Raw genomic sequence first — 72,089 nt, 5'->3', positions numbered from 1 at the left:
TTAAAAACATGCCGAGATAACAAAATACTTACATCAAATCGAATCCCTAGTCGCAAGGATTCCAGAACATTTTTCGGAATTGAAATCGGACGAGCGGATCAAAAGTTACAGCGATTTGAAACTCAAAACGAAACAGGAATAAGAGGGGTTCGGCTTCCTCTGTTCAAATTTTTCTGAATAATTCTGAATACACATAACATGTACACGTAGCATGCTGATAATCTGATTAATAATCTGATATGTATTGCATAATTGCAATTTAGTCCCTCAAGTCTTCAGTAATTGCAATTCAGTCCTCGGCCTTCGTTTTAATTCAATTTCAATCCAAAATAATTTAAGAATATTAGAATTAAAATCAAAACTCTAAATATTCCCAAATTAAATATACTTGGATTAAAATAAATTAAATTCGGATTAATTAAATAATCCCGGCCGTTTGCACTGTAGCCCTTACAACTTCGATATTTGCAAATCAGTCCCTGATCGGGTTGTATCTTCAAAATTAATCTTTGTTAATTCCCGAAACATGGAATTTAATCTTAAATCCCATAAATATTCAAATCGAATATTTATTCTTTTAATTTAAGAATTCTCGGAATTTAATTCTCAAAATCCGTAAATTCTCAAATTAAATATTTTCGGCTCGAAATTAAATCTATCATTTCCATAACTTCTCAAATCAATATTATCCCTTAATATGAAATTTAATTCTCAAATCACATAATTAATAATTTAATATTTTCGGGCCTTACAATTCCTCCCCTCTAAGAAATGATTTTGTCCTCGAAATCGTATTCATCCAGAATATCAAATCTAATAGACTGAATGATTATCTGAAGTGATTCTCACTTATCTCACTTCATCTTTCAATCTCTTGTCAGATTATTACTTCGAATCTGCTTCTATTCTCTTGTAATCAGTATCTATTCAGTTGTGCTTTAAGTCATTGAAACAACTCTGTTCTGAACTGTTTCTTTCTTCAATCAAGGATTTGTCGAATAATCGACTTAACTTAGAATCTCGTCAATATCTGTCTCATCTGAATAAAGTACATAAGAAGAATCTATTGATACTTCTTTCACTTAGATACTGAACTTATCAAACAGGAAAAGAATACATTCGGTCAATGAAATCATCAATTATGTCTGACAGTTCATTCAGTGAAATTCATCCTTTGTGATGACTTGATTCTTTTTCTATATCATTATATACAGAGTATAGAACATAAATCAAGTTTACACTGCTATTCAGTTCATCGCTTCTTAGTATTCAACTTCATATTCTGAATCTGTAAATTAACTCTGCTCTTTCTCTATTCGGAATTGAATGATGTTTCAAGAATAACTTTTCCACTTAACTAATCAATTTCAGCTTCAACAGTTATATCTATCATTCAATTGCTAATTCTGGTTCATCTTCTCTGCTTTCATTCCATACAAATTCATATTCATCATCCTTGTGTTCCTCAAATCAAATCTGATATATTGTCAACAAATCATGTCTGATCTGATATCATATACTTCAATAGTAGCATTTCAACACAAAGAAATCGGATTTTCTTTCATCATATAATCATAACATTATCTCAAAATCGACTCATTAGTTGATACAGGAATTGTAATCATTAAGTGGCAACACATCAAGACCAATAATACCGAATCAGGTATTAAAGTTCTGAGAATAATTTGAAAATCTGGAAAATCAAGTCAGATAATCCATCAATCGAACAATGGTTATAATGTAATCACATATAACCAACTCTCAGAACATCAATCAATCAATCGATGCCACAACTGTCGAATAAATCTAAAGTCTTAATCCTGACAATAGATTTTAATCATTCCTGTAATTTCATCATATCTCTATCTTCTTCACAGATCTGAATCGATAGCTGTTATTCACATCTCATACAGTGTATTCCACAAATCTAATTATCGGACTATCTAGTAATCAGAGTATAATATGCTGTATTCTCAGATTTCAACATATTCAGAACTGTTGATAATCGGTATCATATCAGATAAAATTCCATTCTCGAAATTCAATTCATCTTCTCTGATTATTCTTCCAATTCAAGGATAATATATTGTACCTTTAACTCAAAAAGTACTCAAATTCTTCGGATCATATGTATTACAATTTAATAGTAAACCAAATGTTTCAATCTGAAATATTATTTCGTAGCTTACTGTTCTTATTGCAATGAATCTAATCACAATTCAGTGATTTGATCATACAGACAGATCATCGTATACCGTAATGTCAATAAATATGTTCATAACTACCACCTGTTTACCTCATCTATACTGTTTCATCATGGTAGTTTCGCACAATATTCTTTCAAAGCATGATCTCATAACACTTCTGGAGTTTCTAAACTATCACTGAATGCATCTGGTCAACGATTTTTAAATTCATCGGAAACTCTCTGTACGTTTAACTTCGAAAACGTACTAATTCTGTTACTTCTATTTGCTTTATCGTCTGATAAAACAATTATCGGATGAATAATGAATTCGTTGTTGTGCAATTCTTCAAATTCTGATATCTCTTTTCGGAAATATCAGGCACAATCAAATAATCAATCATAATAGAATTCATTCATTCTGATCTAAGGCTTCAATTCATATCTTAATCTGGCATTCTGTACTGAATTCTCATCGCTTCAGTTACTTTTTGTGTTTCATCCTCTGAACAGTTCTGGCTTACTTCCAATCCTCAATCATTCTGATTGAGGATATATTCATCTGAATATTTAAATCAGAATACACAGAAATCTAAAATTAATTCATTGTATGTCTAGTCCATTCCTCATTTCTATCTCTAAGTACAGATAATTTATATCATCTAATCCAAAAATTCAGGGATAAAATTCAAATTCTTCTATCAGTTACGAGCCAACAATCTGAAAATATGCTGAAATATCATCAAAGGATCAATAATTCTCAAAATCAAAATAAATAAATCAAGATTGAGAAAATCCCTCAATCAAGGTCATCCAAAATTCAACTCGTCTGGATAGCAAACTCTGCAAAGTGAAAACAACTCACTTGCATCGCACAACTCAGAATGAGTGAATCAACACAGGCTCTAAACGAAAGAAATGTGCCATGAGAGCCAATCAATATTCAATCATTCAAGAATTATATCTCCATTTGATGTAATCAATTCAGCATAATCAAAGAAAAGACTCATCTGTAACTGATTTTCATATCATCATCTATCTTCTAAGCCTCAAAATCACTATTCAGTTCATAATATCATCACGTCGGTAATTCATTAATTCATCAATTCACTATTGACTTCCAGTTCGCAACTTACTCTAAAGTCAAAATATTACTGGAACATCTCTGTAATCTCTATTCATTGGCATACTTATCACTGCTGGTTTAGATCTTGAACATATCTAGTGCATCGAATATACTGATTTCAGAATATTTCTGTAATCAAACATCATATATCAAATCGAAATCACAGAATCTTAATTCAAGATTCGATATCATATCAACTTATTCATATCCACGTTATGTTCTTGCTGATCTAATATTATCGCTTCTTATCATCAATTCTTCTGCTAATCTGTGTTCGATTATTGCATCATCATCTATCATGCAACATAAACAGATATTTCAATATGAACACAATCATATTCAGTTTCAGTTCATCGATGCAAAATCATGTTCAGTCTCATTTCATCAATTCAGTAGTTCTATTCTTCAGTTCAATTCACAAAGTCTCTTTTTTGATACAGAGGTAAGATATAACACAGCTTCCAGCTATCATATATCTATTGCACCACTAACATAAACAGGTTTAAAAAAAATAAATCTGTTACCTGCAATTTCATTCTCAGGTGCAATTTCATTCTGATGCTCTGTATACTTCTAGAATAGAAATTGTAGCTAAATATGTGTTTCTCTCACACACTATGGCATGTCTACAATTTTATTCTTTCTGCCTCATCATTCAAATTCAGTTCTCTTAGACTTATCTATGTCTTTCATAAAATGTTTCAGTCGTCAACATTTATTTAGACATAATTCTCTAATCCAAGCTACAACTAACAATTCAATGTTGAGCTTCTTCATCATCATCATCAACAATTCAAGAATTGTAGTAAACTTGAAAATCAAATAAGGAATTCTCCAAGATTCAAATATTCAAAATATTCGACTTCTAATGGGTATATTTGTCTTTCTGATCATTTTTATCTATTGTGGCACAGAACTATAAACAAAACTCATGTTCTAAGCACTTATCAACAAATTAATATACCTCAGTTCTTTCATCATTTCTTCATCAAACTTCATCAACTGATTGCTAGGTTTTGAAGTTGGTATTCAATCAATCGGATACGTCATTCATCTGTATCTTTCAGGTATCTGAACGATTGATCAAGTTTTTCAGGCCAACTTCCACCTGCCATAACATCTATTCATTGGCTGATATGCTGTTCTGTTCTGTTCAATCAGAGATATTTCATTCAGCTGAGCAATAGTACAGTTCTGTTCAATCTGACCATACCATAATGTTCAGTCTGGCCATACTATACTATCAGTCTGGGGTGCTTACATCACCCAAAGAACACTGTTCTCTTCGATTCTGGGTGCTTACATAACCTGGAAAAATTCTTATAATAACATCGATAAGAATTCGACAATTTACAAATCAGTAAATTAATCAATTCAATTTCACAAGTAGATCAATAACACATGCAATTTATTAAATCATCGAATCAAATATTGCATAATCATGCAATAATATAAATGCATGTGACTCACTCTACCCCGCTCAGCTTCTATCTCAGTCCAGAACCTACTCTCTGATACCACCTGTTGTGGGGATCTCGGGTTGCTAATCTCGTTTTAGGGCAGCTAATGATTAATTAAACAATTAATCAAACAATTAAAGAATAATAAATCAAGAGCAAAAATTTTTCTTTAAAAGTTCAGAGCCTCGCTCGATCGGGCAAAGTCAACCGATCGAGCGAGCAAAAATACAAAAGTCTCGGGTCTGCACATTTTTTGGTCTCGCTCAAACGGTCAAAACCTACCGATCGAGCGAGCCCAAAATGCTCGATTTTATGCCTTCAATTTAAGGGCCTCGCTCGATCGGTGAACTTCACCCGATCGAGCGGGCACCATTTCCAGAAAACACCAGAAGACATTTTCTGCTGTCAAGCTTGGAACAATGGCATGAATCAACCAACAAAATTCGAGTCTAAACATATAATAAATTCTGAGAACATGCATACTTTCATATACCAAGTTCCTATCATCAAAACATGCATGTATTACATCAAATGAATAGCTTAAAAGATATAAAACTACAAGCTATTCAACATAGCATAAACAACTTCAAGTCTTAAGTTCTTGCTATGTTTGATGCTATCACTATACCAAGCTTTAACTTATAAACCCGAGTCCACACTTGCTACATCTCTCTCCCGAGCTATCAATGTCATCTCAGACCAGCTCCTGCCCCATCTGTTGTGATGCACACATACAAAACAAAACAACAGCCGGATAAACTTCGGTGAGAAATCATTCTCAGTATAATCGACATATAACTGCATTAAATAAATTCATATCAACTCTAAACATATCAAATCAAGAATAGAGTAAATATAACGCATAATTCGACTCAGAATTCAAATCAATACTTCAATTTATATAGCGCGCTAACTCAAGAATTGATTCTTATCACTTCGTTGCCATCAAGATTTGTAACCGATCTTGACATGGATATCCATCTATCGTCATCTCATCAGACTCGAAAATAAGGTTCATCTGACCTTGGCATTAGAATCAATTCAATATCATCATATCATATCAAAAGCAATAAAGATCCACTACCTGTGATGGATCGACAAGAACATTAACAAGTTCATAATCAAAATAAACATAACTAGTATGTGATTTGGCGGACTACTCAAGATTCATCAATCTTGAGTATCATAGTCCTGAATCTCGATATCGTCTTATACCTTTCATTCTCGAGTTTTTCATGTTCCACATCTGGATAGGAAGTACAACAACTCATAGCAAATCTGCTCATTCAAATAACATTCGATCTTCAAGGTAGAACAACTGCAACTATCATCATTTCTTCTTCGGTTTCAAGTTGAGGTTCTTGAGTTATAGTATCCTATTAAACTCAGAAATATATCATCAAAACACGCATATCAAACTTCATTCTATTCAATCATTTCAAAATTGAATCAAAATCATCAATATAGATTCAATCAACATCATTCAAACTTCAACTTCTTCTTATTCGGTACAACTCGGAGTCGTGAATCGTTAGCCTTCAAAACTCAACTGAAATCTAGAAATAAAAATGCCATAACATTCATCACATCTAAACAACTATCTCAACTCAGTTATAGGCTATCAAAACGATGTCAAAACATCAACCGGTGTTGTAGCGATTGAAAATCGGGAACCGACTCTGTATCGAATTCCTTTCTAATCAATTCAGTCATTCGTATCACTTATATCAGCTGAATTCATCATTCAATTCATCATATAAGCAGCTAAATATATCAAATGTAAGCTGGACATCATAACAAGTTCATTCCTTAGTTCATTTTCTGTGACGCCCGGGGCTGAAGAGGCGGGGAGTGATCGCCGGTGCCAAGAGGTTGCACGGACAATGAGAGGCTCCTGAAAAGGCTTCTAGGCGGAGGGAGACATGAATGAACCGATCCCGTGCCGGAATGAGAGGGGATTCTGAGACTGTGTAGGTATGAGACTACATAGTTGAGGAGGATTAAAAGATTTCATATGTACTGCTCATATCAAGAAGGTGCATCTTCTTTTCGGGAACTCATCACATAAGAACTCTAAAGTTAAGCGTGCTTGACTTGGGGCAATTATAGGATGGGTGACCCCCTCTGGGAAGTTTCTCAGGGTGCGTGTGAGTGAGGACATAAGCACGCTGAAAAGACCCGTCTTGATACAGTGGGTCGTTACAAATGGTATCAGAGCCGACCTCTCTTAGTACGGTATGGTTCGGGGACGAACCAAGCGGAAGCTGGTGTGCATGTGACGCCCGGGGCTGAAGAGGCGGGGAGTGATCGCCAGTGCCAAGAGGTTGCACGGACAATGAGAGGCTCCTGAAAGGCTTCTAGGCGGAGGAAGACATGAATGAACCGATCCCGTGCCGGAATGAGAGGGGATTCTGAGACTGTGTAGGTATGGGACTACATAGTTGAGGAGGATTAAAAGATTTCATATGTACCGCTCATATCAAGAAGGTGCATCTTCTTTTCGGGAACTCATCACATAAGAACTCTAAAGTTAAGCGTGCTTGACTTGGGGCAATTATAGGATGGGTGACCCCCTGGGAAGTTTCTCAGGGTGCGTGTGAGTGAGGACATAAGCACGCTGAAAAGACCCGTCTTGATACAGTGGGTCGTTACAAAACTTGCGGCAGCTGCCGCCTTAGCCCCTTAAACACCTTGCTTTGGCCACCACCGGCCGGAGCTCCGGCGCCTGGATCACCCCAGGGTCCAGGTGCAACCCCAGCCTAGGGCCTGGCTCGATTCTTTGGGTTCGAGTCCGGGTTGGGTCAAGTCGTTATGGGTCAAAAATAATTTTAGTCCGGGTCTAGATTTTTATTATTTAGGCTCGGGTGTTTTTATTTTTAATTAAATAAGAGATTAATTAACAATTAATGGGTTGGGCTTGATTAAATTAATTAATTAGACTAATTTAATGGGCTTTAATAATTATGAAAGTGAGCCCACTAATTTGTCATGGGCCGTGTGATCCATGAGAATTATTGGGCCAAGTGTAGTCGGGTTTAATAATTTTATCGGTCTAGTTTATAAATGATGGGTAAACAATACTTTTATTAAATAAATGTTAAGTTAATTAGTTAATGGGCTTAAAATATATTTTAAGTGAGCCCATTAGTTTCTCTTGGGCTTGAGGGCCCAAGAAGCTTAATGGGCCAGGTCAGGTTGGGCTTTTGGGTTTTTGGGCTAGTCTAAGAATTTTTGAGTTTAAGTCTAGTGGTCAGCTCGAACAAGTCCTTGGAAAAAAATAAATGTTCGTAAATATATATTTAATTCATGCATGAATTTTTATTAGATATATAAGTATTATTTTTAAGAAAATAAATTAAATATATATTTACGGACAAATTTTCATGAAATAAAGAAATATTGAAAATTTTAAGTTCATGCATCATTAAGAATTTTCATGATAAGTTTAAGAGCATGTTATAAAAAATATTTTTATGGAAGTTGAAGTGAAGGTGGAAAGTGATGTGATTGGAGGCCGGGATACCTGGGCCCGGTGACCTTCCTAATGATGTATAAGTATGATGAGCTTATGGATCCAGCTGAGAGGGCTGGTGAAGTGGCAGCACAGAGGTGGAAACCCCACCGCCGCGTACGTTGGTTTATAGATTGATCAATCGATTAGTATGATGCCACCGACATGGATACGACCTGTTGAGAACTAAGAAATTATTATAAGTTATTTGATGAGATTTATAAAGTATGATGAATTAGGTTATAGCATGATGATTTAGCATTATAATTATTTATTCATGTTTATATGCATATAATTTTAAGATCATGCACGTATATTTATATTCACGTATTTTATATGATGAGTGCTTGTGTGTGGTTTCATTTTGTTATATAAGGATAGAACGTGCTGAGCCTCTAGGCTCATTAGATTTAAATGGTGCAGGTGAGCAGAATAATAATGAAGTTAATGTGTTCCCGACTGGCGGCGAGGGCGTATGAGTATCCAGGCGGCTAGAACCCGTGACCATTGCTCTAAGATAAATTTTATGTTGAGACTAGAACATTTATTTCCGCATATGTTTTATTATTAGATTTTTAGTATTTATTTTATAAGTTTGCATGGATTTTTGTCAAGGAAATATTATTTAGGAATTTTATTATGACAATCTTATGGATTATTATTTAGTAATTTATGTTAGGTATTTATTTGCATGCATGTACTTTCGTTATTATTTATGTTTAATGTGTAAATTTATATTAAGTTAAGTAAAGTTATTTTTTTAAGTATGATATATATATGTATGGGCATATATATATATCTTTATATTCATTATTTTATTATCATAGAGTTTAAAAAAAAAAAAATTTACTAGAAGTATTAGGATGTTTCATTTTCAATCCAGCTTCGATATATAACGGCATACGAATTCAAGAACACAAACATCAAGTCATAATCTGATCTCTGCCAAATTTCGTTCTTCAAAACATGAAGAGATAACAAAATACTTACATCAAATCGAAGCCCTCGTCGCAAGAATTCCAGAACATCTTTCGGAATTTAAATCGAACGAGCGGATCAAAAGTTACGGTGATTTGAAACTCAAAACGAAAAAGGAATAAGAGGGGTTCGGCTTCCTCTGTTCGAATTTTTCTGAATAATTCTGAATACACATAACATATACACGTAGCATGCTGATAATCTGATTAATAATCTGATATATATTGCATAAATTGCAATTTAGTCCCTCAAGTCTTCAGTAATTGCAATTCAGTCCTCGACCTGCGTTTTAATTCAATTTCAATCCAAAATAATTTAAGAATATTAGAATTAAAATAAAAACTCTAAATATTCCCAAATTAAATATACTTGAATTAAAATAAATTAAATTCGGATTAATTAAATAATCCCGACCGTTTGCACTGTAGCCCTTGCAATTTCGATATTTGCAAATCATTCCCTGATCGGGTTGTATCTTCAAAATTAATCTTAGTTAATTTCCGAAACATGAAATTTAATCTTAAATCCCATAAATATTCAAATCGAATATTTATTCTTTTAATTTAAGAATTCTCGGAATTTAATTCTCGAAATTCGTAAATTCTCAAATTAAATATTTTCGGCTCAAAAATTATATCTATAATTTCCATAACTTCTCAAATCAATATTAGCCCTTAATATGAAATTTAATTCTCAAATCCCATAATTAATAATTTAATATTTTCGGGCCTTACAACTTGTTTGAGATTTTTCAGATTTTATTTTAATATTATTGATTGTTGAATTTAAATTTGTTTTGTGAATGATCTGGCCAATTGTTTGCTTGCATGTTAATTGATTCCAAGTCGAAAGGTTAGGAATTGATTTTGATCACTCTAATAATCAACACAAGGTTAAATCGACTAAAAATAGTATTCGATTTCATTGTGCGGCTTTGGGTAAAAAACTGAATTTTCATAATTCCTTAAAGCATTTGAATTTTATTAGAATTAATTATAAATAATTAATCCATCAATATTTGAATATGTTTAACTGTTCTAGAAATAGACTGTTAAATAAATTAGAAGAATTCGCGTAAGTTAAGACTTAATCTGGATCCTGAATTTTACTATTTGTTGCATGAATTGTTCGATACCTACGTGTGTCCTTGATCGAATTTTCTCATCCTTGAATCAAACATTAAAATTTATTGTTGCGTTTTTATTTTAATTTATTTCATTGATAATTTAATTGTTAGTTAATTTCAAAATTAACTTTTATTGCTTAGTCTAGATTAAGTTGAGATAATTATATTTTGGTAATTACAAAATATCAGTCTCTGGAAGTTTGACACTTGGACTCAAATTCCACTTACTATTACTTGACCTAGTATACTTGCTAGTAGACACCGAATTAAGCGATCAATAACAATAAACTTTGTCTATTTATTAAAAAGACACTCATAGACAACAATTTATAAAAATCATTGTCTATGAGAAAATAAACACAAATCGACAACGGTTTGTAAATAATCGATGTCATTGACCCAAAACAACAATGATTTTTACAAAATTGTTGTCTTAAATTTAAAAACAAAACGCCCATTAACAACGGTTTCTGTAAAAACTATTGTTAAAGGCCAAAAGACAACGATTTTAATAGAAAATTGTTGTCTTTTGAGTGTTATATATTACCAATTTGGGTAATTGCATACATAATCCCTGTGAAATACCGAGATTGCTAAAACCCCATATGAAAAAATAATGATATACTAGCTCCCCGTGTTTTTTATTCATGAGCATATACTTCTCCGTGTTTTCAAAATTTGAGCACATAACCCCATGTCCTTACGTATTTTCAGGGGTATTTGTTCACAAAATTTGAAAACACAATGGGTTTATAGTCATAGAGGATTTTTAGCAATCTCATGATTTCACAGGAGTAATATATACAATTATCCCTTAACAATTTTGTTGTAATGTTCACTTGCATGTATTAGACTTTTTGTTAAGTTGTAGCAGTTATCACCATTTTATCTTGGGAAAAAATCATCTGTATTAATGAATTTTGAAGATCCTAAGAGCAGACGAATATGTTTTAAGGAACCGTATGTAACATATTTACATACCTTGGTTTGTGTTTTCGTTTTTTTTTAAGTTTAGCATTGTAAAATCAAGTGTACATCAGTTACAACGTATCTTATGTAGTTTAATTTACTATTGTATTAACTGTGCTATAATTTACAATTATAATACCAATTTTTCCACATTAAAGAGGCCAAAAATAGAAAAAAAAACATGCAAGTTACAAGACTAAACATTTCTATTAACTATTAACAACATTGATACCCCATGAGAGGACCCATTACATGCAATTAGGCCCAATTTGAGTTCATAGCCAAAAACCAAGGCTTGAGTCCAGCTTTAGGGGCTAATTAAGGTCGGTCCATGAGAGTAAATGATGGAGGCAAGACATATGGAGTTGAAGTTGCACCAATAATAGCCAAGGGAGGTGATGACAAGGGTGAAGATGAGTTAAGAGGTATACTAAAGAGATATAGATGAGCTAAGAGGTTTACTAAGGACCTAGAGATGCACTTGGGAATTTGGAAGCCAAGGATGTGCTAAAGAGTTAAGGATGTGCTTAGGAGTTAATTGGGAGAGAAGGATTTGGGAAGGTGGGGAGGTGCTAAAGAGGTGGGGATGAGCCAGGGAGTTGAGGATAACAATGACGGAAGAGAGTAGCTAGAGTAGAGCCTACTTGAGATGGATGAGCCCTTAGCCTAAGCTTCGTCTAAAGGGCGAGGCCCCACTTAGTTTCAACCTCGTGTCAAGGGCGAGGTCATGCTTTGGGTTGCTTTAGGAGGGTGAACCTCAGATGAAGAAGCGCGTGAGCTACATGCACGTGGTTCCTTACGGAAAAGACATGGTCTCCTACATCATTTTTCCCTATAAATATCGTGTTTAACTGATCATTTCATTGGCAACTCAATACTTTCAATTTTTAGGGGCTCCCAATTTCCTCTCTCCACTTATTTATTTTTCGACTCTGACTTGAGCGTCAGAGGGCTATGCCGGGATACCCTCCTAGCCTCTTCTAACATTCTTTGCTTGGTTTCAGGTTCACTCCGAACTTGAAACTTTGGGCTTAAGTTGGATTTGACCATCAAATTTTAATGAATATCAAACATAATGAAAAAAAAAATATATAAATTACATTATTAAAAATACTATTCGCGTTAATGAAACCAATTCTACTAGTTAATGGATTAAAAATGCTAATTCACATTTAACAAAACCAAAAATAGAAAAAAGGTACAAACTGGAGGACTAAAATGTACTTTATAAGAAGTACCGATCGAAGTAACAAATATGTCATTTTTGTGTAATGTATTAACATTTCCATTCTTGGCTACGTCTGTTAGCTTCCTCTGCATATTTTCTTTAATTTATTGGTATGTTTTATGTGAATGATTCGTGATTGAGATCATGATAAAGTGAAAAATTACTTTTTTACCCTTATCATTATAAATAAATTTAAATATTATATTACTAATTAAATTTTCATTAATTTTAAATTGAAACCACAAAAAATTAAAAATATTAATAAAATAAAAAATAATAAATTTAATAATAATATAAATATGCATTTATTTTGATAACTAAAATATTAATAAATAATTTTATATTAATTTTAATGTTAAATTTAACTAGTACAATAACAATATTACATTTAAATAAATAATATATTAATATTAAAATATGGTGAATAATAATTAAATTAATTAGTTATATTATAAATTTTATAATATGTTAATAATTATTTAATGATAATATAAATATGCATTTATTGGAAAATATTAATAATAATTTGAATATTAATTTTAAAATTAAATAAAGGTTGATAACAATATTAATATTATTGTTAAATAAATAGTATATTAATAATTATTAAAATATGATGAATAGTAATTAAATTATTATAAATTATATTTAAATATTATTAAATTAATATTTTATGTTAATTATTAAAAAGTCACTGATTTTCATTTCCAAATCACAAAACGTAACTAAAAATATTAATTAAAATATAAAAATAATTAAATTTATTAATATATAAAAATGATTTTATTTATAATTAAAATAGGATTTCTAATTTGAATATTCATTTTTTTAATGTTAAAATTAGCTATGTTATAAATTATATTTAAATAATATTAAATTTCTTAAATTTATAATTAATTAAATTGTAGGGTATTATAGGGAAAAAAATTTTATCAACCTTCATCCCTCCTCCCATAAGGTATTATTAATCCCCCATAAAAATGATAAGGCTGCGTTTACTTAGTAGGATAGGATTATATATGGATAAATCATACTAGGACTATTAAAATGATTTTAGTGGATATGGAATAATAATGGATAAACAGTAACATGTTTACTTCGAGTTATTAATTTTGAGATTGAATTAATGATTGATGGACGAATTACAGTTTTACCCTTCTCCTATGATAAATAATCTTATGTTTACTTTTATATTCATAAAATTTGGATTGGATTATTTTTGAATGTTTTAAATTATTATTGATTCACATATAAGACATTTTTATTTAGCGAAATTATTGTGTAAAAAAATATGTATATTTCATAGTTACATAAAACTGATAAATTGATAAAAAAAAAAAAATTTCTTCTCATGAATAAGAACAAGTAAGATTATATAATATACATCAACGAGGGATTCAAATTTGGGTCTAAAATTGGCTTCTGTTAGCACAAAACAAATGACATATAGATAATTTCATTTTCCAACTTCTCTATAATAAAATGTTTGTCAATGTCGATGTGTGCATCATATTATAATAAACTATGCTATTGAAAAAACAAAACAAAATTTCTAGCCATAAATACTGTAAAATGTATTTAATTTTGAAACTTAAATTTGCATAAAGAAAATTTTATTTAACGATTATATACTTCCACAAGCATGAATATCCTCTAGATAAAAATAAACTAATATGTTATTGATATCCATAAACAAAAATCCAAACCTAGAGTTATAAAGAAATATGAAAATAACAAATCTAAAATAAGTAGCATGCAAAATAACCGATCCAAAATACTAGATATCCATTGTTTAACCATTCCTTTAAGGCAACATCATTTTAATGAAAATGGTCTTTGCATCATCAGGAAGTTTGAAGAAGAGTTTCAACTCTTGTGGATTATTCACCAGTTGTTTTGCCGCAAAAACCTTGGCCTTCATGGTCAACCATTCAAAACAATCTAATACCTGGAAGACATCATTAGTAGCTTCGGTATTGTCAAATGCATTCATCAAGCATTTAGTAATTTTCCCAAGTCTTGCGTCGGTCTTTTCAGAAAATTGTCCCATTACATCATTTAGATTGTCACTATCATCCGTGATTTTCCTCTTTTTTGATGTTTTTTTGTTAGAGGACTCGCCGGTAAGCTTTCTTGTTGATCTTGGATTCATATCATCTTCAATTTCTGAACATGGTATATCATTGAGCCCTATGTCAATATCATTCTCATTGCTTGTTTGAGTTTGATTCAAAACATCTTGTACTGCATCAACAAATCCTTCAGCATTATGACCAGTGGCACGATCTTTTCCAAATATCTCACACCAATCATCATAAAATGGCCATGACTTATATCTCATAGTCCTTGCATTTGGATCACTCTGCATAACATCACACATTAGAAAATGACATAATATAAGCATAACTTACTTCATTTACGTTTGTATAATTGTAACTTGTTGCATTTCAGAGTTCTGAAGCCAATGTTTAAGACCCAGCGTCAAAAATAACATGATGTTTCTTTCTTTGCTACAAACTCGTGGAAAAAGGTAAGCTTGATTTTTACATTTTGTTTCTTTGTAGAGACAAGAATTTATCACCATTAATTCTAATTCACGATATGACTTAATGTACTAAAACAAAAAATAATATGAATTCAAATTCGACTCGAAAAATGGTGCGCAATCAGCATCAAATAGATCATACCTTCACAAGTGCTGTCCAATCGTCATCTGGCGCATCTATCATCTTATCAGTGTCGTTCCAGTCTATTCCACTAATTGAAAGTATACTAAACAAAGAACCATAATTTTTTTTCCAAACATGAATTTTGGAGTTTATATGCGGCATACCGCGTATATCAGTACCTGGAAAAGTATTTTTCATTTAATCCTCAAGAACAATTAAATAACCATTACGAAATCCATTTTCACTCTTCCATCCTTTATTCACAAGATCTTTCAACGCTGAAATAAGTGTCTCCTCTTCTTTTGTACTCCACATTCTCTCCCCCTTCTCATTTTTCTTACCTTTTATTCCTTCACAAGCAATCCGAGAATCTTCCATACCTATTACATTTCCACATAAAAATAAATGTCGCATTGGTCAAAGAGTAATATAGGTTAGTAGTTCATTTGTGACATAATACATTGTAATAAATAACACGGCAAAATAGGAAAAATGAATGTCATTCAAAGTTTTAAAAGGACACAAAAAACAAATTCCATGCAAAAAAATAAGTCAATGAACACCCCTCCACTCATGATACATTGTTGTGGCCGTATTATCTCTCCAAGTTTGCCATTGTGATGAGGACTCTACATGATCTATATAACCATCTTGTTCAACTTCCTCACTATTTATTATCTCTTTTTCAGTCAAATCCTCGAGGGGATCCACCGTCATTTCAGATTGTATGAAGTTATGTAGCAAGGCACATGCCAAAATCATTCGGTTTTGAACCTTTACACTATAAAAGAAGGACTTCTTAGTACAGCCAATCGCTTCTTTAGTAAACCAAATGTTCTTTCTATCACGTTACGCGCTGAGGCATGTTTCATGTTGTAATGCTCTCTGTAGTTCTGTGGTGATGATGCTCCATGTCCCCAAGATTTCAAATGATAACGAACTTTCTTATATGGTATCAAAAAACCTTTTGCATTAGCATATCCATTGTCGCAAAGATAGTAACAACCTATTAAAATGTGTAAACATAAGTTAATAAATTGGAACAAGAGAAAATTAAAAATCAAATAATAATGAGTAGTTTGTATTTGTTAATTAAATACCTTTAGGAACCTTCAACCCGTTTGGCCGACAAAGTGCATCACGTAACACACTAGAATCAGCGGCTGAACCTTCCCATCCCGGCAGAACATACACAAATTTTATATCGCAATCACAAACACCTAACACATTAACAGACGTAATACCTTTCCTTGTTCTATATCTAGCCTTTTCATTTTCACGTACATGAACACTGATGTGTGTTCCATCTAAAGCACCAAGACAACCCTAATATAATTTATAATTTGGTTAATATAAACTATTGTGCTTATATATATATATATATATATATATATAATGTGTTTAAGAAACTTAAAAAATGTGTTTCAACATTTTAATAAATGAATTGTACCTTAAAGAGCTTCCACCTCTCATTTGTACTATCATCTGGTACAGGACTTGGCTCGACAAGAAGGATATGATGCAATTTAAGTATAGATGATAATACGTCATGAAAGTTTTTGCTAATAGTTCTGCCACTACGCAGGTAGTCATGTCCAATAATACGATTTTTCTTGTGATGACCCAAAATGGATAGAAACATAGATACTTTTTCTTGGACACTTACATATCTACAATCAGTCAGACCTCCTACATGTTCTGTCAAATAACAAAGACGTGCAAATGCATTTCTACTCATTCTCAAATTGTTTACACATTCAATGTCTCCGATATCCACAATCCTTTGAAGATGCGATATCTGTCCTGGTATTTTATCTGTCATGTTATATCTAACAATTCTCGTACGAACCCTAGGATTACGTGGTTTCTTACGCCTTTTATGAGCAACTACCACCACATTTAAAAATATGACACAATCAGTAATAATTTCTTGTAGTGTCATGAAAATCAAACATAATAACTCTTTGTCATCCATCTCTGAAAAAAAATTCATCATGGAATATGTAGTTAGTTTAAAATATTGAATATGTGTACTAAAGTATTCACACTCCAAAAAAAAAATGACATGCAAAATAAATGATATTATGCCACAAAAAGATCAATTCACATTAAAAATTTCTAAAACACCAGAAAAGGCAAATCAAATCATAATCATAAGTAGAAACTGGAAACACTCGTGTCTTTTTAAAATTAATGTGTAGTCTTGAGAAACTTAGACCTTTAAAATTTACTAAATAATGCATTTGATAATAGCAATTTAATTGAAAACCATGCGTATATATCTATTCCAGTATAAGGGACAAATGAAGACAATCCCACAAAAGATTAAATTAGGCTGGAAAATGTATCTTGATTGGGGAAACATAGTGTCCCAAAATGAGTCACAACACAGCTACCGACTACATCCTTATCATATACGTTTAATTTCATATACGCACAACTATTTATTTAAAAAATCATACTCTATTTTTTATTAAAAAAAACCACAGAAGTATTAGAAAATGAATTGTATCGTCTTTCTGTTAGATCTTGCAAAATCAAAATCCCACCTATTCTAAAACACACTGTGATCTCCTCTCATTTTGGTCGGTCATGAAGTATGGACATTAATTTCTAAAACACCTGAAAGAAAAATAAAATCAAAAGAGAGCACAGTAAGAACGTCAGAACTCAGAAGGGGAAGGAGCTGCAAATTGAGATGAAGCAGCGACGCTCACTCACTAAATCGCATCATGTTTCTCCAGTGCTCGAACAAAATCCAATTCGTAATTTGGTAAATCAAACAGATCAAAACTTGAATCACTATCTGATTATGAATACTTTTCAAACCCAATACACAACAGACCTCCTTTGATTTTCATGTTTGATTACACAGAGATGCAAATCTTGCATCAATTCATTGCTCCAAAAAAATAAAACCAGACAAAGAACATGAACTCATAAAAATACCAAATTCATGTATAATTACCGAAGAGTATGTTAAACAATCTTTAATTCAAAAGCAAAATCAAATAATAGTAAGGAAATAATAAACAGACCTTTGCTCGCAGAACCAAAACCGGGAACCGAGCACTTCAATGACGGTAAATAGAGATGGCGCGCCCATAAAATAAGAGAAATTGGGAGGGAAAAGAAGGAATTGGGAGGGAAACGAAAGAAGAGATAAACGAGAAGAATTTACGGGGAGGGTAGATTAGGTTATTTGTGAATTTTTTTCCAAAAATAACGATAAAGATGAGTAATACCTAAAAATATAAAGGATGTGCTATCACGTAAAATAAGGGTAAATAGAGATGAAATGACGGGCTTTGAGATTTAAGAAGAATTGAATTTTTTGAAGTAAACAAAGGATAATATTGGATTAATAATCTAATCCTACCTTTATCAAGCCAAGTAAACGCAGCCTAATAGTATCTATAGTGCGGGCCGGATACGGGCTGGGCGGGCCTATCATAATATTTATCAAGCATACCAAACGCATGATAAGAGAAGGATTAGTAAGCAATCCTCCCTTATCATGCATACCAAACAGTGACTTAATTATCCATGTTATGAATCTTTAGAAACCACAATCTTATTAAGCAAATTTATTATTCATTTTTTAACTTGAATTGTTCATATAATATTACAAAAAACAAAATAATTAATGAAAAATATATACAACACCCCTACATACAAAGCTTACTCAATAAGTTACAAATGATTCTTATAACATGAACAAACGTTTCCCAAGACAAAAACATTGTGTATGTTTTACAATAATTAACCAGTGAAATAAGATTATGACAATGATCAAGCACTGCCACTCCTACTTGCGAAGGAGAACATCGTCGCCCATTCACAAAGCCATGGTTAATCTGGGCATCATTTGTGTCAATGCAATGGAAATTACTACAAGAAATAATGTAAGGATGCCGCCAGGAGCAATGTTTATCATGCAATTCTGATATGTGAGTGCCATTATGAAAAGTGAGACTCTAATTAGAAACTGCATAGGAATTCCAGAGGTCAAACCGTAGATGATTTCCATCGACATGAAGAATCCTATCGAATTGAAAAGCATAAATATCGCAACAGCCCGGGATTATTTGTCCCCATCACCGCCTTTCCGGCCGAATGATCATATGGTAAATGTGTGTGTATGGGATCAGCGAGCTGAGGCCAAGAGTCGTCCTGCCAGACACCACCCGGTGGGCTGAGAGCGGCTTGATATGTCGTTGTTGCTATCAACACAGCTAGGAGGAGTAATGTGGCACGAACTTTACTAGGAGATTCGTTGAAATTTTTGAACTTGAAATACTCCAGCAATTTTCCAGAAGTAGATTGGGGACGATCACGACTTATATGTTGTTGTTCCTGTGATGAATTATGAGAAGGAACCGTTGAATTTTGTTGTGATAATGTTGCTTGAATTTCTTTAAATCTTTTGCCACCAGATGCTCTAACCATTTCCTCTAGTTGACGGTCGACACTAGCACCATTTGATAGTAATACATCAAGTGGGGTGAGACCACTTTTGTTCAAGGAATTTATTTCATCTAATATCCCTTTGTAATGAAAATTCTCATCCAGCAGCAAATCAAAAACCTTGTAACAAATTTCAATTCAAGATAAGTAAGTCAAATTATATGACCACCAAAAAAATTCTGAAACATATGCTTTCTCGAGTTATCCAAAATTCCAATTTACAACATCTTGAATGACTAAAATATTCATCATTGATATATAAGATGTGCTTTCACCTTTAGAATATACTTCGTATCCGTCCACACTTTACGAAAATGATTAACGTAAGGGTATGTATATTCTAAATTTGATGCTAATTAATTCATGAACTCACCTCATATTGCTTCCCATAGGCTGCAAAGTGGAAAAGGTTGTTTCTTCGCCTATCTTTCTTCTTGAGAATTTCTCCTTTCTCATGTCTCACCACAAAGTCGAGCAATTCCTTAAAAGCCTCGAATTGGTTGTTTGTAATGGCAAGATGAAAACAATTTTCACCTCGAGCAGTCGTTTCTTCAATAGACTCCAAACTATAAGAAATCAACTCTCTGATAACTTGTTTTCTTCCCTTACAAACCGCATGGTGAAGCGGAATTCTCCCATCTTTTCCTTTTACAAAACAAAGATGACACCCAACTTTTAGCAGCTCTTTCACAATATCTAAATTCCCATCAGCTGATGCAATATGTAAAGGACTATCTCCGTCGAATAAAATCGTGGCCGGCCTGAAAGAGTGGGTGCCCAGTGAGCCAACTGTGTGGCTATGGGCTTTGTTGACTCTTTGTATAAACAATCTTTTGTTTAATATTATTTACACTTTTATGGCAATGACTTTATATTACTTCATATTGTTATATTGTGATATACTATTGTTGTTTTGATAAAGACCTTGAATATACTATAGTGTATGTAAGATGTGGTAGAACATGGAGATGTCTATCATGAAATACATCTTATAGTCACTGTATATTCTAAAACCGTTCCTAGTCGATTGAGCCGTCCGATAATAAGGATAAGGATCGCTCGAGTTTGAGACTAGCATTTGCGATGCGGAGTACCACGTTTCATTGGTAGGGAACATGGAGATGTTCGAAGCATGCAAATGGATATTCATGTGATGAATAGTCGAACTACCCTATCCGGACTTTCCAAGTGGTTATCACTTATCGAGTGGATAAAGTCCGTGGTTTTGGTTGTACACCATTAGTCCTTACGACTCGAAACATCATGGAGACTCTATATGCTAGTACTGTGCTTTGACTCGTTTACCGACTCTGAGGGGGTCATCAGGTGTCGAGATTGGGTACAGTTACGACACATATAGGAGTCGATGCATTGTTGTCGAGGATTCACCACATACTTGCGAGTGTGGATATCCTATGCGATCTGAGGAGATATTAGTGTGATAAATCTCTGGCCAGAGTAATTGATGTGATTTAAGAAATGGTTTCTTAGTAGCACATGCGATGTCACTAATTTGATCTTCAAGATGTATTGCATAGTTATCGAATCTTGAGCGACTCTCGATATACCAATGGTTGTTGATTCGATCGGGATATATGGATGAAGGGACCGTACTGTACGCTAACCAAAATCTACTGGTTCTTGTAGGCACTATCAGTGATACCTAGGGAATCATGGGGCGATGTTGCTAGGCGCTTTACCATGATTCGTTGGGCAAGTCGGAAAGTGTTGTTCCGAGTCACAAGGAGTTGTGAGCCCACGGCTAGCTGTATCCCTGAACCATTGAGGGTCACACAGTGTAATGGAGTTTTAATCCCCGTTGAGATAGTTAAATTTAAAGAGTTAAATTTAATGAACTAAGGAGTTGGACTTCTTAAATAAGAGTAAGGGAGTAGGGTTTCCTAAAATGACATAGGGATGGACATTTTTGGAAACCACTGAATTCGGATTCAGGAAAATTTATTTTGACTTTAAAATGTGCAGAAATGGTTTCTGTGCACATTGGTGAAATCGGTTCATCAATTGGAGTCACGATAAATTTTATATTAATTTCTGAACGAGCGGGCTTTGCTTGTCGGGCCCCAGCTTATGATTAATGGGCCCTAAGGAGTTAGTGGCCTGCATTATAAATAAGTTATTTCAGTACAGAAATTACACACAACAGGTCATAATTTTTGAGAGCAAATTTTCGAAAACCCTAGTCTCTCAAGAAGGATTTCGGCCGAACCCCCTCCCAGCTCTGCCCGAGAAATTTCGGTCTGTGATTTTGAATCGCAGTCAGGAATAACGAATCAGATTCGTGTATTCTCTTCGCAGAAAACTTCTGATAGATTTTCTAGTGCAATCTATCAGAGGGATTAAACCTCTGTTCGTGGACCTGATTGAAGGCGTTCATCGGTTCCAGGGAGAGACAACAAGAGCAGAATTGTTCTGTTGGTGTCCATTAATCTCGTTGCGAGATTTGAGGTAAAATTTATTTAATTGTTATTTAAATTTTACACACACATAATTCAATCGTTGAACGGTTGATACCCATACCATGGAATCGTTCCATGAGAAAATTTTTAAACTTCCGCTGCACCGGGTATCAATCGCGTTTGATCTGGGAACTCGCCAGTTTTTCCAACAGTGGTATCAGAGCCAGGTTGCTCAGATCAATCGATTGAATTAATCAATTGTACAAAAAATTTTTGAGTCTCGGTTTTTGAAACAAAATAAATATTTTTAATAAAAAAAAAAAAATTTTTTTTTTTTTTCGGGGGCGAAACCCGGGCAGCGATTGGATCGCTGCCCGGAGGGGGCAGCGATGGTCGCTGCCCCCAGGGGCGGCGCACGGCGCCGCCCAAAGGGGGCGCACGGCGCCGCCCAGGGCGGCGCACGGCGCTGCCCAGGGCAGCGCTGTGCGCTGCCCAGCGCAGCGCTGGGCGCTGCGCAGGGCAGCGCTCGGCGCTGCCCAGGGCGGCGCTCGGCGCCGCCCAGGGCGACGCACGGCGCCGCCCAGCGGCGGCGCCAGGCGCCGCCAGGGCAGCAAGGGTTGCTGCCCTAAGGGGGCAGCCGGGCTGCCCCGGCCCGCGCCCCGGGTGCGGGCCAACCCGGGAGTGTCCCGGGTGGCCCGCGGGAAAAATTAATATTTTTATTAAAAATTAATTTTAATATGTTAAAATTTTATTTTTGGTCCGGTCAAAAATTGTTTTTGATTGGTTCACGAGATTTCGGATCGAATTGTTCGAGTCCGTAAATTTTAAAATTGATTTTGGATAAATTTGAATTTTTGGAAAATTTTAATATTTTATCCGTAAATTGAATTTTGAAATCAATTATTTTGGTACAATTGATGATAAGATATGATCTTATGATATATTGAATAAAATATGATTTTATTTGTAAAATTGGATTTTATAGATAAAATATGATTTTATTTGATATGGAGATAAAATATGATTTTATATGTGAAATGTGATTTTATATATAAAATATGATTTTATCTTGTTTAAATTTGAATTGCCAAAGCATGTTATCCAATAAATTAATTTTGAATTAAATGTTATTGGATAAGGATGATCGATTGCCATGACCAATTTTGTAGGTGTATGTTAGGAATTTACATTTTGTCTTTATTGTTGTTGGTTTTATTAATGGGCCTGGTTTATGGCCCAATATGAATGTCATATGTAATAAAAGTGGGCTTGGTTTATAGCCCGTTCCCACCCCCTAAAAATGTATCCCCTACTTGTCATTGTTATTTATTGTAAATACATTAGATTTAGTGGGAGATCAAGATTTGAAGATGGTGGGCCCAGCAGACAATGAAGACTGAAGAAATGTAAATTGGAAGCATATGTAATAGGATTGCATTTGCATACTGCATATTACCTAGGATTGGACTAAGACCCGTGATTGGCAACCACGGGTCAATTAGAAATGGAATCGATCATCCTATATAATATGTGATATTATGATTGTATGCATGTTTAGACATAAATTGTGTGAATCCGGCAATGCATGCAATAAATTAAATATGATGAGACAAATATTTTTATAAATAAAATCCCTCATTTTAAATATGATTTAAAATTTATATCAAGATAAATAAAGGAAATTTAAATATTGTTTAAATGTTCCTACCTTCCATCAACGGTCAATGTATGTGATGCTACCCGCGGATACGGTCCGGCTCATATTATTGGGGGGGCCCGTCCGTCGGAAAGCTGTACATTGGATCGACAAATGTTGTAAGTTGGGTGGAACTCCCATGGGATCGGCTCATATTATTGGGGGATCCACATGGCGACCGTCCATCACAACTTAATATTGATGGGTCATCTTGACATGTCACTTTAAACGGCGTCATATTATTGGGCCCTTATTGGACATGAGGTAAACACATGGGGGTTGCTTTGGAAGCAATTGGGCTCTACCTTTTGAGAATTATGGTTGGCTGATATTATTCGGGACCATAAGTTTGTCAATTGGACTCCATGTTCTCACTAAGGAAAAAGTTTCCCGTTTTCACTAGAGGGTGGTGAAATCGTTAAAATAGTGGGAGTGAGATTCATAAAATTAAATTCGCCTATTTTATGTCTTAGTAAATTGTTAAACAATCATTGATATATGTCTGTTTTCCTTTTCAGTATTTCATACAATGAATTCGCGAAATCCTTTATTCTCGATCCTCGAACAAAACAAGCTGGCTGGCGCCAACTATACGGAATGGTTCCGGAAGTTGAAGATTGTCTTAACTTCGGAGAAAATGCTCTACGTGTTAGAGAAAGCACCTCCGAAGGAAGCACCAGCTGACATAAGTCCGGAGGAATTGGCCAAACTTGATGCATGGTGTGACCATGACATCAAGACCAAATGCTATATGCAAGCCTCGATGTCTGATGAACTCCAGAGGCGATTTGAGGATACGGTGAATGCTGCTGACATTCATGCGCAACTCAAGGAACTTTTTGGGGCTCAGTCGAGGGCTGAAAGGTTCTCTACTGTTAAGGAGTTGATGACGTGCCGCATGCGTGAAGGGACTTCGGTCCGTGATCATGGGGTACGAGTGATTTGGCTCATACAGAAGTTAGCGACCCTTGATTTGGTGTTGGAGCATGAACTCAATGTGGACTTGTTGCTTCTATCTCTTCCTTCCTCATTTGATGGATTCGTGATAAATTTTAATATGAACAAGATAGAGGCCACCCTTGAAGAGATGGTCAATATGCTCGTTACATATGAATCCACACTTAAGAAGGATAAGCCAGCTTTCTTGGTGGGCTCCTCATCTTCTGCTAAGAAGGGGCCAAGTATGAAGGGCAAGAAACGTTCTGCCCCACCCAAGAAAGTGGAACCCGAGAAGAAGCAAAAGACAAAGGCTTCAAACAATGGAAAATCCAAGGATGTTTGCCATTACTGCAAGAAGCGGGTCATTGGAAGCGCAACTGCAAGGAGTATCTTGAGCAGTTAGGAACTGCAAAGGGTATGTTCTATATCGAAATAAACATGTCACTTAATACAACTTCTTGGGTATTGGATACCGGATGTGGATCTCACATTTGCAATGATTTGCAGGTGATGATAAGAAGTCGCAGGCTTAGAATGGGTGAGACCCAGCTGAGGCTCGGGAATGGTTCCAGAGTTGAAGCTACGGCCATTGGAGATGTTTGTTTGATATTGCAGAACGGTTTTAAATTATTGTTGAGAGATGTTTTATTTGTGCCAGATTTAATTAAAAACATTATTTCTATTTCTATGCTTGATAGAGATGGTTATTCTTGTAATTTTGTGAATGGGATTTGCAGTATTTACAAGAATGAATGTTTAATTGGAAATGGACAACTTGAAAACGATCTATATAATTTAAAACTAAAAGACGTTCCAGTGAATTGTATTGACAAACCGGCAACAACAAACAAAAGGAAAATCGATAGTCAAAACCCGGCAAACCTTTGGCACGCTAGACTAGGTCATATTTCCTCAAGGAGGATGAACAAGCTAGTGGGAGAGGGCATGTTTGATATGTCTGATATTAACTCTCTACCTACTTGTGAATCCTGCCTAAAAGGAAAAATGACTAAATCTCCTTTTAAGGGGAAGCCTGAGCGTAGTCAAAATCTGTTGGATTTGATCCATACAGATGTTTGTGGTCCATTTAGAGTAGGGACTCAACATGGCCACACCTACTTCATTACCTTTACTGATGATTATTCTAGGTATGGGTATTTATATTTAATGAAATATAAGTCTGAAGCATTTGAAAAGTTCAAAGAATTCAAGGCTGAAGTAGAAAACAAGCTAGGTAAAAGTATTAAAGCACTTCGATCGGATCGAGGTGGAGAATACTTGAGTACCGAGTTTTTGGACTATCTAAAAGAGAATGGGATTCTCTCTCAGTGGACTCCTCCTATGACACCACAGCTTAATGGTGTATCGGAGCGTCGTAATCGAACTTTGTTGGACATGGTTCGATCCATGATGAGCTTCACTGAGCTTCCACCTTCGTTTTGGGGCTATGCGCTTGAAACGGCGGTATTGTTGTTAAACAACGTCCACACTAAAGCAGTGGACAAGACACCATACGAGTTATGGAATGGCAAAGCTCCTAAGTATTCGTACTTGAGGATTTGGGGATGTCCTGCTTACGTGAAGCGGACAGTGGGAGATAAGTTGGATAGTCGATCCAGCTTGTGTTATTTTGTGGGGTATCCGAAGAATTCAATCGGATATTATTTCTATTATCCTGCTGAAACAAAGGTGTTTGTTTCACGGAATGCCACCTTCTTGGAGAAGGAGTTCTTATTGGATAAGAAAGGCGAGATGATGGAACTCGAAGAAGTTCGAGAAGAACCCGAAATACAAAATAACGATTCCACACCTCAGGAACCATTGCTGGACACGCCTGCACCTAGAAGATCCGAGAGGACTTCTAGACCTCCAGTTCGATATGGTCTTCTTCTTGAAGAGGGTCAAGATGAACCCGACATTGGATGTGATCCAAGAAGCTTCAAGGAAGCAATTTCTGATGCGGATTCGAATTTATGGCTTGAAGCTATGCAGTCTGAATTGGATTCGATGCATACTAACCAAGTCTGGTCTTTAGTGGATCCTCCCGATGGAATTGTTCCAATAGGGTGTAAATGGATCTACAAAAGAAAGCTTGGGCCTGATGGTAAGGTATTGACCTACAAGGCGCGATTGGTGGCGAAAGGTTATACTCAAAGGCAAGGAGTTGACTATGATGAAACCTTTTCACCAGTGGCAATGTTCAAGTCCATAAGAATCCTAATTGCCATAGCTGCATGGTATGACTATGAGATATGGCAGATGGATGTGAAGACTGCTTTTCTTAATGGAGACATTAAGGAGGAAATCTATATGAAGCAGCCTGAGGGGTTCACATCCATGGGAAGCGAGCATAAGGTATGCAAGCTTCAGAGATCAATTTATGGTCTAAAACAAGCATCAAGAAGTTGGAACCAGAAATTTGATGAAACAATAAAAGATTTTGGTTTCATCAAGAACCCGGAGGAACCTTGCGTGTACAAGAAAGTAGTTAAGGATGCGGTGACATTCTTAGTACTTTATGTTGATGACATCCTACTCATTGGGAATGATGTAGGGATGTTGCAGTCAACAAAGATATGGTTATCAGGTAGATTTTCGATGAAGGATTTGGGTGAGGCATCCTACATTCTTGGGATACAGATCTATAGGGATAGATCTAAGAGAATGATAGGACTCACTCAATCAACCTACATCGATACCATATTGAAACGGTTTTCAATGGATGGGTCCAAGAGAGGACATCTACCCATGTGTCATGGAGTTTCTCTATCCAAGTCTATGTGTCCCAAGACTGATGCAGAGATAGAGAATATGACACATGTACCATATGCGTCAGCTATAGGTAGTATCATGTATGGGATGATATCTACCAGACCGGATGTAGCATTTGCTCTGAGTGTCACGAGCAGATATCAGTCTAATCCTGGTCAGATGCATTGGAAAGCCGTGAAGGACATTCTTAAGTACTTGCGAAGGACTAAGAATATGTTCATGGTTTATGGAGGACGAGAACTCAAACTGGAAGGCTATACCGACTCTAGCTTCCAAAGTGATGTGGATGACTCGAAGTCAACCTCTGGATTTGTGTTCATGCTCAATGGCGGTGCTGTCTCTTGGAAGAGTTCCAAGCAGGACACCACAGCGGATTCCACCACTGAGGCTGAATACATTGCAGCATCAGCTGCTGCTAAAGAGGCCGTTTGGATGAGGAATTTCGTCCAAGAGTTGGGCGTCATTCCTGAATTTGTTGGTCCAGTCCCGGTGTACTGCGACAACACGGGTGCCGTTGCTCAAGCAAAGGAACCAAGGTCTCATCAAAGATCCAAACACGTACTGAGGAAATACCACATAATCCGGGAGATTGTGGAAAGAGGAGACATCATTGTCGAACGAGTGGCCTCTGCAGACAATATCGCTGATCCACTTACTAAGCCCTTGCCAGGACCATTGTTTGACAAACATCGCGAAGCAATGGGTCTACGTAGTATGACTAGTTGGCTATAGGGCAAGTGGGAGATTGAAAGAGTGGGTGCCCAGTGAGCCAACTGTGTGGCTATGGGCTTTGTTGACTCTTTGTATAAACAATCTTTTGTTTAATATTATTTACACTTTTATGGCAATGACTTTATATTACTTCATATTGTTATATTGTGATATACTATTGTTGTTTTGATAAAGACCTTGAATATACTATAGTGTATGTAAGATGTGGTAGAACATGGAGATGTCTATCATGAAATACATCTTATAGTCACTGTATATTCTAAAACCGTTCCTAGTCGATTGAGCCGTCCGATAATAAGGATAAGGATCGCTCGAGTTTGAGACTAGCATTTGCGATGCGGAGTACCACGTTTCATTGGTAGGGAACATGGAGATGTTCGAAGCATGCAAATGGATATTCATGTGATGAATAGTCGAACTACCCTATCCGGACTTTCCAAGTGGTTATCACTTATCGAGTGGATAAAGTCCGTGGTTTTGGTTGTACACCATTAGTCCTTACGACTCGAAACATCATGGAGACTCTATATGCTAGTACTGTGCTTTGACTCGTTTACCGACTCTGAGGGGGTCATCAGGTGTCGAGATTGGGTACAGTTACGACACATATAGGAGTCGATGCATTGTTGTCGAGGATTCACCACATACTTGCGAGTGTGGATATCCTATGCGATCTGAGGAGATATTAGTGTGATAAATCTCTGGCCAGAGTAATTGATGTGATTTAAGAAATGGTTTCTTAGTAGCACATGCGATGTCACTAATTTGATCTTCAAGATGTATTGCATAGTTATCGAATCTTGAGCGACTCTCGATATACCAATGGTTGTTGATTCGATCGGGATATATGGATGAAGGGACCGTACTGTACGCTAACCAAAATCTACTGGTTCTTGTAGGCACTATCAGTGATACCTAGGGAATCATGGGGCGATGTTGCTAGGCGCTTTACCATGATTCGTTGGGCAAGTCGGAAAGTGTTGTTCCGAGTCACAAGGAGTTGTGAGCCCACGGCTAGCTGTATCCCTGAACCATTGAGGGTCACACAGTGTAATGGAGTTTTAATCCCCGTTGAGATAGTTAAATTTAAAGAGTTAAATTTAATGAACTAAGGAGTTGGACTTCTTAAATAAGAGTAAGGGAGTAGGGTTTCCTAAAATGACATAGGGATGGACATTTTTGGAAACCACTGAATTCGGATTCAGGAAAATTTATTTTGACTTTAAAATGTGCAGAAATGGTTTCTGTGCACATTGGTGAAATCGGTTCATCAATTGGAGTCACGATAAATTTTATATTAATTTCTGAACGAGCGGGCTTTGCTTGTCGGGCCCCAGCTTATGATTAATGGGCCCTAAGGAGTTAGTGGCCTGCATTATAAATAAGTTATTTCAGTACAGAAATTACACACAACAGGTCATAATTTTTGAGAGCAAATTTTCGAAAACCCTAGTCTCTCAAGAAGGATTTCGGCCGAACCCCCTCCCAGCTCTGCCCGAGAAATTTCGGTCTGTGATTTTGAATCGCAGTCAGGAATAACGAATCAGATTCGTGTATTCTCTTCGCAGAAAACTTCTGATAGATTTTCTAGTGCAATCTATCAGAGGGATTAAACCTCTGTTCGTGGACCTGATTGAAGGCGTTCATCGGTTCCAGGGAGAGACAACAAGAGCAGAATTGTTCTGTTGGTGTCCATTAATCTCGTTGCGAGATTTGAGGTAAAATTTATTTAATTGTTATTTAAATTTTACACACACATAATTCAATCGTTGAACGGTTGATACCCATACCATGGAATCGTTCCATGAGAAAATTTTTAAACTTCCGCTGCACCGGGTATCAATCGCGTTTGATCTGGGAACTCGCCAGTTTTTCCAACACGGCCTTGATGCCAAAGGATCATCGTTGATCAAGTTGTGTAGTGTATGAACATCGCCTTTCTTGGCTGACTCCATTAGCTTCCTCTGCATATTTTTTTCTTTATTGGATAAATCGAACTTATTTTGATTGAAATAATAGTGAAGATATAATTGGGCAACTTAATGAGGAAGCAAATTTAAACTTGTAAATGAAAAATATCTATGTTTTCTTGACCAAGTTATTTGTGGAGACTGGACAGGTCAAATTTAAAGACGATGCAACCATGCAAGCTAAGGACTTGTAGTATTTTTATACTTTTTTTTTTATATAAAAGTATAGAATGGGGGCGTGGAATTGGGCCGGAGGGTGCTTTTGGAATTGTCGGTGTTTTACGATGATTATGTTACATTTACAATAAGTTACATACCACTGTACAAGGATATACAAAAATTACAAAACTGTCTTACACATGCATTAATGGAAATATCTTTTTATTGGATAATTTTATAATTTTAAACGCAACCGTGCGTATGACTGTATAACTTTCATTCTATGTGTGATATTTTTCTTTTATCATCCGTACGGATGGTTTTTCGGTATACCTTACTACAAATATTGGTATGAAAAAGATTCATACCGATACCGATAGTAAAATTCTGAAATTTTGGTACGAAAAAAATATATATTGATACCGTATAGATATCGAAAAAAAATTCGGTATACCGAAAAAATGTCTGTACATATCGAAAAAATTTCGGTACGGCATGCCAAAATTTCTGTATTTCGATATGGTATGTCAGTCCTAACCATCCGTCATGCCATAGTATGTAATATATATCTTATACCTATATATAAAATGAATTAACTAGAATTTTGTCATAGAAACTATTTTAACAAATCAATTTTGTAATGTGAAGAAGAGTAACCATAATTAATTAATGAAAATCAGGCTAAGATTTGATTTTCTCAATCGATTTTCTTTTCAGCATTTATTTTTCATGATTTTAATTGCTCGCTCAATCTGCAAAAAACATTTTCGTTTCTTTTATATTATTCATTTGCCAAAGCATCGAAGCACAAGCAGAACTAAACATACGGTTCAGGAAATATTACAATTTTAATTTTGGTAATTTATATAATCTGATTTTAGTTCTAGTTCCATATCTTCAATTTTTGTCAGCTTAATATGCTTGTAACATTATATGGCAGCGATTCAAATGCACCACATCAACATCAATCTAAAAAAATGATTAAAATGGTGAAAATAAAATAGCAAAAACAAGAACAAAGATAACGACTAAAATCGAAATTTGATGAATTATATGAACAAAAGTCGCAACGACAAATATACAATATCAAAATTATAATTTCCATTAAAATTATAATCGTTGATGTTGAAACCCTAGCTTCTACTCTCAACTGAATGCTATTACTGAAGTACCTTACTTATATCGTCAGGCTCTCAATTATAAGACTGAATCAATAAAGGAAACTCTGAATTTGTGACTCAAAACTGAAGCCTCAGACTCCTATTTATGCATGCACGACACGTTTCTGATCGTCAGAGTTCGGACGTTTCGATCGGGAGATGGGTGGTTCCGATCTCCGCATGCATTCACACCCATCAGTTCATTGCTTAGTCATCGTGACACATGATCGGAAGCTCCGATCTGGCACTTCGGATAGTTCAAACTGTGCCACATGTCAGTTCACCTCATGACTATTCATAGACAACTTGGCTGACTAGGTTCGGACGTTCTGATCATGAGTTCGGATCTTCCGAACCGCACCTTTGCTTCCGAAGTTGACCTTGTTGACGTCTTTGCTTCCGAACTGTATATAGTTCGGATCTATTGTGAAACGACCCTAACTCTATAATTAATAAATAAATATGCGGAAATATTTTTTTTATATACTACTAAATAAAATATGTACATATATGCCCATACATATATGCACAGAATAAAAATATTTAAAATAAATAAATAAATAAATAAACAATTAAATACTTAAATAAAAATGCATTCTTTAATATAAAATAAATATCTGAGTCAAATGTTTAATTAAAAATACTGCATGAATAAAATGATTAAAAATTTGCATGCACTAACAATATTCCATAAAATATTCAAAATTTCCAACCGCTGCAAAATAATATAAAATGTATCATGCTGACAAAAATAACATGCACGTGACTCAGACATCTATCACGGTCACGGGGTCACTGCATGTCTGCTCATACATCCTCGCCTCCGGTGGGAGCTACATCCTCCTCTATGTACTCACCTGCACCATACCAGTGTAGTGAGCCTAGAGGCCCAACATGCTAACATAACAAGGGTTTAAAATAATTTAAATCAATTAAATACTAATACATACATATACATGAATGAGCATGCTTAAAAATTACATAACATAACTTAACTTAAATAAACTTAAATAACATAATACATAACATTGTTGAGCAACTAATTTTCTAACATCGCATGGTTGTATCCGTAGTGTAACCTTAAATCATGCATTAAATACTGATCAGCGTGGAAACCAACGTACGTGGCCGGTGACGAATCACCTCTTAAATTGGCAGTAAACTGCCCTTCAATCATATGGGGACGAATCCCCCTTAAATTGTCACACTACTTCAACTTCCAACATAAAATATTTTCTTGCTCAACCTTAAACATTAAATCATGCATAAAATATTATTTCATGAATGCATGTACTTGAGTAAAATGTGTGTCCTTCATATATATTTAATTTAATTTCTTACTAACATATAAATATTAAAATAACTTCAATGCATAAAAATAATTAAATATATATTCAGGACACATGCAAATTTCTCATGGATTGTACTGGACTGCTGACCCTAACACTCAAGCCCATTTACTTAAATCTGGCCCATTAACATACTTAAGCCCAATATCTTAAACTTTAAGCCCAAATAATTATTCTAAGCCCAATTAAATTAATAAAGCCCATTAAAATACACTAAGCCCAATAACAACTTAAACTGGCCCAATGGATCCAAAAACCCAAAGACTGGCCTAATAACTTTTATGGGCTTAAAAGCCCATAAAATTAATGGACTAACTTAATTAAAATTTTAAAAACCCAAATAAAATTATTTGGGAGCCCAAATAATTTTACTTCAATTTAATTGACCCAAAAGCCCATTAATTCATAAAATATTTTAAAAATAAAAAGACTCGAGCCCGGCCCACCAAACCCGGACCCGGACCAACCTAACCCGACCCGCTAACCCACTGCCCCGACCCAGACCTTAACCACCCGACCCGGTTCCTTCCTAATCCTACAACCCGAAACCCAAACCCTTTCCTCCTCTGCGCAGCAGCAGCCGCGGGCAGCAGCCCTTCTAGGGCTGCTGCCGCCCTGCTCCGGCCGCCCTGGCCGGAGCCCCGCCGCCCAGACGTAGCCCACGTTTGGGCGGTGCTAACCTGCCCAAGCCCCGACTCCATGCATCCCCTGCGCACCGAGCCGAAGCCTCCTTCCCTCAACCCTAGCCTGTGCGTCCGAGAGAGCCGAACCGCACCAGCAGCCTTCCTGGGGCCGTTTGGCCCAAGCCACTCGAGCCATTCGGTCCAGCCCCTTCTCACACTACCTAAGACCCTTGACCAGCAGCTAGAAACGAACCATAGCTCGAGAAGACGATCGAATAGGAAGCAAATCCAACATGAACATGACTCAAACCATTAATCCGATTGTTTTCTGAAAAAAAATTCTAAAAATATTTTGATGCACACGCACGCACCCGCATATACATTGGTACGACACAAAAATATAGAGAAAAGATCATGCCTTTCACCGGTGTTTACAAAGATCGAATTGCGTAGAACGTTTCCGAGACGACGGGACGACGACGACGAGCTTCGGACCTTCAAAAACGAGCTATGGAGTTGATGGAGGCTGCTAGAAACGATGGAGAGTGATGGAGGCGGCTAGGGTGAAGGTGTGTAATCGGTTGAGGGGATTTGGGCGATGGTTTGGGTAGGTAGGATAATAATTTAGGTAGATAATTTTTTAATAACTAATTAGGAGATATTAACAACTTAAAAAGATCTCCTAACTAAATCAAATACTATCTAACTTAATAAAATAATTAAATCCCGAAATAAAGAATTAAGGGAATTTTAAAGATAATAAAAAGTCATTAAAATGGCTTAATTTGGATAAAAATGGACTCTTAAAATTATATAAAATTAAATACTTAAAATTTTGAGATAATAAAACTCAAAATAATATTTTAGGTCTCTAACAAGGCTCATAAAATAATTTGGGTGGAAAGTTGTCATCTCGTCCGTCCACGTTCCCGTCTACGCGATAAAATAATTAAAATACTAAAATTCATAAAAATCACTAATTATGGGTTAAATGCTTAAAATTAAATTAAATCATGCACAATAATTCACATAATTATTTAACCCATAAATAAAAAATTTAAATAATTAAATATCCTAATTATGCATGCGGATTTACGTATTTTAAAAATACCGGGTGTTACAATAAACTTGGTTTGGATCTTCCGAACTGCCGAAGTAATATTTTATAGCTTTTATTCGGATTATTCTTGTTAATTCCTGATTTCTTGAATTAGTAACACTTAATCATGTTAATCATTTAATTATCTTGAAACAGGGTACGCATTACTACAGGAAGGCCCACACAAAAATTATTTTCCTCGGGCACTTCAAAACCCAAAGATTCCCCGAAAAAAAAATGACCCAACCACCAATAGAGGGGATGGACCACTCGACAAAAAAAGAGTTCTAACAATAAGTCACGAGAACAGCTGACCAACAATAATACAAAAAAATGAGCAAGCTTGAAGTCTGGATTTCAAATCCATGAATGACCTCTATAAATATCAAGCAAAATGAAAATGAAAGCATCGACCATTCTCTTCATTTTTCTTCAAAATGAAATTGTAATATTTTCTTTTTCTAATTTATGTGTTTTGTAATTTCCGCTACTATAAGTAGCTAAACAAGTAATATCTCCTCCTCTATAGGAGGTTACTAATGTAATAATAAATAGTATATCTTAATAAAATTCCAGGTTCTTCTCATTCACAAATTAAGTCTATTCATATACGTCTTGAGGTATGAAACTAAGCAGGGTTGTGCTGAGTGTTGCTGAAGGAATCTACAAGAGGAACTATCAGTTGTGATCGTATGGTTAGGCTGTGAGGAAAAATCTGCTACCGACTGTTTAATTTTCGTAACTCATGTTCAGTTGATCTTATCAATCAAGCTTATATATTTCTTACAAATATTTTCAGCCAGTTCTGAATACGTAGTGTATTTAATTTTGACGAGTCAAGCAGATGAGCAATGGTCGGATTGGAGAAGTCGAATGAGGACCACAAATCTAAGTACGCGTTTTGGGACATGCAATGTTTTGACCAAGACATTTGTTGACAGGAAATATGTTCACATTTTGTACTTGTATAATTTAATGATGATCAATTGAGCAAACAGGAGGGGTGTAAAAAAATTAGGGGTGAGAAAAAAATATGAAATTTTTTACATGTGGAGGTTTTTATACGGAAAAATATAGAATTTACACGGTCATTAAGGTAAATGAAGATTTTGGCACGGTAAAGTAACAGTATCAAAATATTCGGTACAACAATGACATAAAATTTTGGTATATATCGAAACAATATATATAAATTAAAAGTATAATATTTTTAAATAATAAATTTATAAATTAAATATATAAAAGGTTTTTCCAATATATGTGAAATGATATATAAAATGATACAATACCATAATCTTGGTATAACACAAAATTATAGTATAATCGACATGCTAATTATACATATTGTAAATCTCGGTATACCAAAACTCAGTATACCAAAATTTTTAGTACGGTATCACATATATCTTTTTATACCGTAATTTTCAATGCGATATACAATTTTGGATCTATGCTACGAGGTTTATTGTTTTATAATTGTGTGATTGTTACATAACAGGGTTGGACAATTAATCAATGGGAGTCTGGGACCCATCAGTAAAATGTATAACGGGGTTGGACAATTAATCAATGGGATAAATTTAGTTTATTGGCCAAATACTATGCAATAAATGGATATATTTGTGATAATTAACTTCCGCAGATTCTTGTATGATTATCAAATCGAAGAACTCTATCGGTGTCATGCATAAACTTATAAATGAAGAAAAGCCAAAAGGAAATATTTTATTGTCAAAACACATAATCATTGTATTTTGTATTGGTACAATGATTTTTTTTAAATGAATTTTTGGTATGATAATAATTATTGTAAAAATATCGTTGTACATGTAATATGATTATATTATATCTAATTAATTATTTTTAAGACACAATAATTTTTTTGTAAAAGAAGATACAATAAATTTTTAAATAAATATTAAAGCTGTTTGCGTACAAAGCTTATATACATCTATTAGTAATTAATGCAACTATGGCAAACCTTTTCCAGATCAAAAACACGGTACATCTTCCTCAAGATACTTTAAGTTTGTGGAGCAGATGAGGTAGAGGTCAGAAATTCGACCCTCTTACTAACCTTGTTTTGGATAAATCTATCGCACGGAAGAGTCGATCACGTGAGCACAGCCCACATGGTAGTATCGATTTTTCATTATCCCATATGGTTTGTCTAATGCAATTTACTTAGCTAACATGTTTTTGTGGATTATTAAGACGGTAAGTTCGAAGGTTTATACCGTACCCAAAAAAATAACGTCACATTAACATGATATTGATCAAGCACTACCCCTGGTACTTGGGAATGAACATCGTCGCCCCATCCGATAATCCCTCGCTGCCACCAATGATAGGGGCATGATTAGTGGCAATACAATGGAAATTACAACAAAAAATAATGAAACAGTGCCGGGAGGAGCAAGTGTTGTCATGCAGGTGTCATATGTGAATGTCAACGCGAAAAGTGATACTCTAATTTCAAGCCCCATGGGAATTCCAGAGGTCAATGCGTATATGATTTGCAGTGACATAAAGAATCCCATCGAATTGAAGAACAGAAATAGCCCATATGCCACCGGATTATTCGTCCCCATCACCGCCTTCCCGGCGGTGTGTGGTGGTGGTTGTTTGATTGTTGAATTAGCATCAGGCCAGAAGTCGTCCTGCCAGACGCCACCCGGTGGGCTGAGCACGGCTTGATATGTCGCGGTTCCTATCAACACCGCCAGGACGAGTAGTGTGGCACGGACTTTACTAGGTGATTCGTCAGACTTGTTGAACTTGAGATACTCGGCCAATGTGCCGGAGGCAGATTGGGACCGACGCCGACTTTTTTGTTGTTGTTGTTGTTGTTGTTGTTGGGGTTGGTGGTGTGATGAATTGTGAGAAGCAACCATTGAATTTTGTTGCGATAATGTTGCTTGCATTTCATCGAATCTTTTGCCACCGGATGCCCGGACCATTTCCTCTAGTTCACGGTCAGCAACACCATTTGATAGCAATACATCGAGTGGGGTGAGACCACTTTCGTTCAAGGAATTTATGTGATCCACTATCTCCTTGTAGTGAAAATTTTCATCCAGTAGTAAATCAAAAACCTTGTAACAAATTCAGGGATTAATATTTTTTTTAAAAAAAATATTTCCACAATTTCCACATTTAAAAAAAAATAATAATAAAGTTCACTCACCTCATATTGCTTCCCATAGGCTGCAAGGTGGAAAATGTTGTTTTCTTGTCTGTCTTTCTTCTTGAGAATTTCCCCTTTCTCATGTCTCACCACAAAGTCAACCAATTCCTTAAAAGACACAAACTGGTTGTTTGTAATGGCAAGATGAAACAATTTTCTCCTCGAGCAGTCGTTTCCTCTATACACTCCAAATTACAAGAAAGCAACTCCCTCACAACTTGTTTTCTTCCCTTACAAACCGCATAGTGAAGTGGAATTCTCCCATATTTTCCTTTGACAAAACAAAGTTGACTCCCAACTTTTAATAGCTCTTTCACAATCTCTAAATTCCCATTAGCTGATGCAATGTGCAAAGGGCTTAAACCATCTTGGTTCAATTCTGCTGCTAATTCGGGGCCCGAACTCAACAACACCTTTACGAAATCCAGGTATTCACCGATGCAAGCGATGTGTAAAGGACTATCTCCTTCGAATAAAATCGTGGCCTTCAATGCCAAAGGATCGCCTTCGATCAAATTGTGTAGTGTAAGAACATCTCCTTTCTTGGCTGCCTCTATCAGCTTCCTCTCCATAAAATTTTCTTCTTTTTTCTGGGAATGATTATAATGATTTGGAGTGAGTTTGATCGAGGCAATTAATGAACTACATATTCTTACAACGGACAAACTCAAGCGTTGAGACTAAATACGTGTTATTATCTGAAAAAGTCAATAGCTTCAGATTAAATTGAACGTATTTGATTCACATTGTGAAGTTAGGTGGACATAGAAACAACTACTATACATCTTGATCATAACATCGGTTGGGAGGTGAGAGTTCAACGATATCTTTTTATATATATAATAATAAGGATTTTTTTAGACCACTGACTTATCTCATTTTATGTTTAATTTGGTGACATGACATGAAAAAATAACCTTGCATGTGTTATCAAAAAGTGATTGTATGACACCCAAAATAGTTGATGTTGTATCGAAAGTTACTAATTTGTTTTGCACCACATCAACGATTTAACATAAATAACCAAAATTAAAACTTAGTGCACAATATCAAACTTTCGATTAGGATACTTGGTATAGTGATGCGTGTTATGTATTTTAAAATTTTGATATTTATACTATTAATAAAGATAAAGAGGATTTCATTTAAAAACTGATTTTGATTAAATTTTTTTAAATTGACTTAATTTCTCTCACATGAATTTATCAATATCATATTCTACTTTCATGTTTGTTTTTGTTTCAATTGAAATTTTATTATATTTTAAATCTATAATATATATATATATATATATATATATATAATGACTTTTAAAACAATCTTATTTGTGTTTCCAGATAATTAATAAAAAAAAAACTCACTTATCTCTTATACCCAGTGTCCTAAAAGGCGACTTCTAAGTGCTAGGCAGTTGCTCAATGCCCCGAGATTTTTAGACAGTTGAAGTTTTTAAGAGTTATTACATTAATTGGCCATCTAGACCCTCTAATCTTCGTCTATATTAACATATAATATTTTTTTATTTTAATTTTTAAAAAAATTATTTTACATATTTGACCATCAATTTTTATCGGATGAAGACGAGAAATATGTCATCTATTTTGAGTTTGAATTCGATAAAAAAAATTATTGGAAAAATATTGAGATGAACAAGAATAATTAGATATTTAGACTAAAAAAACCACTAATTAGGCAGGTGAATTTGATAAATATAAATTATTAGAAAAATAATAAGATGGATTAGACTAGAATAATTAGATATTTAGATTAGAAAAAAAAAACCATCTAGACGACCGCTTAAGCATCTAGGCGCTATGCAGTGAGCAAGTGTCAGCATACCGCTTTTTAGAACATTGCATGTTCATACCATTCCGCTATGCACACTTTAAAGTTGCATGTATAGCACTTATTCCAAATTTTATGTACACACATCATGTGTGCTACTCTGCTAGTTTAAGATTATACTAGTAGTATTATGTAAACTATTAGATTTAATAATAATAATAATAATAATAATAATAATAATAATAATAATAATAATAATGTGTATTTATATTTAATTATGTACGAATGACATATGTGGCCCCATGCCTAATCTAGTCCATATTATCGTAAAGGTTTAGCAATTAATTTTATATTTAATTTGATCTCTTCATATGATTACTTATTTTAAAGGGCTATACTTCGAATCATCGATGCTACATAAGTGTTTGTATTAACTAATTAATCATTAGAAACTAATTTAAATATCATCAGAATTTTTTTTAAAAAATAAATCAATGAAAAAAGAAAGCCTTTGATGGAATAATTCTGACGACAACAATCAATAATTGTTGCATGGAAGCTTGAATGAGATGTTATCCTTAGAATAGTACTAGCTACAAATCATATGTTCAATGTTTGGCATCTTGACACATTAAAAATGTTAATGTTCATAGCAAAATATGAGTCATTAGATTAAAGGTCAGAATATTGCTGATATCTTATAAATGAGAATCATCACATGCTGAGCCTAATCAAAACCCACAAACCAAGAACTAAAATTGAGTCCAACTCTAAGGAAAAGGGTAGGCCCATAAAGTTAAGCGGTGGGGTAGAGGTATGTTGGTTCCTAGAGTATGGGAATGAGACTCATCAAGTTAGCTCCATCTCAACTAGTGGAACTCTAATCACAAAGATCCCTAATACGAGCCAAGATTTCATAACAATATAGAATTGAAATAATAAATTGATAGAAGAGTAGGAGGGAGAATGGAGAAGTGGAAGAGGGTGTCGATGGCGACGAAGAGTAATTTGGGTAGAGTTTGCCCAAAGTGGGCGAGCCTCGAGTAGAGCGAGCTCCGGATAAAGAAGCACACGAGCTACACGTACGCACGTAGTCCTATATATATTTTTCTATAAATAATGGGTTTATTAATTTCATTTGAACTGATTTACCCTCATTTTTATAGGCGTTCAAGCTCCTCTCTAGTCTAATGCATTCAAGTTTCCGACTTGAATCTTAGATGGGCTACGTCGGAACACCCTTTCAACCCTCTGTAACACTCTTTGTTTGGTATCCAAGTCACCCCAAACTTGAAACTTTGTATTCGAGTTGGATTCGAATGGCGGATACTGACATTTAAATTTTAGTGAATATATATCACGTATGGTAACTTGAAAATCAAGTTATTCAACCCGCGTGGGAGGAGACTAATGTCAGAATTCAAGTATTCAACCTAAAAGAACTTTAAAGACGAAAGCAATGTGGGTATTATAATTCTTTTATTAGACCATTTCTGCTCTAAAAAAAATAAATAAAAGAATTTGACCATTTCTTTCTCTTTAATTTAATTATTGCAGAGTTGTTTGTGTGGACCCATTTATTGAAGTCAGCAACTCAGCATCATTTTAAGTTTTAAGTTTTAAGTTTTAACCGTATGTTGGGAGGAGGAGATAAAACAGGGAAAGCCCATCCATACTAATTGCCAATTGGGCTAAGAAAAGGATTATAGTCCATTTTTGGATCTTGTGCACAAAAATATATAATAATTAAAAATATAGAATAAATTTTTTTTGAAAAAATATTTGAATACTTGTAAATGAAAAATCTATCTGTTCCAGGACATGCCTTTCGTGAAAAATATTTGAATATTTGTAAAAAAGAAAAGCACGTCAAATATACCCTTGTGAAATTTTCGATGAGTTTATACCCTTCAACAGTTTTAAGAATTTCAGTCCATGTATTAACTTTTTGTCTCATAAGCTTGTCAAACAAAAAAACCCATAAATTTAACAATAATCATTCCCATTAATTCTTTTTCAAAATAAAATGATATATTTTTTTATTTTTATCTTTATCACTTAAAGAGAATATAAATCTCGAAACGTACCACTTGAATTGTTGTATAATAAAAGTCGCGAAGTACGCAGTTTGCTATGTAAAAACAGTCAGTGTTGTACTTGGTGTTACAACACCAAAAACAACACAGTGCAACGAAAATTAAAGCGTAAATAAATAACACAAGTAAATAATTTTGCACGAGTATGAAAACTCGTGTGGATGCCTTAGGGCTAAATATCATTAGAAAAAAATAAGATCAGTCTTACAAAGCAATACTAGTGATTTTATGAAAAATCATTAAATTCTAAATTTCTAACAGGTTGAGAAATCAAATTTGCATCCTAAATAAATCAGAGTAAAACAAATAGATGCAACTCTCGTAGCCTAAATTTGAAGAGACAATAAAGATCTTCGAACAACACTATTCCCACAGTGTTGTCTCGGATGCTTCAACACCAACGGTAACACGGGGACAAACAATAACGTGATTGCAAAACGTCTTCAAAAACCTTCAACTTCGTGTCTGCAATTCTTCGATTGATACTCTGGAAGTCGACGTCTAAAGCCGTGTCTAACTTGTGCGTGAAAATCCTCTTTAAATAGAATTGAGTCCAAGGTAAGTTGATTTTCATAAATAAAGTCCTACAAGAATAAGAAAACAATTATAAGTAGAAATAAAACTCTATTAATCAAATCAAATCATATCTTAATAGTATCATATAAGAATATAACACTAAATTTTCTTATCAAGATATATTTGAACACGGTAAATATCTATCCTATAGATTTTGAATTAATCATAGAATATTTACCAAATCTACTAACTTGTCTAGAATACAAAATCACATAATATTCAATAGTTAAGGCCAAAAATCTCAAGGAATTAAAATTTCTTTCATATAGTTTATGTGAGGACCTCGGTTCTAATCATCTAATCAAGAATAGATTATTCAAGCATCAACAATAATCCAAGGCATAAATTAAAGAAAGAATTTTTTAAAACATGCACGGACTCCGTGCACACCTCTGTGCTCAGGTCCGTGCATTAACCTGTAGACAAGGCTCAAAGGCTGCCAGGTACATGGACCCCGTGCCACCTCCGTGTCAAGGTCCGTGCACAAAAAATTACACTAAAATGCCAACTCTTTGTTTTTTACACGGACTTCGTGCCCCTTCTGTGTTAGGGTCCGTGTGTAGCCAAAAACAATCCATACAAATGCGAAGGTACACGGACCTAGGCACGGAGGTACGCACGGGTCCGTGCCCTGCTAAAATTCAAAAAATAAATAAGGCACTTCAAAACTAAATTTCCCAAATACTACTCAATTCAACAAACCAAAACATGTATTTAATACATCAATCTAGTAATCTCAAATACATGAAGTGTCTAGAGTAGAAAAGTGCATTATTCAAGGTTTTCTACACTTCAAAATACAAATCAAGTTCGAATTACAACTTCGACTTCTAAACCGATTTCCCACTTCTATCATTCCAAATCGAACTAGTCATGTCTTCTCTGACTCGTTCCTTCCCCACCTATTGCCAAGTACACATACAAAAACAAGACAATAGTCGGATAACTTCGGTGAAAATAAATCCCAGTAAAAACAACATAAACATGCAATATCAAATAGCATATCAATATCATGATATGATATATATAAGTTTCGATAATATATAATAAATATGAAATGCATGTCTTTAAAAATCGGGATTATCAAATCGGATAATCAAAGAAAATTCGATTTTTCATTTGGGATCTCGAGGATAAGATCTCGTAAAAATCCCACCAATACTCCCGATCGAGGTGGTGTTACGTATATTCATCCTCTAGACTTTGGTGCGAGTATAAGGAGCATTCTGACACTATGAGAACTCAACAACCTAGGTCACTCGATTATATCCCCCGAAACGTCTAATTCGACTGGGCCGCTTTGCCCTCTGAAATCAAAGATTTAGGCTCAATATGGATGCAAATATGAATCGTAATGCATTCAGCTAATTAAGACAATAAAAATCATGTAAGATCACATATTCAATCAATATCAAATAATCATGCAAGTATGTGATTTAGGGAAACTCGATCATCCAAACATTCTCGAGTATTTTATCTCATTCGATCGATGCCAGCTTATACCTTTTTGTCGATTCAATTGATGCTCCAAATCTGGAAATCAACATCAATATATATATATATATATATATATATATATATATATATATATCAAACTCTATTTCAATCTTAAAACAAAACAAACAAGGTAAACTCGTTACCAATCTCTATCAACTCTCTATCGATTCAAACTCTAAAACCTCTAAGTCCAACGACGCTCAAACAAATCTGAAAGGAGATGAATATTTCTCAATATCAATCATTCATTTCAAATCAAATCCAAAACTCATTCAAACTTCCAAATTCAAAAATTCTCAAACCGACGGCATAACGGTTAAAAAGGCTAACCGAAAATCAACAAACATCAACACAACTCTCCAATTCAATTCATAACAACATCAATCCATCCAAATCTCATCAAAAACGTGCCAAAATCCAAAATCCAGAATTTGAAAAATTCAAATAAACTTCAGAAAATCATAACAATTCCAAACGCCACTATATTTCCGAACCGTCTTAGATATACTATCACAGCTAACTCAAGAACAATATATCCAATCAAAATCAAATTCTAACAACGTCTCAAAATCAAAACATGTTGGATCATAATAAAACTTACGGTATAACGAAGCTCTCGAAGTTGTGATCGCAAATATACAATTTATTCTGAAATCTACCGGACGGATCGAAGAACCGAAGAAACCAAATGCTTGAAGAAATTGGCTATGGCTTCTCACGTGAATAATAAGAAGAGAAGGAGAGAGAACCCACTTGCACGCCTAGTCACATATAAAATATCAAGACCAAGTGTCAAAATTAGGGATTGCAAATTTAGCCCCTGAACTCTTTAGAAAAAGCAATTCAGTCCCTGATCAAAATTCAATTCAACCCTCAATTTTCATAATCTCAGAATATCAATATCAATCTCAATTAATCTCAAATTAAGATAATTTTGGGGCGTTACAATTTAAAAGACTTTATTTGTATCATTATCACCAGTTGTAGCTTTTGACAAAATAACAAGCACTCGATCCTACAATCGATATCAAGGTTAATTAAGGCCATATTTGATTCTCCGATTGCAATGATTATGATTATTGATAGGGATACTAATGATTATAATAATTTTCGCTGCAAACACTTGGTCTTGCTCAAACCAAACCATTAGTAATTAAAAAATAAAAACCAAATAATGACATGTTAAATTTCATCTAAAAAATATGAATTTTCAAAATAAAATAGATTACATTTTAAAGTAGATTGCATAATAATTGTTGCTGCAAACACTTGTGTATCTTATTATTTAATTAGAAATGTATACTTTTTAAAAAATCAAGGCCAAATTAATTTATTAAAGTTAGAGCTATCAAAGTAGGTTGGACTCGTTGGGTTTGCCTACCTCCTCCCGTTAAATAGTAGGCGGGTTGAGTTGACAAATTTTCAACCCGCTTCCTCCCCTCGACACCCCCCCCCCAAAAAAAAAAAAAAAGTGATGGGTTACGGGCCAACCTGCCACAACCCACCAAATATAACTAAAAATTGGTGGGTTGGCCCGCTCCGCACTGCAAATAGGCAGTTTGAGTTGATAATTTCTGAACCCGCCTAAATGGTGGGTCGGGTCGGCTCGTCAATCGACGAGTTTTGTTGGGTTGCGAGTTGGCCCACCCCATTGGCTCATTTTGACAGCTCTAATTAAAGTCTATCATGATATTATGGTATACCCATTATTTCATTTTCACATAAAAAAATGGATGATCATAAGTAATTTCATATTTATTATATTGAAATAGTTTTATTTTTAAATCTTGAATTTATCTTTTTATCTATATTTAAATTCAATAGTTCTATTATGAAATGGTTATATGGATCAATATCAATTAGAAAGATGGACCCAGTTTATATCTATATTGAATAATTAATGTTTTTGACATAAAAAATATATTTTTTTTATGTAGAGTCAGATAAAATATATGTCTCACAAAATTGATATGTTAAATAATCTCATAAGAGATTTCATGTTTATCTATATTTAAAATTTTTAGATAATCTATTACTCCTAATAAAAAAATAATTAATTTGAAATAACAAAATTATCATACTTATACGTAGAAATAGACTAGTATATAATTAAAATATTTTATATTTATAAAATCAATTTGATTTGATTTGATTCGATTCAGAATTATTTGGCAAAACCTTAAACCTAAAAAATTTTTAATTTAAAAAAAATCCAAACCGTCATCAGACTGTAAACCAATCCAAACAAATCTGGTTTCTCTCGCCCCTAATTATTATTATTGCTAACGTTTTTTTGAACGCGATGCGTACGTATACATAAAAATTTTTATGTTGATTGATTTGTATGTTATTTTTAAAAGATGAATTAGATATTCAAAAGTTTAAGAGTGATAATTATGAAATTTAAAAATTATAAACAAAAAAAGCGAAATGTTATTTTAATAAATAAGATAAAATTTAGTTTTTACAAAAAGAATAGACCATATAATAGTCCTAATAATTTTGATTTTGTTTGGAATTAAATTAAAATTATAATCCTAATTTTATCTTAAATTTAATCAATTAATTAAAAGTTAGTTAATAAGTAAGATTAATTAAAAATGACAATATAATAAAAAAAAATTAGATATATATATATATCTAATTTGTTTCTTTTAAATACTTTATTTAAATTAAAATAGATCATGCAATGGTTAAACATTTTTCCAGACATTTTAGCATAAAACATTACAAACATCCAATTCTAAAAATATATATATATATTCACTCTAAATCAATGCTGCTACAAAGAAAGATTCAGATCCAACTCTTCACCGCCATTGATCTTGTGATCATCTTTAGTTTCCGAAGAAGGGCCTACTTTTCGGGCCTCCGCGGATTCATCGGCCGGTGGCACCGTCGCCTCCGGAGCAAAATCTTCAAACCGAAACGTCGGATTCCAGGCGGCGGCGGCGGCCTTCTCGTTGTCTGATTTCTTGTGATGTGATTGGCTGTTACGCATCGCCAGGCGTTCCTTCAGTTGTCGGCTGCTTTTGAGTAACGCAAAGAAGTTCTCCATCTTCTCCTCTTCATTTTCTTCTTCTTCATCTCTTATAATAATATTATTCATATTCTCTTCCATTTTCCTTTTTTTCTTGTCTCCACGATCCATAGATTTGGGGTGAGAGAGGGAGAATTGTAAATGAAATTTGTAGTTTTAAGCTTTTACATAAAATATATATTGAGATAATGTTGGTGTGTTTAGTTTGTCCCACATTTGTGGGATGAATTATTCGGGAGTTTAATATATAGGCTTGACAAACCTTTTTTTTTGAGCTAGTTTTTTAGATGAGTTAGGTTCAAGTTTCATTTCTAACATGGTATTAAAGCCCGAGTTTTATCGTTATGTGTTGGATGAATTGCCAAAGAGTTTAATATATAGGCTTGGACAAACCTCCCCTCTTGAACTAACTTTTGAGATGAATTAAATTCAAGTTTCATTTCTAACATATAATAGTAGATAGATGATAAAATAAGTCGGTTTAGTGAAATCAATTAATAATGCGTGGCGTGGCATATGTATCAAATATATCACCATTATCAAATACAAATATAACAATTATCAATTGAGACGTTTTTACTTCAAATATATAGATCTAGGCCCTAGGGGAACCACTAAAAATTCATCTTTATTTATCATAAAGTAACAAGGATGTGATTTTATTTTTGAAAAAGGAAATTAATGATATGATTTTCGGGCAATAAGTATTATGTTTTTTTTTTAAAAAAAAAACACAAGTATTATGTTTCTTAGAAGCGATAAACCTTAGCCATAATATGACAACTTTTTCTTGCTATTTACGGCAGCTCGCTTAGTGTGCCAACCGACTCCATTGGATGACGGAAGCGTAGACAAATCAATATCAACATACATACATATATACATGTGTGTGTATATATATATAATATGAAATTTTCTAGTCTATATTCTTCTTATTTAATGTATACTTTTTTTATATAAATAAAATACATTCAAACATCATTCGAAATATATTACAAAGCGAAGCAGGAAATCCATAAAAGGTCCACGTAAAAGAACGGGAACAAGACAAAGCAAATTTTGCAATTTTGTGAGCTACACCATTCGACTTCCTCTTCATATGCTCATTCGTTGTCTCATGAATGCTAGCTTGTACACACTAATTTTTATGTAACGAGAAGAAAAAAAAAGTGGAAAATGAAAAAAATATAGTGTTTTCACAATTAGGTATAAAATCATAGTATATGTAGTGACCCGCACCGTGATCACCTACTAATCACTTAACTTAGACATGCAATTAAACAATAAGTAAACATAATAGAGCAAATGCGGAAAAATACAAAATTCTGAACCCGACAGAATATAACCGGTAAATAAATCCAAATAGTACAACTCAATCAAAATAACTTAGTAAAATAAAACATAATGGCTAACCCTGCAAATCGTGCATTGGTCACCAACTACTCTCCAAATCCTCAAAAGAACAACCTGCAACTACCCCGTCGAATGGGGTGTCTAGACAACAGAAAATAACTCGACGTGAGCGCTAAAACTCAGTACGCTAGTACGGGTAAATATACAAATATGAGCATGCATTCAATGTAATGGACTGGTATCATATTTGGGTCAGCAAATCAGAATCTGCTCAAACTGGCGCCTGAGATATGAGTTGTAATCTCGGGGAATCAAACCACAGGATTCAACCACTCACTCCTAACTGGACATGGACCAGGATGTCACTTAGATCACTAGAGTCCACTCGACCAGTCGGTCACTGTGACTCTCAGTGTCAAAACATCCTAACTAAGGCTGAGCTCCCTACAACTCTAGCTTATCTCAAAGGAAATACAGACTCAATATGATATGCACATGCAACATAATATTTTAAAGCAATAACATGCATCATGTCAAATAATATGAAACACATAAGCATGCAAACCCGCCGGCTATCTCAATCAGTACTTACGTACCTTACTAAGGCAGTCCTAGAAGCATCCATCTAGGTTCCAAGCCTACCATTCCCGAAGAGTCTGCAGTACCACCTGTAAGTGAGAAACATGATCGTCCGCATAACGCGAATACACCAGAATGTCATCAATGAAGACCACGACGAACTTATCTAAATACTCCCTGAAGACACGGTTCATCAGATCCATAAAGATAGCCGGCGCATTAGTCAAACCAAATGGCATCACTAGAAACTCGTAATGCCCATAGCGAGTACGGAATGCAGTCTTGGCTACGTCCTGATATCGGACTCTCAGATGATGATACCCAGATCTCAAGTCAATCTTGGAGTAAACCGAAGTACCCTGCATCTGATCAAACAAGTCATCAATGCGAGGCAACAGATACTTGTTCTTCACAGTAACTCGATTCAGCTGCCGATAGTCAATGCACAACCGCATAGACCCATCCTTCTTCTTCACAAACGGAACAGGAGCTCCCAAAGGAGATACACTAGGACGGATGTACCCCTTGTCCAAAAGATCCTGTAGCTGATTCTTCAACTCACACATCTCTGACGGAGCCAGACGATACGGTGCTCGAGAAATAGGCGAAGTACCCAGCATCAACTCTATGCCAAACTCGACTTCCCTAGCAGGAGGAAAACCCGGAATCTCATTTGGAAATACATCTGGGAATTCATCCACAATAGGAATACTCTCTATCCCAACGCTCTCAGCGGAAAAATCAACTGCATAGATGAGGTAACCTTCCCCGCCAGACTCTAGAGCTCGACAGGCTCTCAAAGCTGATACCAGTGGCATCGGGGGTCGCGCTCCCTCACCATAGAAAAACCAGCTCTCAATCCCATCCGGATGAAAGCGTACTAATCTCTGATAGCAGTCCACTAAAGCTCGATAGGTAGTCAACATGTCTATCCCCAGAATACAATCGAAATCATCCATTGAAAGGACCATGAGATTTGCCAACATAATGTTCCCTTCGAACTCTAAAGGGCAACCCATCACTAGACGCTTAGCTAAAGCAGACTGACCCGTCGAAGTAGAAACAGAAACTACTACGTCTAGTGCAATGCATGGTAACTTATGCCTCTTAATAAAACGTGCAGAAATGAAGGAATGAGATACACCAGTGTCAATAAGTACAAGAGCAGGTATACCATATAACAGAAATGTACCTGCGATGACCTTCTCATTCTCCTCCACAACCTGATCATGTCTCAAGGCAAATAACTGACCAGAAGCCTGCGGCTTCAAGTGAGAACTCCCAGAAAACTGTCCCTGCGACCTCTACTGAACGGTGGCCTGAGAACCTGATCCTGAACCAGAACCGCCTCTCCCAGATAGTAAACAATCTCTCCGGAGATGACCCACCTCTCCACAACGAAAACAAGCTCCAGAAGCTCTACGACACTTGTCTGACGGATGGTTCTTCCCGCAATGGTCACACATTTCCTTTTTCCCAAAGAGAACAACGCCTCCAGAACCAGAGGAAGAAGTAGATCCGGACTTCTTGAAAGATTGGGCACGAGGACCCAAAGAACTCGCAGGCCTAGACTGAGAAAAAACCTGTTCCGTCGAATGCTATCCTCCGCCTGGTGACAACGGCTCACCAAACCCTCGTAGGACATGCCATCGCCGACCGCCACACGGTCATGGATCTCAGGGTTAAGGCCCTAAAGGAACAGACTATACTTCATCTTTGAGCTGTCAGCAATCTCCGGGCAATAAGACAATAGATCGAAGAACTTTTGCTGATACTTCTCGATAGACATAGCTCCCTGCCGCAAGCTCAGTAACTCACCTGCCTTCATCTGACGGAGTGTAGGAGGAAAATACAGCTTCTGAAAAGCTGTGCGGAACTCAGCCCAGGTGGACACTCCTCTCGCCACAATAAAGGATGCAGAAGTAAACCTCCACCACCTACGGGCTCGCCCATCCAGAAGATAGCCAAGTGTCTCCATCTTTTGCTCCTCTGTGCAGTGGAAAGTTTGAAAAGTCATCTCCATGCGGTCCAACCAGTTCCCCGCATCCTACGGAGACTCACCTCCAACCAAGGGCTTAGGACCCATCTGAAGAAATCGGCGCACGCTAAAACGCTGATCATCATGGCGATGATGATGGCGCTCACGACGACGCTCTTGATCAGCATCGCCCCAACGGCCACCTACACTGCCATGGCTGCTCTGATCGTCACGATCTGTCATCTACAAAAATTACCTCGCGGTTATCTTATGCAGAATCTAAATTCCCAAGAATACTATGCATGCTCTGATACCATAAATCTAGTGACCCTTACCCGGATCACCTATAAACAGAACTTAGGCATGCAATTAACTTAATAAATAGTATATCAAAATAAACTGCGGAAACATTACAAATACTATAATTCCAAGACAAGGAATCTGTAATAATCCAAATGAAAGAGTGGGTGCCCGATTAGTCAACATGTGGCTGAGGGCTTTTATGACTCTATGTATAAACAATCTTTGTTTAATATAATTTACACTTTATAATGGCATTTACTTTATCTTTTATCATATTATTATGTTGTGACATACTATAAGATGTTTAGATGAAGACCTTGAATATACTAGAGTGCATGTAAGATGTGATAGTACATTGGGATGACTATCATGAAACACATCTTATAATCATTGTATATTCTAAACAGTTCCTAGTCAATTGAGCCGTCCACAAATAAGGATAAAGATCGCTCGAGATTGAGACTAGCATTTGCGATGCCTAGTACCACGTTTCATTGGTATGGAACATAGAGATGTTCAAAGCATGCAAATGAATATTCATATGATGAATGATCGAACTACCTTATTCGGACTTTCCAAGTGGTTATCATTCACTGAGTAGATAAGTCCGCGGTTTTGGTTGTACACCATTAGTCCTTACTACTTGAAACATCATGGAGACTCTATATCTAGTACTATACTTTGACTCATTTACCGACTCTATGAGGGTTATCAGGTGTGAGATTGGGTATAGTTACGACACATATAGGAGTCGATGCTTTGTTGTCAAGGATTCACCACACGCTTGCGAGTGTGGATATCCTATGCGATCTGAGGAGATATTAGTGTGACAAATCTCTGGCCAGAGTACATGATGTGCTTTAGGTTACTTGGTTTCCTAGTAGCACATGTGATGTCACTATTTGATCTTCAAGATGTATTGCATAGTTATCGAATCTCGAACAACTCTTGATGTACCAATGGTTGTTGATTCGATCGGGATATTTGGTTGAAGGGACCGTACTGTACGCTAACCAAAATCTACTGGTTCTTGCAGGCACTATCAGTGATACCTAGGGAATCATGGGGCGATGTTGCTAGACGCTCTTACCATGATTCGATGGGTAAGTCAGAAATTGTTGTTCCGAGTCACAAGGAGTTGTGAGCCCACGGCTAGCTGTATCTCTGAACCATTGAGGGTCACACAAGTAATGGATTACTAAACCCCGTTGAGATAGTTAAATTTAAAGAGTTAAATTTAATGAAAGAGAAGTTGGACTTCTTAACTAAAGAGAGTGAAATTTTCTAAAATGACATAGAGATGAGCATTTTTGGAAATCACTGAATTCGGATTCAGAAAAATTATCTTGACTTTAAAAGGTGCAAAAATGGTTTCTAGGCACATTGGTGAAATTGGTTTATCAATCAGAGTCATGATGAATTTTATATTAATTTCTATAACAACAGGCTTGGCTTGTTGGGCATAAGTTATGGATTATGAGCCCTAAGGAGTTAGAGTCCTAATAGAGATATAACTTAATACAGTCTAGAAATTATATATAAATACATGTGTAGTTTTCAAAAATACCACTTTGATTCTCTCTTGCAATTTTCAAAATACACATATATTATTCTAGTGGAATTTTCGAATTCTCCTCTCCCTTTCTGAGAAAATTCGGTCTATGATTTTTTTGAAAAGTCACTTTCTAAATTGACAGATCAAATCTGTTTATTCTCTACGATAAACATCTGAATGATTTCTAGTGCAATCAATCAGAGGGTTTCTGTTTTCTATTTGTGGACCTGATTTCGGAGATTGATCGAGCAAGTCATCGGTTCCTGGGATTTACAAAAGGAGCAGATTAAATTCTGTTGGAGTTCATAATTGTAGCAATCCTACCCGGATCCACTACCTAATCAGAGTTTAAGAGCATAATTAAACATGCATTAAATAAATTGCTGCGGAAGACTTAAATAAAAGCAGACCGGCAGAATACAACCGGTTAAACAAATTGGATTTATACAACCAAATCGAATAAATAGCCTAAAGGCAAAACCTACAGCTAATCTTGCTGTCTTCACTGGTTGCTGGCTACTCCAAGCTCCTGGAGCTCAATCCTGCACCTACACCTGCCCCGTCAAATGGGGTGTCCAGATACACAGAAAATATTGGACGTGAGCTCTAAGCTCAATACGAAAGCACTGGGTAAAACATTCAAATATGATGCATGCAAATGATAGGGTATCCATATCTGGGATAACTGTATACAACTGCTCAGTAATGGCGCCTAGGACATGAGTGATACAACCCGGGGAGCAAACCCTGTGTACACTGCTCATTCCTACTAGAAGTGGACCGTGTCTCCCAGATGCTAATCACTCATGACCCGTCAGTCACTGAGTACTAGACATCAACCGTCCAAACAGGGCTGAGCGGCCCTACATGACTCATCTCAAAAGATGGACAGGCACAATATGATATGCACATGCTGCATAATAATATGACACACAAATGCAACATATAAGCATGCAAACCCGCTGACTATCTCAGTCTGTACTTACGTACCTTACTACAGGCAGTTCCTAGCAGTCCCACTCTAGGTTCCAAGCTTATCAACAACTCTACAATGCAAATACCCATGCATCATTCATTAAGCTCTAAAAGCCTTAACAAAACTATTGCATACTCCTAAATATTTTAAAGAGACCATAGCTATACCTGCGTCCGTCGTCAGCCCGCTGATGGCAACTATCTCGCAACTAGGGGCACACCCCTGCTGCAGCTCCACAGCCTCGAGCACTGCTCCACTGCACGAGCACTGCTCCGCTACTATGTCAGACACTGTCTGACTATACTAAAATATGTTCCTTACTCCAACTCTAAAATAGGAGTACCCAAAGCCCTAAAATAGAGCCACGAGGGCGAAGGAGAGGAAATCGGTGCACTTTGAAATGAAGCTCTTGCACCTATATTTATAGACAACGATCGGAAGTTCCGTTTCCTGATCGGAAGCTCCGAACGTGCAGATCGGAAGCTCCGTTCCTCCGATAGGAAGCTCCAATGCCACGTGTCAATCTCAACCACATGCAACCACACACCTGTCACCGACAGTCGATCGGAAGCTCCGATCGCTGATCGGAAGATCCGATCTCCTTGCTTCCGATGTGGTTCCGATTTCACCAAGATCGGAAGCTCCGATCCTGGATCGGTGGTTCCGATCCCACTCGAGTCTTGGGGTCCTCTAAGCCATTTTCGAGTGTCCTGGGTCCATTTCTGGACTCCGTTAACCCTTCTGGAATTTCCTTAATCATGTTTTACTTAATCTAAACATGATTACATGATTAATTACTCATTAATCATCAATTCAGGATACGGGTCACTACATTCTCCCCCCCTTAAAAGATTTCGTCCTCGAAATCTAGGGTAAAACCTCGAGAACGTATTAGAAACCCTTGCTCGAATTCTCTGAAAGCTCCATAAATGCTGAACCGCATTACAATCTTTCAACTGAAGATTACTGCGCTGTTTAGAGACAGTCAAACTTCTCTGGCGCTAATGTATCGCGACACTAATACACCCTCCATCCTGACCACGATCCCCCTGATCACGAAGAGTACAAACACCCGTTTGATCGAGATCATCATCCCAAGGAAATGTCTTAGACTGATGAAAACCATATCATAACCTGATTGGCTTACGACAATCGTCTAATCTCTTAATTGCATCTAACCACCTAATGGTTCCAAAAGTTCTCGGTGCTCAACACCTCTAGTTAGAAAACACTAATCCCAACACTGTGCTGACACAACAAAGCTCGAATTATCCTCAAGAGAATTTAGTTGACACAAGGTCATACTACAACATTACTGTTTCACATGATTCTAGACTGGTCATCCTTCCCATGCCATAGAGAAACGAACAAGCTTCCCAAGCAATACGAGGAATTCAATACCATGTCCAGTGTAAATCTCAGTTCACGTTTCTCAGTATAACTCAACACTATGCCATGATGAGAACTATCATCGCTCGTACATAACGACGCGAAGTCATCTCCTAGCCTTTGGCCTGCGAAGCCACACATGCATTGCAATAGAAGTCATCACGCCTCTGATGATCTACACCATCTCACCCTTAGGTTATTCACCCATGAATCAATCGATAGACATCCTCCTGATAGTCAATACATACTCGCAACCACTGTACACACATCAAGACTAAAAAAGGCAAGCTCCCACCAATATGCTCGACTGGGACATTCCACAGTACACAGACATATGAAAACGCTTCCTATTCCGTTTAAAAACTCGACAGTCACATGCGCCTGGTATAACTCAACACTGAGTATCTGAAGATACCATCATAGCTCATCCCAACCTCACAAGGTCGAATCATAAAGATCCTGGAAACTAAATTCCAACGGATTCTCAATAGTCAAATCGCTCCTTTTGCTGAAGGCATCAGCCTTAGCGCTGAAAGGACTAATTCATCTATTCCCTAGTCGATCAATGACTGCCTCGATCATTTCAATGATCTCGCGCACCACACGCTGGAAATTAATGACACCCCCTGCCGGACCTCAAGAACTAGATCCCGGCTAATGTCACACCTGACGATTAGACAACTGATGCCCATAGAAGCATCCAAACCTAGTTGGATCCTAAACCCAACGGTATACTTAAGACATCATGACAAGAAAGCTATCCAGGGAGTTACCAATTCCTTCGCTTGTCTCCACCTGTCAAATTATCACTTAACTTGACCATACAATTCAATGGTAATCTTTCGATAGATTCGTCTCTGGCAAACCTAGAGATTCTAAATCATCCAAATTGTCGAATGCTTCTGAGACTGTACCAAGTACTCATCTCCTAAGCACTAAGCAACAAAATACTACCCCAAGTATTCTTCGATTGCTCTATCCAAATCATCACTGATTGGATTTATCCTATCGATCTCATCGAACTACTGATGTTCGCGCTCATTCGATCAGACAACTACTGATCATCTAAACATACGTGGATCAATCAACAACCATGACTCAGCTGCCACGAAGAACTATTTCCAACCACTTGGAATACCCAAATCGCTCTAGTTCACCCAAGGCAAACATCAAGATAAGCTAAGCCCATTTCCATTCCATGGAAACTCCTATGCTCCACTCTGAAAATATCAGACAGTACTTAACGCAACCCCCAAACTCACTATCCTTACCTCGTTCATTCAAAATGAACACCACGGATCGTCAAGTTTAAGAATCATAACTAACGAATCCCAAAGATTTCCACAATCTTCGAACACTCTCCTAATCATATCCCTTGTTAAGATTGTGCAACAATTCAAGACTAAGGTATCTTACCCCAATAACCCACCTGGACAACCATCAAGGTTTCACGGTCATAGGCCACGCTTCCCTCACGTCTCAATAGTCATGTACAATCCCTAACACTTGATATAATCCATCACTGATGAAGTCATTCATCATGGAGTAGTCCTCGCATTCGAGTCGAAGTTTTAAAACAACATTCCTATCCAAGTTCTTGGATAACTCCTATCACAGGAAAAATCTAACCATACTCTAATGACAACCCCTAGCCATCGCTGGTAGAAATCCATCCACCTACTAGATCCACACGTCTAGCAGTAACTTAAAGATTAAAACCTAACTGCTCAAAGTACACACTCGTCAAGGAAATCCCTCCAAGACTGGTTCCCAGAGCAGAACATAAACAATATCTCTGGCACACCAGACGATATCGAACCATCGATATCAAACCTGATATCTAATCCAAGTTAATACCCTGTCGTGACTGCTACCAAATCCCTAAACTGAATAGCCTTCCCACCGCCAGTCCCGAAGCACGAAGGCTCCTAGATAACCTCTGAAGTATAAAGACTCCCAGAGTAATACTGGCATAGGGTCGCGCCCCCTCACGTCTAGTCATGGTCATAGTCCACAACTCTCGGCATATATTGGAACTGATAACCCTAATGAAAACCCATCATCACAAGTCTACACCTACCAAAGGTCAACAGCCTACTGTTCCAATAAAACAATCTAGAACAAAGACCAAGTGTTCTAAACCGAACAATATCCCTAATGTCTCTAGATGAGTCCACTCATCGCTGACACATCCTTAGTCCACTGACTAACTAGATCAATCCTAGGAAAACGCCTAGACTAACCACAAGTCAAACTATCGCAGTTGGCCCACTCGAAATCCATGAGTTACCACAGTTGAACACTAATCAACTAAAACAATGTCAATCTTAGCAAAATCACTCGCAATCATTCACGAATTGCTGGATAAATAAAACATGTATCATTACTTCCATTTATGTATAATTTCTCAATTACAATCACATGTAATACATACAGTATTCAAAATACAATGAAATGTACAACCAAACTTGAAATGATACAACCATAGTATGATGATTCTTTACAACTAAAATACTGTTTACAACTACAACAATACAGTATTTAAAATCATCGTACAAATCTTGTTCCTTGAGCATGAAGCTTCTCATCGGCACACGCATCTATGCAAGCATACTCTCGTCCAAGTCTCTTTGCATGTCCTCCTACAAAGAACTCCTGAGAAATGGCATGTGATAGCTAACCAGCTATGCTCTGCGTCAGTGCATGTCGGTTGACATCTTCTGCTCCCGATCTACCATCAGCCTTCTTCTTGTATTTAAATCATGCTTTGGAACATGAAGTTTCCCGTTTGCTTACCGAACGCATCGATACAAGCATACCGGCAAAACTATGTTCTGCATTAGGTTAAAGACCTCACGCTTGAAACCTGTCATGCTTTAGGCACTCGAGGCATTTCTTGGTGAAGGTCTATCTGACAATCTCTCCAACTACGAATGGAGAATCTTCAGAGTAGTGTCATCATGGTAATGATTGTACAGATGCAAGCATCAAGTAAGTCCCCACCAATCCTCTGCCACTACATCTAGCATCCGGTACTCGATCCAAAGCTAAGACCCATATGAGTAGAAGTCTTGAAAACTCGGGCACGATCCATCTCTCATGTGCGCTCTTGCTGGAATCCCATAAGCCAAATCTTCAGAAATTCTGCCGATTATGATAGTCTTGGGGCAATCTAATCGCCGCATCATCACCTCATCCAAGGTCTCATCCATCATATAAGGATAACCCAAAGTCTCAGTACTATATCCCAAGTCTCTTGCATGCATATGCTCTGATACCAATAAGTGTAGCGACCCTACCCGGATCCACTATCTATTCAGAGTTTAAGAGCATAATTAAACATGCATTAAATAAATTGCTGTGGAAGACTTAAATAAAAGCAGACCGGCAGAATACAACCGGTTAAACAAATTCGATTTTACAACCAATTCGAATAAATAGCTTAAAGGCAAAACCAACAGCTAATCCTGCTGTCTTCACTGGTTGCTGGCTACTCCAAGCTCCTGGAGCTCAATCCTGCACCTACACCTGCCCCGTCGAATGGGGTGTCCAGATACACAGAAAATACTGGACGTGAGATCTAAGCTCAATACGAAAGCACTGGGTAAAACATACAAATATGATGCATGCAAATGATAGGGTATCCATATCTGGGATAAATGTATACAACTGCTCAGTAATGATGCCTAGGACATGAGTGATACAACCCGGGGAGCAAACCCTGTGTACACTGCTCATTCCTACTGGACGTGGACCGTGTCTCCCAGATGCTAATCACTCATGACCCGTCAGTCACTGAGTACTAGACATCAACCGTCCAAACAGGGCTGAGCGGCCCTACATGACTCATCTCAAAAGATGGACAGGCACAATATGATATGCACATGCTGTTGGAGAACGGTGATCAGATCAATCAGAATTGATACCCGGTGCAGCGGAAGTTTAAAAATTTTATATGGAACGATTCCATATCGTGGGTATCAAAACTTTACGATTAAATTGTGCGTGTAAAAATTAAATAACAATTAATTTTTTACCTTGAATCTCGAAACGAGATTATGGACACCAACAGATAACTCTGCTCTTGTTGTATATCCCAGGAACTGATGGACGAACAATTCTTCAATCAGGTCCACGAACAGAAGTTTAATCCCTCTGATAGATTGCACTAGAAAATCTATCAGAAGTTTCTACGAAGAGAATTAACGAATTTGATCCGTTAAACCAGACTGCAAATTCAAAATTCACAGGCTGGAATTTTCAGAGAGAAAACACAGAGGGGGGGGGGGCGGCCACTATAGTTCTCAAAAACCCTAGTGTTCGAAATTATGAGCCTCTGTTGTGTAATTTCTGTACTGCAATAACTTATTTATAATGTGGGCTGCTAACAGCTTAGGGCCCATTAGTCATAAGTTCAAGCCTGACAAGCAAAGCCCGCATGTTCAGAAATTAATATAAAATTCATCGTGACTCAGATTGATAAACCAATTTCACCAATGTGCACAGAAACCATTTTTGCATCTTTTAAAGTCAAGATAAATTTTCTGAATCCGAATTCAGTGATTTCCAAAAATGCCCATCCCTATGTCATTTTAGGAAATCTTACTCTTCTACTATGATATAAGAAGTCCTACTTCTTTGTTCATTAAATTTAACTCTTTAAATTTAATTATCTCAACGGGAATTAAAAATCCATTACTTGTGTGACCCTCAATGGTTCAGGGATACAGCTAGCCATGGGCTCACAACTCCTTGTGACTCAGAACAACAATTTCCGACTTGCCCATCGAATCATGGTAAGAGAGCCTAGCAACATCGCCCCATGATTCCCTAGGTATCACTGATAGTGCCTTCAAGAACCAATAGATTTTGGTTAGCGTACAGTACGGTCCCTTCATCCATATATCCCGATCGAATCAACAACCATTGGTAAATCGAGAGTCGTTCGAGATTCGATAACTATGCAATGCATCTTGAAGATCAAATAGTGGCATCGCATGTGCTACTAATAAATCATTTCTTAAAACACATCATGTACTCTGGCCAGAGATTCGTCACACTAATATCTCCTCAGATTGCATAGGATATCCACACTAGAAGGTATGTGGTGAATCCTTGACAACAAAGCATCGACTTCTATATGTGTCATAACTGTATCCAATCCCGACACCTGATGACCCCAATAGAGTCGGTAAACGAGTCAAAGTACAGTACTAGCATATAGAGTCTCAATGATGTTTCAAGTAGTAAGGACTAATGATGTACAACCAAAACCGCGGACTTTATCCACTCGATAAGTGATAACCACTTGGAAAGTTCGGATAGGGTAGTTCGATCATTCATCGTATTAATATCCATTTTCATGCTTTGAACATCTCTATGTTCCATACCAATGAAATGTGGTACTTGGCATCGCAAATGCTAGTCTCAATCTCGAGCGATCCTTATCCTTATTAACGGACGGCTCAATCGACTAGGAACTGTTTAGAATATACAGTGACTATAAGATGTGTTTCATGATAGTCATCCCCATGTGCCACCACATCTTACATACACTATAGTATATTCAAGGTCTTCATCTAAACATCTTATAGTATGTCACAACATAATAATATGATAAAAGATAAAGTAAACTCCATTATAAAAGTGTAAATTATATTAAACAAAAGATTGTTTATACATAGAGTCATAAAAGCCCTTAGCCACAAGTTGGCTCACCGGGCACCCACTCTTTCACATGCTGCATAATAATATGACACACAAATGAAACAAGTTTGTACTTACGTACCTTACTACAGACAGTTACTAGCAGTCCCACTCTAGGTTCAAGCTTATCAACAACTCTACAATGCAAATACTCATGCATCATTCATTAAGCTCTAAAAGCCTTAACTAAGCTATTGCATACTCCTAAATATTTTAAGGAGACCATAGCTATACCTGCGTCTGTCGTCAGCTCGCTGATGGCGACTATCTCACAACTAGGGGCACACCCCTGCTGCAGCTCCACAGCCTCGAGCACTGCTCCGCTACTATGTCAGGCATTGTCTGACTATACTAAAATATGTTCCTTACTCCAACTCTAAAATAAGAGTACCTAAAGCCCTAAAATAGAGCCACGAGGGCGAAGGAGAGGAATTCGGTGCGCTTTGAAATGAATCCCTCGCACCTATATTTATACACAACGATCGGAAGTTCCGTTCCCTGATCGGAAGCTCCGAACGTGCAGATCGGAAGCTCCGATGCCACGTGTCAATCTCAACCACATGCAACCACACACCTGTCACCGACAGTCGATCGGAACACTACAACAAATTTGATGTACAACAACATCTAAATGACAACGGTTTTGTGAAAAAATAGTTGTCTCATGAGCTTTCACAACGGATTTATTAAAATCCGTTGTCGTTTGTCTTATTTTGTTAAAGAACGACAACAGATTATGACCTACGACAACGGATTTTAAAATGCGTTGTCTATTAGCGCTTTTTTTATGGCCTACGACAACGGATTTTAAAATTCGTTGTCGATGAGCGTTTTTTTTATGGTCATACGACAACAGATTATGGCCTACGACAATGGATTTTAAAATTCGTTGTCTATTAGCGTTTTTTTTATGGCCTACGACAACGGATTTTAAAATTCGTTGTCTTTGAGCGCGTTTTCTTTGGCCTACGACAACGGATTCTACAAAACCATTGTATTATTATTTTATATATTAATAAAATTATTTTTTTTAAAATATGTTATAATAAGTATTATAACTTAAAGACAAACACACTTTCATTCTTCGCTTTTGATCTCTTGTTTCTTTCCTCATCACTCTCACCATCAATTACCAAACCCTAGCTTCCATAGCACTCTGTCCGACTTCAGATTAGGGGTTGATACAGGGCTTTCGGTCACTCTCACTCCCGAGCAATTTCCAGACGGCGGCTCCTTTGTCATTTATATATAATAATCAAATGACCCAGATTTGAAGGACACGAGTCAGTACACAGACTCACCCGCGGCAAAAAGAAGGAAGAAATGTGAAGGAGGGAGCGGCAGAGAAGGAAGCAGCGGCGCCGCCGCATTGGGAGACTGCAAATCGAGGAATCAAAGGCGGATATCAAAAGACAAGGCATGAGTAATTTGTTGGACGCCATTAACAAGCTCGCAGATTCTATTCAAGCTCTGCTTTGGGTAACAAATAAAGAAAGCGGAGCCACCCATTCTTAATTGATTATTATTATTATTATTATTATTATTTTGAAAATTAACCCCTATAACTCCGATAGTTTGATGTGGCACATGGACCCAAGCCTCACGCCTCCTGCGACTTCTCCATAGCTGTGGTTTAGGCCAATTCCAGCCTCGTGGATCAGAGCCAGGTTTTTACGTTGCCGCCTGCCACCTATGTTGGAGTTTAAGACGGCCACGGTGGACTTGAGGCTTCCCGCTTCGTCAATCGCCACCTCTTCCCTTATCTCCACAGTATACTATTTTTCTCTCAATTTTGTTTTTGTTGAATAGGGGATTCTGGGGGCTATGTTTTAATTTTGTTAGTTGGGTTTTGGAGTTCTTTTTTGTGAGTCTCTGTTCATTATTATTTTTTGGTTCTTATTGTTTTGATGGGAAATTATCTTAATGTATTTGATGGTTGTATTTTGAGGTGTCAGAGTTGTGCTTGGTTCATTCTTCGAGACGCATGCTCCGCTTCTGCTCCCAGCAAGGATTTCGGTTTTACGCTGTCTCTTTGCTCTTCTGCGCATCAAAATCAGAAAGGAGGTATGCTTTTTCTAGTTCCGCATTATTTCAGTAATCTTAATCGAATTTCCACGGAGAAGGATATGATATACGGAGTAGCAAGTAATTAATGGAATCATGAATGTGACTGGTGTTGAAAGTTAATTTTAGAAAATCGAAGTTATCAAACGTATAGGGGTTGCGGCACTTCTTCTATATCTTCTATTGTGTATCAATTTTTATATTTTTACTTTACTTTTTCCCTCATCACACCTTTTCATCGATTTTTGAGTTTGTATATATATAATTCTTAGTTACTTGAGTTTTGTTCTCGTGACCTTTAAGTTTCAAATTATCTCTCTTTCAGGTTGAAACTGGATGGAGAAATTGGACGAGACTGAGAGAAAACGAAGATTCACAATCAAAGCATTCATCGTTAAAGCCGCCTTGATCGTAAGAAATTGATTTGTTCTTTATTTTGTCTTTATTTGTCACTTGATTGTTATTTGATTTTTTACATCATCTGACTTTTAGGTTGGCTATTTATGGTTTGAATACATCTAAAAGTTGGACAAAATTTCATAAAACGGCCTCCATCCTTTGATTAGGTCTGGAATTAATGATCAAAGAACTCTATATTTTTCAGCGTTGTTAAAAATCCTTTCTTTTTGCAATAGGCCAAGAAGAGATTGCTAGAAATTGTGAATAAAATTATAGAAAAGAGAAAATTTTCTCTGGAGAAAATAGATGGAAACGAGAAGCCTCCAGTCGATGTGATCGATGCTCTAATACATGAGCTTGGAGAATCAGAAGAGACGCAACAGCATCCACTACCATTCGACTTCATTGGTGGGAACATAATCGAGATGTGATTCCCGGAGAGGAGACAGTGCCCACGGCCATGACTCTACCCGTTAAATTCCTTACTGACAATCTTGTTGCCTTAGCCCACTTAGTGGTATGAACACGCACTTATTTACCTCTTCATGACATCGAATTTTGCAAAGGTTTTACTGCTACCATAGTTATTCTTACTTGCAGTGATTTAAATCGGGAGTGTAGTTGTCACTTTTTGGATTATTATTTAAGATATAAGAGTTCTGATTTGTTTGAAAAGATTGACAAGAATTGGAGAGATTTACGAGTCCTTTGGAGGTAAATTAACTGTATGGATATGAAATATTTAGAGGGCCGGCCAATAATGTCAACTTCAATTCATGTCATATTCTTGGATTCACGTGGTAGATAATAATGCGAGTAGCCAAAGCGTTGTTTGATAAATTAAATGGCATTGTAAGTAGAGAACTAGGTAGTTAATTGGACGTAGCCACGAATTATTTTCCTATATTAATTAATGTGATTTGGCTTGTTTCTTGATCTGTGATGATATATATATATATATATATATATATATATATATATATTATATATATATATATATATATTCATGAAAATGCTAGGAGGAGAACATGGAAATCAAAAGGAGAAAGGATAGTTCCCGTGAGGAATATTCTTGGAACTATTACTTGTCGTTAACATTTACTCAAAACGTAAGATGCTTTATATATATATATATATATATATATATATAAACTGCTTTATTTATTTTTCTTTCTTTCCCTTCAGGTTATCAATGAAAATTTGAGACTCGCAAATATAATCAATGCATTATGGAGAAAAGCTCTGAAAGATGTCAAAGTAAAAGGTGCATGATACATTCATGAATATTGAATACATTAAGATAACTCAGCAGTTTTTGGCTTTGGAAAAATTCTTCTTTACAGTGAAGTTAATTAGTTTCATTGTTTCTATGTTTTCAATACATATGTGGCTAAGCTGACAAATTTTTTTGTCTTTTTCTTGGATTTGTGTTGTTCCAGAATTCATTGGCTCTTTGCTGCATGGCTTGCACGCAATGGGTTGCTTGTTTTCTCGGTAGGTGTGATTGGGATTTCATGACTCGAGACATGTGAGTTGGTGTGTGATTCAAACAACTTAGATGGTTAATTAATTCCCTATTTTTTTTCTTTTTTGCAGAGGGATATTGTTGGACAAGAACAGCGGAGAGACAAAGCTTCGAGATTGAGAACAAGAGGTTTGAAGGCTGTAATGAGGCAAGACATCGGATACTTCGATTTGCAGTGTGTATTGAATTAGAATTTTAATTTCGAGTGATTTGTAATACTAAAAAAATTGTATATTAAATTTTATTTATGAAATTTTAAATTTTGGATTATTTATAATATTAGAATTTATATAAAAAATTTTATTTTTTTTGTTTTTTATACAGAAAACAACAACAGATAAAATCCGTTGTCGTAGGGGGTCTAAAATCGTTGTAACTGATGATGTTGTCAAAACTGCGCCCCTACGGCAACGGATTTATCCGTTGTCGTTCTTCCCAAAGACAACTTTGAGGGGAACGACAACAGATAAAATCCGTTGTCGTAGACACAAATCCGTTGTCTTTGAGGGATATGACAACGGATTTTATCCGTTGTCGTAGGTGCACAGTTTTGACAACACCATCAGTTACAACGGTTTTAGACCCCCTACGACAACGGATAAAATCCGTTGTCTTTTAGAGTTTTTCTTGTAGTGGAAGCTCCGATCGCTGATCGGAAGATCCGATCTCCTTGCTTCCGATGTGGTTCCGATTTCACCAAGATCGAAAGCTCCGATCCTGGATCGGTGGTTCCGATCCCACTCGAGTCTTGGGGTCCTCTAAGCCATTTTCGAGTGTTCTGGATCCATTTCTGAACTCCGTTAACCCTTCTGGAATTTCCTTAATCATTTTTTACTTAATCTAAACATGATTACATGATTAATTACTCATTAATCATTAATTCAGGATACGGGTCACTACATTCTCCCCCCTTTAAAAGATTTCATCCTCAAAATCTAGGGTAAAACCTCGAGAACGTACTAGAAACCCTTGCTCGAATTCTCTGCAAGCTCCATAAATGCTGAACCGCATTACAATCTTTCAACTGAAGATTACTGCGCTGTTTAGAGACAGTCAAACTTCTCTGGCGCTAATGTATCGCGACACTGATACACCTTCCATCCTGACCACGATCCCCCTGATCACAAAGAATACAAACACCCGTTTGATCGAGATCATCGTCCCAAGGAAAAGTCTTAGACTGATGAAAACCAAATCATAACCTGATTGGCTTACGACAATCGTCGAATCACTTAATTGCATCTAACCACTTAATGGTTCCAAAAGTTCTTGATGATCAACACCTCTAGTTAGAAAACACTAATCCCAACACTGTGCTGACACAACAAAGCTCGAATTCTCCTCAAGAGAATTTAGTTGACACAAGGTCATACTACAACATAACTATTTCACATGATTCTAGACTGGTCATCCTTCCCATGCCCTACAGAAGCGAACGAGCTTCCCAAGCAATACGGGGAATTCAATACCATGTCCAGTGTAAATCTCAGTTTACGTTTCTCAGTATAACTCAACACTATGCCTTGATAAGAACTATCATCGCTCGTACATAACGACGCAAAGTCATCTCCTAGCCTTTGGCCTGCGAAGCCACGCATACATTGCAATAGAAGTCATCACGCCTCTGATGATCTACACCATCTCACCCATAGGTTATTCACCCATTAATCAATCGATAGACATCCTCCTGATAGTCATACATACTCGCAACCACTGTACACACATCAAGACTAAGGCAAGCTCCCACCAATATGCTCAACTGGGACATTCGACAGTACACAGACATATGGAAACGCTTCCTATTCCGTCTCGAAACTCGACAGTTACATGCGCCTGGTATAACTCAACATTGAGTATCTGAAGATACCATCATAGCTCACCCCAACCTCACAAGGTCGAATCATAAAGATCCTGGAAACTAAATTCCAACGGATTCTCAATAGTCAAATCGCTCCTTTTGCTGAAGGCATCAGCCTTAGCGCTGAAAGGACTAATTCATGTATTCCCTAGTCGATCAACGACTGCCTTGATCATTTCAATGATCTCGCGCACCTCACGCTGGAAATTAATGACACCCCCTGCCGGACCTCAAGAACTAGATCCCGGCTAATGTCATACCTGACGATTAGACAACTGATGCCCATAGAAGCATCCAAACCTTTTTGGATCCTAAACCCAACGGTATACTTAAGACATCATGACAAGAAAGCTATCCAGGGAGTTACCAATTCCTTCGCTTGTCTCCACCTGTCAAATTATCACTTAACTTGACCATACAAGTCAATGGTAATCTTTCGATAGATTCGTCTCTGGCAAACCTAGAGATTCTAAATCATCCAAATTGCCGAATTCTTCTGAGACTGTACCAAGTACTCATCTCCTAAGCACTAAGCAACAAAATACTACCCCAAGTATTCTTCGATTTCTCTATCCAAATCATCACTGATTGGATTTACCCTATCGATCTCATTGAACTACTGATGTTCGCGCTCATTCGATCAAACAACTACTGATCATCTAAACATACGTGGCTCAATCAAAAACCATGACTCAGCTGCCACGAAGAACTATTTCCAACCACTTGGAATACCCAAATCGCTCTAGTTCACCCAAGGCAAACATCAAGATAAGCTAAGCCAATTTCCATTCCATGGAAACTCCTATGCTCCACTTCTGAAAATATCAGACAGTACTTAGCTCAACCACCGGACTCACTACCCTTACCTCGTTCATTCAAAATGAACACCACGGCTCGTCAAGTTTAAGAATCATAACTAACGAATCCCAAAGATTTCCACAATCTTCGAACACTCTTCTAATCATATCCCTTGTTAAGATTGTGCAACAATTCAAGACTAAGGTAGCTTACCCCAATAACCCACCTGGACAACCACCAAGGTTTCACGGTCATAGGCCACGCTTCCCTCACGTCTCAATAGTCATGTACAATCCCTAACACTTGATATAATCCATCGCTGATGAAGTCATTCATCATGGAGTAGTCCTCGCATTCGAGTCAAAGTCTTAAAACAACATTCCTATTCAAGTTCTTGGATAACTCCTATCACAGGAAAACTCTAACCATACTCTAATGACAAACCCTAGCCATCGCTTGTAGAAATCCGTCCACCCACTAGATCCACACTTCTAGCAGTAACTTAAAGATTAAAACCTAACTGCTCAAAGTACACACTCGTCAAGGAAATCCCTCCAAGACTGGTTCCCACAGCAGAACATAAACAATATCTCTGGCACACAAGACGATATCGAACCATCGATATCAAACCTGATATCTAATCCAAGGTAATACCCTGTCGTGACTGCTACCAAATCCCTTGACTGAATAGCCTTCCCACCACCAGTCCCGAAGCACAAAGGCTCCCAGATAACCTCTGAAGTATAAAGACTCCTAGAGTAATACTGGCATAGGGTCGCGCCCCCTCACGTCTAGTCATGGTCATAGTCCACAACTCTCGGCATATACTAAAACTGATAACCCTGATGAAAACCCATCATCACAAGTCTACACCTACCAAAGGTCAACAGCCTACTGTTCCAATAAAACAATCTAGAACAAAGACCAAGTGTTCTAAACCGAACAATATCCCTAATGTCTCTAGATGAGTCCACTCATCGCTGACACATCCTTAGTCCACTGACTAACTAGGTCAATCCTAGGAAAACGCCTAGACTAACCACAAGTCAACGCAGTTGGCCCACTCGAAATCCATGAGTTACCACAGTTGAACACTAATCAACTAAAACAATGTCAATCTTAGCAAAATCACTCGCAATAATTCACGAATTGCTGGATAAATAAAACATGTATCATTGCTTCCATTTATGTACAATTTCTCAATTACAATCACATGTAATACATACAGTATTCAAAATACAATGAAATGTACAACCAAACTTAAAATGATACAACCATAGTATGATGATTCTTTACAACTAAAATACTGTTTACAACTACAACAATACAGTATTTAAATTCATCGTACAAATCTTGTTCCTTGAGCATGAAGCTTCTCATCGACACACGCATCTATGCAAGCATACTCCCGTCCAAGTCTCTCTACATGTCCTCCTATGAAGAACTCCGGAGAAATGGCATGTGATAGCTAACCAGCTATGCTCTGCATCAGTGCATGTCGGTTGACATCTTCTGCTCCCGATCTAGCATCAACCTTCTTCTTGTATTTAAATCATGCTTTGAACATGAAGTTTCCCGTTTGCTTACCGAATGCATCGATACAAGCATACCGGCAAAAATATGTTTTGCATGAGGTTAAAGACCTCACGCTTGAAACCTGTCATGCTTTAGGCACTCGAGGCATTTCTTGGTGAAGGTCTATCTGACAATCTCTCCAACTACGAATGGAGAATCTTCAGAGTAGTGTCATCATGGTAATGACTGTACAGATGCAAGCATCAAGTAAGTCCCCACCAATCCTCTGCCACTGCCTCTAGCATCCGGTACTCGATCCAAAGCTAGGACCCATATGAGTAGAAGTCTTGAAAACTCGGGCACGATCCATCTCTCATGTGCGCGCTTGCTGGAATCTCATAAGCCAAATCTTCAGAAATTCTGCCAATTATGATAGTCTTGGGGCAATCTAATCGCCGCATCATCACCTCATCCAAGGTCTCATCCATCCTATAAGGATAACCCAAAGTCTCAGTACTATATCCCAAGTCTCTTGCATGCATATGCTCTGATACCAATAAGTGTAGCGACCCTACCCGGATCCACTACCTAATCAGAGTTTAAGAGCATAATTAAACATGCATTAAATAAATCGTTGCGGAAGACTTAAATAAAAGCAGACCGACAGAATACAACCGGTTAAACAAATTCGATTTATACAACCAAATCGAATAAATAGCCTAAAGTCAAAACCTACAGCTAATCCTGCTGTCTTCACTGGTTGCTGGCTACTCCAAGATCCTGGAGCTCAATCCTGCACCTACACCTGCCCCAACTAATGGGATGTCCAGATACACAAAAAATACTGGACGTGAGCTCTAAGCTCAATACGAAAGCACTGGGTAAAACATACAAATATGATGCATGCAAATGATAGGGTATCCATATCTGGGATAACTGTATAACTGCTCAGTAATGGCGCCTAGGACATGAGTGATACAACCCGAGGAGCAAACCCTGTGTACACTGCTCATTCCTATTGGACGTGGAACGTGTCTCCACGATGCTAATTACTCATGACCCGTCAGTCGCTGAGTACTAGACATCAACCGTCCAAACATGACCCGTCAGTTGCTGGCTATCTCAGTCTGTACTTACGTACCTTACTATAGGCAGTTTCTAGCAGTCCCACTCTAGGTTCCAAGCTTATCAAGAACTCTACAATGCAAATACCCATTCATCATTCATTAAGCCTAAAAGCCTTAACTAAGCTATTGCATACTCCTAAATATTTTAAGAAGACCATAGCTATACCTGCGTCCGTCGTCAGCCCGCTGATGGCGACTATCTCGCAATTAGGGGCACACCCCTGCTGCAGTTCCACAGCCACGAGCACTGCTCCGCTACACGAGCACTGCTCCGCTACTATGTCAGACACTGTCTGACTATACTAAAATATGTTCCTTACTCCAACTCTAAAATAAGAATACCCAAAGCCCTAAAATAGAACCACGAGGGCGAAGGAGAGGAATTCGGTGCGCTTTGAAATGAAGCCCTCGCACCTATATTTATAGACAACGATCGGAAGTTCCGTTCCCTGATCGGAAGCTCCGAACGTGCAGATCGAAAGCTCTGTTCCTCCGATCGGAAGCTCCGATGCCACGTGTCAATCTCAACCACATGCAACCACACACCTGTCACCGACAGTCGATCGGAAGCTCCGATCGCTAATCGGAAGATCCGATCTCCTTGCTTCCGATGTGGTTCCGATTTCACCAAGATCGGAAGCTCTGATCCTGGATCGGTGGTTCCGATCTCACTCGAGTCTTGGGGTCCTCTAAGCCATTTTCGAGTGTCCTGGATCCATTTCTGGACTCCGTTAACCCTTCTGGAATTTCTTTAATCATGTTTTACTTAATCTAAACATGATTACATGATTAATTACTCATTAATCGTTAATTCAGGATACGGGTCACTACAATAATCAAGTCGTAGCTTGAAGAGGTAAAATATTTAATTGTGATTATTATTTTACTTGCATATTTTAATTGTAGGATTTGATACCCATGATATGGAATTGTTCCATATAAAAATTTTAAACTTCCACTGCATCGAGTATCACATCCATTTTATCCAAGAACAAGTGTTCCGACAGTGGTATCAGAGACAGGTCGTTCTTTGATCAAACGATTAAAATTAATCAATTGTACCAAATTTTTAGCCTCGGGTTTTTGAAACAAAAACGAAAAAATTTTAAAAATAAATTTTGAAGGAAACGAGGGAATCACGGGCAGCAATTAGATGTTGTATGCATGTTTAGACTAAATTGTATGAATCCCGCAAGCATACAAACATTAAAATGATGAGACAATTTTTCAAAATTAAAAATCCCTCATTTTAAATATGATTTAAAATTGATATCAAGATTAACAAAAATGAAATTTAAATATTATTTAAATGTTCCTACCTTCCATCAACAATCAATGTATGAGATGCTACCCGCGGGCACGATCCGGCTCATATTATTGGGGGGGCCCGTTCGTCGGAAAGTTGTACATTGGATCGACACATGTTGTAAGTTGGGTGAAACTCCCATGAGATTGGCTCATATTATTGGGGATCCACATGGCGACCGTCCATCACAACTTAATATTGATGGGTTATCTTGACATGTCACAATAAACGGCGTCATATTATTGAGCCCTTATTGGACATGAGGTAAAAACATGGGGGTTGCTTTGGAAGCAATTGGGCTCTACCTTTTGAAAATTATGGTTGGCTAATATTATTTGGGACTATAGTTTGTCAATTGGACTCCATGTTCCCACTAAGGAAACTAGTTTCCCGTTTTCACTAGAGGGTAGTGAAATCGTTAAAATAGTGGGAGTGATTTTCATAAAATTAAATCTCACCATATTTTATGTCTTAGTAAATTAATTAAGCAATCACTGATTATTGTCTGTTTCTTTTCAGTATTTCATGACAATGAACTCGCGCAATCCATTATTCTCAATTCTCGAACAAAACAAACAGACTGGCGCAAACTATACGAAATGGTTCCGTAAGTTAAATATTGTTCTAAGTTCGGAAAAGGCTTTCTACGTGTTAGAAAAGTCTCCTCCAAAGGAATCCCCGGCTGATGTGAGTCCGGAAGAGTTAGCTAAACTTGATAAATGGTGGGACCATGATATCAAGGCCAAAAGCTACATGCAGGCTTCGATGTCTGATGAAATTCAGAGGCGATTTGAGGATGCAGTGAATGCTGCTGACATTCATAGGGACCTCAAATAACTTTT

The 72,089-nt window shown here is 36.6% G+C and overlaps 3 protein-coding genes, 1 long non-coding RNA gene and 1 pseudogene across 6 annotated transcripts; 2 read left to right on the top strand and 3 right to left on the bottom strand.

Moving 5' to 3' along the window:
* Window positions 1-14,387: 14,387 nt before the first annotated feature.
* On the bottom strand, window positions 14,388-15,630 carry LOC140888440 (uncharacterized protein At2g29880-like; annotated as a pseudogene).
* Window positions 15,631-19,296: 3,666 nt separating this feature from the next.
* LOC140888439 (uncharacterized) lies at window positions 19,297-31,853 on the bottom strand. The gene is made up of 3 exons (XM_073296115.1): window positions 31,849-31,853; window positions 20,093-20,480; window positions 19,297-19,839 (listed from the first exon to the last, which is right to left on the bottom strand). Exons 1-3 carry the CDS (start codon window positions 31,851-31,853, stop codon window positions 19,297-19,299), a joined length of 936 nt encoding a protein of 311 aa, XP_073152216.1.
* Window positions 31,854-36,731: 4,878 nt separating this feature from the next.
* LOC140888438 (uncharacterized) lies at window positions 36,732-38,394 on the bottom strand. The gene is made up of 3 exons (XM_073296114.1): window positions 38,058-38,394; window positions 37,823-38,007; window positions 36,732-37,730 (listed from the first exon to the last, which is right to left on the bottom strand). Exons 1-3 carry the CDS (start codon window positions 38,392-38,394, stop codon window positions 36,912-36,914), a joined length of 1,341 nt encoding a protein of 446 aa, XP_073152215.1. The 3' UTR covers window positions 36,732-36,911.
* A 23,453-nt stretch (window positions 38,395-61,847) lies between these two features.
* Window positions 61,848-63,132, top strand: LOC140893543 (uncharacterized). 2 transcript variants are annotated; one of them, XR_012153196.1, is made up of 4 exons: window positions 61,848-62,134; window positions 62,230-62,425; window positions 62,611-62,719; window positions 63,045-63,132. It is a non-coding gene; the product is annotated as an uncharacterized lncRNA (long non-coding RNA). The 2 variants fall into 2 exon arrangements; XR_012153195.1 differs by having other exon boundaries at window positions 61,848-62,425.
* Window positions 63,133-63,434: 302 nt separating this feature from the next.
* LOC140893511 (3-epi-6-deoxocathasterone 23-monooxygenase CYP90C1-like) lies at window positions 63,435-64,849 on the top strand. 2 transcript variants are annotated; one of them, XM_073302591.1, is made up of 5 exons: window positions 63,435-63,635; window positions 64,138-64,227; window positions 64,304-64,382; window positions 64,558-64,612; window positions 64,715-64,849. In XM_073302591.1, exons 1-5 carry the CDS (start codon window positions 63,579-63,581, stop codon window positions 64,761-64,763), a joined length of 330 nt encoding a protein of 109 aa, XP_073158692.1. In that variant the 5' UTR covers window positions 63,435-63,578; the 3' UTR covers window positions 64,764-64,849. The 2 variants fall into 2 exon arrangements, with proteins under 2 accessions (XP_073158692.1, XP_073158693.1); XM_073302592.1 differs by lacking the exon at window positions 64,138-64,227.
* Window positions 64,850-72,089: the final 7,240 nt, after the last annotated feature.

The sequence above is a fragment of the Henckelia pumila genome, chromosome 3 (assembly GCF_033568475.1).
Source record: "Henckelia pumila isolate YLH828 chromosome 3, ASM3356847v2, whole genome shotgun sequence".
NCBI classification, from domain to species: domain Eukaryota; kingdom Viridiplantae; phylum Streptophyta; class Magnoliopsida; order Lamiales; family Gesneriaceae; genus Henckelia; species Henckelia pumila.
This window is presented reverse-complemented; position numbering and strand designations above follow the sequence as displayed.

Coding starts and splice junctions, on each gene's coding strand:
- LOC140893511 (XM_073302591.1), top strand. CDS start 63,579: ATGACTCTACCCGTTAAATTCCTTACTGACAATCTTGTTGCCTTAGCC. Junction 64,228..64,303: donor CGTTAACATTTACTCAAAAC/GTAAGATGCTTT, acceptor CTTTCCCTTCAG/GTTATCAATGAAAATTTGAG. Junction 64,383..64,557: donor GAAAGATGTCAAAGTAAAAG/GTGCATGATACA, acceptor GTGTTGTTCCAG/AATTCATTGGCTCTTTGCTG.
- LOC140888438 (XM_073296114.1), bottom strand. CDS start 38,394: ATGGAGAGGAAGCTGATAGAGGCAGCCAAGAAAGGAGATGTTCTTACA. Junction 38,008..38,057: donor TCCACTTCACTATGCGGTTT/GTAAGGGAAGAA, acceptor TGTAATTTGGAG/TGTATAGAGGAAACGACTGC. Junction 37,731..37,822: donor CCTATGGGAAGCAATATGAG/GTGAGTGAACTT, acceptor ATTTGTTACAAG/GTTTTTGATTTACTACTGGA.
- LOC140888439 (XM_073296115.1), bottom strand. Junction 19,840..20,092: donor CCTATGGGAAGCAATATGAG/GTGAGTTCATGA, acceptor ATTTGTTACAAG/GTTTTTGATTTGCTGCTGGA.